General features: G+C 37.7%; 1 long non-coding RNA gene across 1 annotated transcript; it reads left to right on the top strand.

The window, feature by feature from the left end:
- Positions 1-11,843: 11,843 nt before the first annotated feature.
- Positions 11,844-19,019, top strand: LOC308192268. Its single transcript, XR_013948683.1, has 2 exons — positions 11,844-14,397; positions 16,276-19,019. It is a non-coding gene; the product is annotated as an uncharacterized lncRNA (long non-coding RNA).
- Positions 19,020-72,089: the final 53,070 nt, after the last annotated feature.

Consider the following 72,089-nt stretch of genomic DNA (forward strand, 5'->3'; position numbering starts at 1 on the left):
CAGATTTTTTTACTCATTTCCCTGAGCATCAGGCTTCCATCTACTAAAAGTCAATGATCAAATTTCCTCCGCTTTAAGATCCTTTTGATAAGTTTTATATACCTCATTGTTTCTGGGTCAGCCAAAAGAACAGGAAATACTGAAATCCTGAAACTCCCTTGAGATACACTTCTGACGAGACTGCTTGTCCACTTTTAAAACACGAGTCTTTCAGATAAGCTTTGGATAAGCCTCTGAATTCTGAAAAATAAAGCTGAACTACTATTACTCCATTGTAATAATAATAATAATAATAATAATACAATGGTTTCTTTCAGAAAGGAAGGGAAAAATCCACCTAATGATTATGCCTGTGATTTCTCACATCAGGCAGCTTAAATATTAGCATCATGAATGCTAACATCTGTCTACTGCTTGCTTGCTGTGCAGTGGAGGCAGAAGCTGAACAGACTGTCGCAGACAGTGGGCCAAATCCTCATCTTGGGATGTGGGAGTTTTCCTACTACATACTTGAGTGGTATCTGGATGAGATTCAGGGTTCGGCTTGTGCTACAGACTTCCATAGAGAGAGAGTTCTAATGCTTGCATGGGAACATCTGCTCTCTAAAAGTGATTTGAAAAATAAATAACTACGTAATAACTTGGCACAGCCTTGTTCCCAATGTGGAGAAGACCACCCTTGTAGATCAGGAAGGTGGACTTTGAAGCAAAAGAAACCTGGGACTGATTAAACCAAAGGTCTGTCTAACCCCTTGTCTTGCTTTTTGAAAGGAGTCAGTACCAAACGTGCCAGAGGAAGGTGTAGAATCCTTATCATTAAAAATTAGACATCAGCATGCCTAGAGTGAAAACATTGTTCCTACCCCCAGGCAGTTAATAAGTGGTTTCTGCCCTCATGCCTGTATGGTTTATTTTATAATAATATAACTGCAAATGTTCTTGTTATTCATACATTTTTTTTTAATCCCACTTCTTAACCTTAGTAAAATCTATTGTGAGTTCCCAAGGCTGATTATAAAACATATACACGTAAATTTCCTTTTATCAATTTCGGGTCTGTTACTGTTTAATTTCATTGCCACTCTATTCTCACAGACTTTGGGAAAGAGTGAAAAGCATACATTTCATTATAAATCTGGATGTCAGGAAAAAAACAACACAATACTCTGCTTTGCTCTGTCTGTGTGCATGTGTTTGTAATGGGATTATGCAGTTCATCAAAGGTAAAATTTCTGCTTGCTGAAAACGTGAGCTGCCGTGTTGTAATTCTGTTCAGGTGACCTCCTTCATGTCTCTGTTGTCTAGCTTTTGTGTAGACAAATTATATGTATGTATATATATATTTGCAAAGGGTAAGTGTCATTCTGTGCTTGTCTTATTTTAGTGCTTTTCCTAGCCATCTGCTGCTGGCCACCACTGGAATCAGGCAAATGAGTGAGTTGGATGTTTGATCTGACATTTTAAAACCTTTTAACCTGTCAATGATCATTGATAATTATCCAGTCATCTTGATATTTGTAGAGCTAGACAAGAACATGTTCTTCCTTTAGAAGGAAGTGAATTCATTTTCAGAAGACAGCTGAGCATTTCTGGACTCCTTTCAGCACTGCTGAATACACCAACTTCTAGCTGCTGGAGGCATGCATTGCAAATCACTCTTTAAATCTTAGCAACATCTGTAATAAGGTAACTTGGAAATTGTTTTTAGTCATTGAGATTACGTAGTCATTCAGTAACTTTTATAAGATATAGTGCTGACACTCTCTTTGTGATCTGATTTCCTTTCTTTAAATCATGTTGATGAAAAGAAGAGAGAGGGTGGAAAACTACAAGCACTGTCAGCTGCTGCGTTGGATAATTTTCAACCAATGCCTTTTTATATATATGAAGAAAATGAAAGCCAGAATTTTCAGTTTCATGCAAGGCGTGATTTTCTCAGATAATGTCTTCTAATCGTTCAGTCCAGTTCTCTTCCTAGAGTCTCTGCTGCTGCCCACTTGAAAATAGAAACAACGTTTAGGGAAGGATCTGCCTATGATAAATAAACAATGATTCAAGTTATGGCAAAACCAATCACAATATTCAGGAAAACAATATTCAAGAACAGTGGCTATCAGTTGTTAAGACATTTCTTGCTGGTGAGACGTAAGTACGGTAGAGCTGAAGCATCGAGACCAAGCAAATTAACACTTCCCGAGTACTGAAGATTCAGCTGCAATGTCTGTTCTGGGATTTTGCAGTCAGAAGTAACAGGCCACCCAGCTGGCTGTGGATCTAATCCAGTGGGTTTAGCTATACTCAGTAGCTCAGCTTTGATGCTGAAGAAGTGGGGAAATGTCTAGAACTGAACCCAGCGATGGATGCGTGGCAGATCTGTTGCTTTCTCAAGAGTGATTCAGTTACAAAGAGATTGGTGATCCCTGTTCTAGACAACAGCACTTCTCCATTTAAAGACAGAAGTTCCTATGCTTGTAAAGGAGACCAGGGGCAGGGAGGAAAACATTGTTTGTTACGTGTTCAAGTTTTTAAGATTTGCATAATTTTCAGAGAAATGGAACATCCAGAGGCAGTGAAGTGGCAGAAACCACATCAAAAGAGAAGGGAAATTCTTAGTTTTAAGTGCAGAAAAAAGACAGAAACTGTATCTTCCATCACTGCAAAATCAAGAAACTATTGTTCTCATGCCTAGTATCAGCCTTCTCTGTGATGAGAGAAGATATTATCCTCCCCTTCTGAGACATGAGGCAAAGGGAAGCTGTGGCTGAACAAAAATGGAGCAGAAGGCTCCTGAGCACTCAGTCAATGTCTTTACCACAAAACTATCCTTTTCAAAATAAACAGGCACAAGTCGTTATGACAATAACATGAGAACTTCAGCTCCTGTTGTTTCTTGTTCAGGCTTTCCTGTAACAATTAGTTCATCTCTCTTTAAGTGAATTGATGACAGACAATCACAAAACTGACCTTATTTAAATGCTTCTTGGTTCCCTTATTATCACCTGAAAAATCTGATTATTCATCCAACCATGGGACACTACACAGGAGAGGCTGATCAAACAACAGTCTTCTAACTCTTTATATTTGGCCACTGGAAGGCCCAGACTTTCAAACATATCTCCAGTTTTGAGCACAGGAAAACTAATGATTATTTTAACAAATGACCCACATCTTTAATAAATAATTGGGGATTATTAATTGAAAAAAATATTTAGGAATATTTTCAAAAGAGGAAAAGTATTTACTATATTATAGTTGAAGATGGGTGGATAATTTCCACTTTTCTCCAGTGATTCCTTGTAAAATGTTTTCAGCTCTTTTTTTTTTTTTTTTTCCATTTTTGGTAACTTTTTGTGAATAAAAATGAGAAGCTGATTTTTGTTATTAACAGTTGCAATCATGCTTAACCTTGCAGAAAACCTGATGCCTTGTCACATTTTTGCTGAAATCATGTGTCTTGGGAAAGAAAGTTCTACCAGAACCATTTTTCTCCTCTGCAGAGAGGAAAAATTGTTCTCCACCAGCAGGCATTGATTGACAGCCTTCTGATGAGAGAAAAGTACAGCTAAGTTGCAAAAAGCGGGAGGTGGCACGTGCGGCATTATTCCACTTGACCCTCTCAACAGCCAAAGAAATGGTCAAGGTAAGAAATTCTGCAAGCAGCTATCCTCATGCTCAGTCCCCTACAGAGGAGAAAGGGAAAATGTGTTCAGCCCACAGAGTTACTTAAAACACTGAGGTCTGCAGAACAGCTCTGTGGCTGCTATTCTGCCTGTACTTTGAATACTTTCCCCTCTCCACGTATATCTGTCTACAGCGTAGTTCCGGATTTAGCACCTAAATGTTGTGCTTAAGATTGTTTTGTTTTGTTTTCCTTAATGAAGCATATAGACAAAAAATAACCAGTTTTACGTACTTGTTTATGGAATATTCGTGTCAGTGTTTTTGTTTGTTTGCTTTGTTTTCTTCTATGGACTAGAGATTAATAATGCCCCAGAAAATGAAATAATGTTTTGAAAGGATTCTTTAAAAATGTTCCGTGCAAGCACCATGGTGTAGTAGTACTGCAAAGGATTGTTGTTTCTGCCTCTTCATTCTTGTCCAGAACTTATTCAGTGTGGTGGCTGCTATTTCTCAAAATAGACTCACTCGTTAGCTCCATGTATTATATACATACCTTCTTCTCTGTACCATTTCTCCCAAAACAGCATGAAACATTGGGATTTAACAATGTTACTGGTAAATCACAGCCTATTTCATATCACCTGCTACTTCATATCCTCTGTTTAGGTCCTGCCCAATTCCCAAAACAGAGTTGAGAAACTAGTTTTTGCAGTACTATATTTTCAAAACAAAGGATTGCTTGGAAAACTATATGTATTAATTTCTACAGCTTCAAATGAAATTAATGCTCCCCATACACATATGGACTTCTTATAAACAGGATGTTTCCTTTTCTGTCCAATTTTGATTCAAAATTCAATATTAATTTTAAATTGACACTCACAAATGGCAATGGAAAAGATTTTATCAACACACTTTTTGTACCCTTTCCTGTAATGTTCTAGGCAGGTTTTAACACTAAAAGATAATGTGAAAATGAAACCTGTGATGCCTAAATAACTCAAGATACAGAACCGGTATTTTTCAAGAAGAAAGATTTTTTTTTTTATAAGAAACTGTAAACATTTCACTGTGAAGTGAGTAAGTAAAATAAGAAATGGCAAGTATCTGAGACATCTTTTCCTCTTCTATTGCTCCATCATTACTTTGCATAGATGTGTCCATATGGGATAAGCCAATGTTGTCAGCTTGCCTTTTAAAGGACAACCATTTTTTCATACACATATTCATAATTTTGATAGACAGACAATCTCTTAGCAAAAAGCCTGACACTTGTTATGCTGCAAGTGTTTTGCATTAGGAAAAAAAAAAAAAAAAGCTGTGGAAAGATTTGTTCGTTCGAAAGGAAACAATCACAGAGCATTTTAATTTCCTGCTATATCCATACTTTTGTTCCTCATCAGCTGGGGCTTTGACACGTGTTTATGCTCTGCACTGTGATGTCCCTATCATGTGAAAAGTTGTTCTACCTCTTCCAGGGATAATCTATAGGAAGGGTAGAAAATCTTCCCATTTTTACCTTCCCATAGCTCTCAGCCATGCACAGCAATGCCAAGGTGGTGTGAAGCAGTCTCCCATCTTCACAGAAGAGCAGCTGCTGAGAAGGAAACTGGAGGAGGATGAAGACAAAAAGGCCAATAGGAGGAATCTGTACAGCTATTTGCTTGGACACAACACCAAAAAGGCCTCTCTTGAAGGGAGCTCTTAAGGGTGACTAATTTTTTCTTCAAACTCAGTATTAATTTTCTGAAATGTATTAAGCCAAAGGGATTTTTTAAGCTTGTCTAATAAGTAACTATGAATGCCAGATGCATTTGTCACCTCATCTATCTAAGGTTTGTTTGTTTTCTTTCTCTTCCATCGGCCTCATTGGGCAGCGCTGTAGCAGTCAGCAGCGCTCAGCCACTGCGAATGGGCTGGAGGCCATGCTTCTTCCCCCGGCCAGGTGCACCACGTGCTGCCTCCTCGCCAGCTGTAGGTAGGGAGCCTTGCAGGTGCCGGAGGTGCTGCCATGGGAGGAAGGGGAAATTAGATGCTTGCGATGAGATAGAAATATTGGGGAGGTAGGGGGTGTGGACATATCTCAATTTGTGGCTCAGCTGTGAGGTGCAAATGCCTGGGGAATTCTGTTAACAAAGTCTATTAATATAGGTTTTCTGTGATACCTGGGTCAAGGATATTAATTTTGCTCACCCAGGGCCAGTCACAAAGCATTTGTGCCCATATACCTTTTCAAATACATTTGCATGTAGACAAACCTGTATATAGATAGATATAAAGTAAATGCTCATACTCACAGGTGCTTGCATGCAAATCAAAATGGAGAGAGGAAAAAAGAAAAAAGAAAAACAATTGCACAATTCCTGTTAACAAAAGTATATCTGCTGATTCGAAACAGTCACAGACAAAAATATCGGTACTAAATTTATTGGCTCAGTGGCAGATAGAGACACATTGTGATGATTTGTGCTGCAAAGGGGCCTCCACTTCTTTAAACAACCTATGGCAATATCACTTTGCTGGAGCTATTGGAAAGTCAGCAGGAATCTCTCAGATGGAGACATGTAACATACCAGATGTGGCTTAGACAAATGAGTAGGGGGAGAGCAACAGCGGTAAAATTGCACAAAATTTTATAGCAATTGACAAACCACACAAAAGAGGTGGGCAGCAGGAGAAAAATACTCGGCTCAGAGTTATAATCGGTGTTCGCAGAAATGTAGGATTTAGTCTGCAGAGATCATCAGCCAGTATCTGAACCACTTAAGATGCCTGGCAGGCACCCTTGGGGAGCTGCTGTGCTGTCTACATCAGAAGCCAGCTGCTAGACTTTGTTGTAGTGTATTTGTTCTTAAATAGATGATAAAACCAGAGAGCCAAATTCCTGCTTCAGTTGTGCAAAGGCAGGCTCAAGAACTAGACATATGCATAAAATATAGAAGTTAAGTTCCTCGGAATAAGCTTACAGAGGTAGCATACTTTTTGTTTGGGGGATTTTTCTCTTTTCTGTTTTCTTCATCCTGTCAGAACAGAACAAGACCACTGATCTATGTTCTTACCTGAGAAACACCAAGGCCTCTTAAAGATGGAAACAGAAATGATTTGATATTGTTAATGGTTAGCTTTAATGGTTAGCTGAGGGCAATGGTTAAATCACAGTTTCCAAAGGAATACTAGTCATAAAAGATTGACCATTTGGTCTGTATATCACAATGTCCCAATTGCAGCTGTGTCTGTAAGAAACGCTGTGTTTCCAGATGTGTGGGACAGATGATATTCTGGTAAATAAATGGGGGGAGTGGAGGAGGGAACAGAAATGAGATTTACCCATCTGAAATGTAGATTACACCTGGCCTAACCCTTTATATTTCCTTTTCAGTTACTCAGTGCTGTGAATTTCATTTTGGACAAGCATGGATTTCAGTTAATGATGGAAATGTGCACAGTGTTGATGCCCTCTCTATTACTGAACTAAACAAAGCCACTGGTCTCTGAAAGCAATGATAGAAGTTACTCCAGTCTCCACAGGGATAATTAGGTAAGAACATGGCTACAGATGCTGACTAGGTCTCCACTTTCTGAAGTCTGTGCTTCTGCTTGCAGAGTCCCTCTGCTACAACAGTGAATAAACTAACTATATCTTTAACAAAAGTCGCCTAAAGAGATGTTTCACATATGCTGCACATGCAATTACTGCTGTCCTAAAAAACCACACCCTTCAAAAGCAATATTCTCTGCAGGATAAAAAGGATGAAGGTGACTAGAGCTTGCTGAAGCAGGAGTAGTGAGGCTGAAGACTGAGAATACAGAGCTCAGAAGAACTTCAGCTCTGAACTATGGGTTTTCAAATGGCGTTTCAAATAGTACTGAATAGAGAAGGGTGTAGGAAAATAAGTAGTAAAATGGCATCTTTAGATACTTGTTCTAGTTTCTGACATCCTTCCTTCTAAAGAAGTACTTTATTTAAGTAGTAAATACAGTACAGTAGTGCTGTCTTAATAGATGAGCTATGTTTCAATCCAGCAATCCCAATGTGGGACAGTTTATCACAAGGAAGGAAGCTCATTCACTATCTACCTATAAACTGATTAAAAAAAATATCAAGGAAACAACTACCTAATCAACACTGTTAAGCTAACACTACTGCATATACTGACTATGCCATATATGATTCTACAGGGAGAACATGAATGCTGAGAAGAAGTTGTGATATTATACCCGAACAGCCCTTTACACTTACAGCATCAAAGCAGGTGCAAGTGCAAAAAGCAGGAGTGTCCCCAGTGGATACTGCTAGCCACAGAGTTTAGATTTCAACCCCGTACTGTGTACGCATACCAGCAGTGGAGTAGACATATGAACAAATACTCGAAGTGGAAATAAATGTTTCAGTAGTCATACTTCATAGCAGTAGTGAGAATCACAACCTCATGTTTGTAAACCTTCATCAGTTCTTTGTGGGAATATCTGAAAGCCTTAATTGCCCACTGGCCTAATCATGAGGTGATGATCACTGCCTACAAAGTGCTGAGAGCTCTCAGCAACCACTTCAGTCAGAGCAGGGAGATGCTGATAGTTGGTACTTCACAGCAGCAGCAACATCCTTCCTCTTCAGACCCGTACTGTTTTCTCGAAGTTCTCATTGAGAACAACTGTTGTCAGTAAACAAACAATAGCAGCTCAGCTGGTGTTCCAGCTGTGCTTGGGCCGACAGCTTCAGTTTCCAAGCCTGGCATCAGCGAAATCTGTTTCTGACTCTGGAGGAGAAACCAGGCATTTGATCTGCAACTCTCGGAAGATGACTCCTTCCCCCATCCTCCCGTGCCTTTCATGTCTCCTTCAATTGCATCTCCTACCGCCAGCATTCAGGGGAAGCCAACTCTGGTGATGTCAACAGGGCTCCTCCAAACAGGCAATGTGTCATCAAAGAGAGGCTCCTCAGAGGAAACCTGGAGCAGTGCCTAGAGCGAGTGCATGCTGCCAGCCCTCTGAGAAGCATTTCTGTTATTAAAGGGGGCCAAGGGGCACTGGCAGCCTGTCCTTCTTTTCATCAAATCAATCAGGCACCAAGGAGCAATTCCAGCAAAACAGTCCAAAGTAAACACTGTGATTTTGAGAGGGATAAATGACACAAGAAGCCAAATGAGTCCTTGAAGAAATAGTGTGGTAATATTTCATTAGACCACCTACTGCCACAGCTAAACAGCTGTACTATGTACAAGTGTAAGGTGATGAGGTCTTGAGAAGTAGGGGAGCCTAGCAGAAAGGATGGGCCATATTCTTAAACCTCACTTTAAAAGCAGACAAAAAATAGCTTCAGAAATCCTGGCCCAGAGGTCTGAAAAACAAATTATGAAGCAAATTTACCTATAGTAAACAATGTTCTAAGATGAGTGTTCTTTCTGGATGTATGTTGATATTGAATGCTTTGTTGTGTTTTGTGGTTTTTGTTGTTGTTGTTGGTTTGATTGTTTTTGTTTTTGTTTTTCCAATACACACCAAACCTTTACTAAGGCCATAATTATGATAATGGAATTACTTTCAGTGTCCTACATCCCATAAACAATGCCCCTGTATGCAATGCATTACTTTCATTTTTACTATTAGCTAAGCTGTTATGCAACCTGATGAAAGGGATTTTGTTTGTTTGTTTCTTTGTTTTAATAATACTCTCCTCAAAATCTACTGAACTAGATTTATTCAGAAAGGTGACACTATTTGAAAGCTAAGCTATAAGATTCATAATTGTCTTGCAGTCCTAATGATTGTGGTTTAGATATTCAACTTCTGTCTGACGGTATGGTGATTTTGAAGGGTACTATGATGTTAAGCAAACAAAATTGACATATGAAACACTCAAAAGACACATCATTAAAAAAGAGCAGATTCTCCTGGTTCTCCTTTTAATCTCCAGCAAACCTAGAGATTACTTGCAATTGACCACTGCATTTTCTTTTTTAAAAATTGAGAAGGTGGAGGGTTGGTTTCTTTCTGGTGTTATGTTGTTGGTTTGTGTGTGTGTTTGTGTGGTGAACTGAAGAACATTCTGCATTTAGACAGGGAAAGAAGCAGTGTGTATTAGCACTGATTTAAGTAGTCAGCCTTCAGTTGTTCCACAGTCACTGGTATTTATCATGTCCTTATGACTTCTGGTAATAAAATCTTCCAGGCAACACCTACCCATCTCATAGCAGTATCTACTACAATCCCAGAGAGCTGCAGACTGGTACAGTGCCCACAGATGGGGGGCATCCCTGGGGCCAGGAGCAGTGGAGGCTCCCCATGGGTTGTCCCAGGGCAGGGCCTGCAGTCAGGGCCTGCCAGGAGCAGGGCACTGGGAGCACCAAGGCAGTCCCGGGCCCAGGCACCTCCCTGGGGACCAGGGTGGGCCAAGGCTTGGGCCTGCCGGTGAAGCCTGGGATGAGGCCCAGTGAGGGGCACTGGAGTCAGGCATGGCCTGAGCCAAGGTCCAGCATGGCTGAGGGTAGAATCCTCGCCTGCAGCAGCCCCAAGGGCAGGGGTGTAGCCCTGGTTAGGCATTTTCCTTCTCTTCCCTTGCAGCAGCTCCTGCTGGCGAGATTTCTCTGGTCTTGGAACAGCTTAATCCCTCCTAAGATTTTAGATACTCTGTGGTTCATACCAGGTTATGAGTTTGGTGGTCTTCCAGTGTAACATGTAAACAGTATTGCACCAGGTTGTTCAGAGCTGCAAAGACCATGTGGAAGATTTCTGTGAATGCTGTAAACCATAGCAATCAGTTAAAAATGTATTCATGCTTATTTTATTAGAAACCAGAATCAGATGCATAATCCCACATAGGAATTAGAGCCAGAAGCTGTATCTGTTCTCTTGAGCTGCCTTTTTCCCTGTACTGATCCAATACCACACTTTGCCTTCTAGCAGAACAGCAGTTGTCCCACTGCATGAATTTCAGCTACTTCTTTGCTGGGGGATTAACTGGGGCAGGCTGTGTTTAAATGAAGCTTCAGCTTTGCTGATATCCCACTACAAATGGTCTTCAGCTTTTACAGGCATGTTATGATAATGACAGGCACAGGCTGCTCGGGTGGAGACTTCATCCTTTCCTTGTAAGCAGTTCTGTCAAGAAGAAACGCCAGTTTTATTTTTTATGAAGTCATAAAAATGTTTTCCCATTTGCATGTCAGTCATCTCTGTGCTTACTGGTGTGAGTTTGGAAATAAAATCTCATTCCTTCTTCTATGTTTGCATGAATGGTGGCACCACTCTGCACCCCTGCTTACCCTTTCAAAGGCTTGTGTGTGAAACAAGGACTACCCAGAAACTGGGTGCACGTGTAGAACAGGGGTCCCACCATGGTGTCCAGAATATTTGTAATAGGTTCTTCCCAGTGCAAAATATGGTTAATTTTGAAGGCATATATTTACATTGTTAAATTAATACATATTAAATGAATGATCTTGTAACATGTGGCATGGGAGACTCTTGCCATGACTAATCTCTGTGAGTCAGTCACCATTTAATCAATGATACTTGCAGTTTAACATGGGTTTTCAACCTCATCGCCTATAGTTTCCTTTTAATATGGCAAGAAAAGTGCTTAACGTGAGCATTGGCAGATAAATAGCATGGCCCTAGATGATAAACTTGTAACTACAGAGCTTTGCAGGTTGGGGTGGAGTTGTGGTTGCAGGGACTGAAGTTAGGGAAATAAGCCTAACAGGAATAACAGGAGAAGCCTGTTAGAGACAAGCATCATCAAATACCTGCTATGTGTAGTTTTTTTATAGTATTTAGAAATCAGAATCATAGAATCACAGGATGGTTTGGGCTGGAAAAGACCTTGAAGATTATCTAATTCCAACCCCTCTGCCATGGGCAGGGACATCTCCCACCAGACCACATTGCTCAAAGCCCCATCCAGCTTGGCCTTGAGCACTTCCAGGAATGGGGCATCCACAACTTCTCTGGGCAGCCTGTTCCAGGGCCTCACCACCCTCATGGTAGAGAATTTCTACCTAATGTCTAATCCTCCTTTAATTTAAAACTATTACCTTTTGTCTTATTGCTATACTTTATCCATGATAAAAAATCTCATTCTGTCTTCCTTGTTGGCCCCCTTTAAGCACTGGAGGGCCACTGTAAGGTCTCCCTGGAGCCTTCTCTTCTCCAGGCTGAACAAACCCGATTATCTCAGCCTGTCTTTATAGGAGAGGTGCTCCAGCCCTCTGATCACCTTTGTGGTCCTTCTCCGGGGAGTGAAATATATGAATAATAGTAATTAGGAAATATTTAAAATATTTTTCTAGATGCCCAAATGTCACAGAAGTGGGAAAAAAGACCATGGTTTTTATTTCTTCAAATAAAGTTAAGTTTAAATGGAAAGTGGAGTCAGCTACACATGCTTGCAAAAATCACAGATGCACAGCCACACGTGGTTTTTATTTTCATGCCAATAGATGTACTTTCAGGTGTTTCATACATTCACGAACTTTATGGGACACATACACATAGATGTATTCATGTTATTCTATCACGTTTCATAAACAATTAGTGCAATTTTAAAATATTTAAATTAAGAGAATGTGTATTGAAGTTAGGACATTGGAAGTGTATATATCTGAGATATATAAGTAGTGGACTCAATATAGTTTGCTCAACATTCTCCACAGGTTAATTAAGTTTCTGAAAAGGTGTATAAAAACACAACAGCAACAGATGTAGTACAAATAAAAGATACTTTTGAGTTTACATACACAGTTTAAGCTGTATTCTATACTACACAGACAGGAAAATGGTTGTTTGACGTAGATCTATGGTTGGATTTAGCATACTTTTTAGCCTAGGTCTCATTTTCTTATCAACTGAAAAATCACCTCGCTTACTCCATAGTGTTTAGCCTGAGGTATTCTCTTCTGCACCAGAGCAGAAGTCAGCTCTTGGAGAGCTCGATCATGAAACCAGACTTGCTTCCAAGAGCAGTAAGACTTGGATAGCTAGACTGAGAGTTGTTACAAGAAGATGCCCTTGAGGATCTGACAGCTGGAGCAACCACTACAGAAGTACTTTAATAAACTTTCTGGAAATGAGGGGAATGTCTACCCTCTGCAGATACATCTTGGAACTTAACTAATCTTCAGCACTGGGTAGAGAAGAATGGCATGTCTGGGTTTCTGGGGAGCCCTGGAGCAGTATGTTCTCCTCCTTTAAAAATCTGTGCTATCATTTATCAGGGCCTGCTGAGAGCTTTTTTGCATCATCTTCTTTTCTCAAGGGGATTAAAATTATGTGGAGAACATCCTATGCACTTTTACTCAGTAACCTCCCAAGTTGCTTCAAAAGCATACAAACACATCATAATGCGAGAGGATTGCACAACACTATCCATGAATTCATGTCAAGGCTGTAGTCTCAATTTTCATAATCTTTGGAAATCTACCCAGGGAGTATAACCTTTGTAAGACTTGAAAACTCCTTTCTCATGACTAGTGAGAGTTAGATAAACCATAATAGGGTTCTGTTATGTATCTATCTTATATTTGTTTTATTTACTAATTTTTTAATTCACTCCCTTTGAACTTTTCAGAATTAAATGGTATTGCTTAAGTAGAAGAAAAAGAAATGCAAGCCAAGGCTGAAGAAAGAAACAAGAATATTTATAGTTCAGACAATTCTGTAATTGTTTTGTCTAGGTCAAAATGATCTATCAAAGTTTCCGTGGCCATGAAGACTCAAATGAAAAATTTGGTCAGCTCTGACTAAGTTTATGCAATAGTGATAGAAGAACTAGGTCCTTCTGTCTGATAGACTCATTCTTCTCTTTCTGTACATTGTTGTTTTGTTTTTTGATGGCATTACACAGTTCTTCGTGATGCAGTGATGGTTAGGGCCTAGAGTGATTTTACTAATAGTGACTGCCCCTATACATTTATATAGAATAAGCACAATTTCTAAACAAGGTAGAACTGAAGAAAGAGAGGAAGAAGAAAGAGCTTGTCTGAAGCCTGAAATAATGTGGTGTACATGGGTCAGGCATAGATTGGAACCATGAATTTCAGAAAGAGAAAAACAAAACAAAACAAAAAACCACTAGCATCTACCCTGGGATTTTTTTTTCCTCAATTAGGACAGATATCCTTGTCTATAATCCGTGATTATTCCTTACATCTGATGACTACGAAGCTGGTGAAGGGCCTGGAACAAAACTTCTACAAGAGGCAGGTAAGGGAACTGGGGTTTTTTAGTCTGGAGAAGAGGAGGCTCAGGGGAGGCCTTATTGCTCTATATAAATACCTGAAAGGAAGGTGTGGGGAGCTGGGGGTCAGCCTCTTCTCACTGGTAGCTAGTGATAAAACTAGAGGGAATGCCCCCAAGTTGTGCCAGGGAAGGTTTAGGTTGGAAGTTAGGAGAAATTTCTTCTCAGAAACAGTGGTCAGGCATTGGAATGGGTTGCCCAGGGAGGTGGTGGAGTCACCGTCCCTGGGGGTGTTTAAGGAAAGGTTGGACGTGGCGCTTGGGGACGTGGTTTAGTGGGCGACATTGGTGGTAGGAGGATGGTTAGACCTGATGATCTTGGAGGTCTTTTCCAACCTTAATGATTCTATGATTCTATGACTGTGATACCATAGTTTTGCTTGAGTTTGGAGTGGAGTGTGAATTAAACATGAAATTAGGGCCGCACTGCAGAACAATTGCTCCTTAGCACTGTTCCACAGCTCCTTATCCCTGCCAGCACCATCAGCCTTACCTAACAAATTAGAGTGAGCTGCATGGACCTCCCAGACTGCTTTTAACAAGGTGAGTAATCTGGGTCCCAAAATGTGGGGATCGGTGTGTCAGAGAGGATACCATGGGATAATTCACCTCTTTTCAGCATCACGGAAAAGCAACTGTACTAGTTTTGCTTTGTGGTACTAAAGTAAGCTGGGCAAAGTACCAGCCCAGCTGGTATAAGTCATTGTGCCACTGTGCAAGGGTATGTATTCATCGTTACCAAAAGGGATAAGTAGGTAAGGCCCCAGGACTTAATTGGCTTTGGGCAATCTCTATAATAGTCATAATTTTCCTACTTGGTCTTATAGGCTGTAGCATGGTTATGAAAAAGGGGAGTGTCTTAAAAGGAATTTAGTCACTAGGAAGGAATTATACTCTGTGTGCACATGGACTGCACAAGAAATGTGCAACAACTAGGGAGTTAACTTATGTTCCCAGATATGAGACTTAAACTGGACTAGGTAGTGTATAGGCCTGATGTATATAACCCATTCTACCAGGGTGGCTTTTCCCTTAGAGAGGTTAAGAAGTAGATGAACTGCTTGAGAAAAACATCAGGTCACCTGGCTTTCCTTTGTTGTTCTAAAGAAAGGATTAAGCATCTGGAGTTGTGTGGGTGGCTTTGCAGTGGACAACGTATGGTTTTCTTCAGTTACCATAAATCTATCAACAGAATATTATCTCCTCAGTAAGAAGTACTTCTGCACTTCATTAAGATGGAGAATTATCGATTCTGTAACAGGGAAGCCATGTAAATGAGGCCTTCTAAATAACGAAAAGAAAGCCACATTCCATTGAGAGTCTTCTAAAAATAGCTGGGGCTTGAAAGTTGGAAATGAAAGGCTGGAAGAGAGACAAGCCTGGGGAGGTCTTAATAAAGACATAGGAGGAACTTTGGAAATATTTGGGTAAATTGCGTTAGCTCTACTAGACTATAATCTGGGTGACCAGATTTATTCAGATGCTGTATACATTTTCTGAAGGAACATTTAGCTATCTTCTGCCTTTTGATCTGGACTGCTGCCAACTTCACAGAGGTGATTACGTGAATACTATAAGCATTCTCTAACATCCTAACACCAAATGTCATTTCAAGTAAAAAAAAGTTAAGTGTATTGCGGGTTTCATACTTTTTTTTTTTTTAATATTCAGCAGGCAAAAGATAGTGTTACATCCTGACAAAGGTTGTGCATGTCCATTAAATGACCAGAAATGTCCTTCCAGAATGATTAAGAATTTTGTGGCAGCAGGACTTTAGAATTGTTTGAATATTCTGTTTGAGAGTCTCTAAATTGTAGATGTGTTTATTGTCTTTCATGTGTTCCAGATGAAATCTTTTCAGATCACAAGTAGAAAGGTGTCTCCTAACTAGCTAAGATCCTTGCAAAACTCATCCCAAAATCTAAAAGACTGACTGGGATCGTTCAAGCTCCAGGTTTAGCAGTAAAGATTCTGGGATCACAATTCAGGTGAAATCCTACTGAAGAGAATGTATAGTGTGGGAATGGAGAAAAGAAACTTTTCTATTTCTATTTTTGTACTTTTATTTTATTTTATTTTATTTTTAAGCACTGAGGTTAGAACATCAGATTCTAAGAGGGAAAGAGTAGATCTCCTTGGTAGAAAACTTTTTACATAGTTGAACTTCAGAGTAAAAGATGAATTGACAGACAATTTTAAAGCACTTTTTCCTGGCAAGTCTGCAAAAACAGAAAGAATGTTATAGTGCCCAACAGTACAGTCAATTATGTGCTGTGTTAAATTATCTAGGGCACATCCATTGCAGTGTATCGTCCCCATGGGTTCCCCAATCAGTGATAGCCTCTTGTAGGAAAAAAAAAAATGACTTCAGGAATAAATCAGGTTTCATCTTGTAAAGTGCAGCTGTCTCTGTCATTTCAGAATCTCTGCATTGGCCCTTGAAGACAATAAAACAAACAAACATACAACAGTGACAACGACAAAAACACCCTGTCTCAAAAATGTTCTGTCCTGGTGTGTGTGAAATGCTCAGAGCTGCTAAAAACTTTTGATGATTTCACCCACAGAGACTGCTCCATGTGAAAGAACTGAAGAAGCCTACGTTTGGATCTACCACCCTTTTGATTCACAACAGGACTTTCCATATTCAAAATTGTACCACATTTCTGCTATGTTGCTCCTTTTTCTGGTTCTAATTCCTATGCAAGAAACATTCTAGAACATATCGTGTTTCCTTTGAAATACTTTTTACAGGTTAAACAAATTGCTTTTGGTCATAGAAGTTCTATCCTCCCGACACTGCAAAAATTCTGTCATGTACACTGTGCCTTTTTCTTGGAGTTTCCTATTTTTATGGTTTGCAATATATATGCAAGCTACCAGAAATGCCTAAAGCACAACTGGTAATTTTAAATGCTGCACATGTTGTGTAGGTTTATCTTGCAAGTAGCTGGCAAAGAACACAAGAGTGAATATATATGTTCTCTAATGAGATATTCTATTTAATTTTAAAATGTTCTTTGGAAAATGGTGTTTATATCAAATATTTGTAACTGAGTACTTTGCAGGTTTGAAGTCAGTGCCTTCTGACAAATTTTACCTGTGGGTGTGTTCCACATGAAAGATGCCATGGAGGACAGTGAGCACAGCTCCCTTGTTCATCAGATCTGGTTTCATCACAGGTCCCAGGCTTACAGGTCCTTGCCTCTCTGCCTACCTATGTGTGTATCAACATCTCTCAAAGAACTATAATACAGTGAAGTACTTTAGACTGCTTTGTTCACATATACATGTCACTTTGGGGGATGAATTGACTAGCAGTTAGTTCATCTGAGGCAACTGAAGCCTGAAATCTGAATAAAAAGAGAGTGCTACACAGCTCTGCCAATAGGATCATATGCCTTGATGCTTCTCTGTAAAACTATGCATTTGATTCCCAGCTGTTTGCATTATTGATGTCTATGCTAGGGAGCTTTTTAAACAATGCTGGGGAAATTGCCTGTGGCAGGGGAAGTGTGAGCCCATCTAAACTAGCTGTATGACCCACAGCTTAGGAGAGCACTTTTAGGAAAATGTGGACCGTGGCCATGGGCCAGTAACACCAAAAGCTGCAAAGTTTGCCTTGCCCAGCTACAAAGTAAAAACGTGTGTAATTGAGATTGCTGGGTCTTGAGAACTTCTGAAAAAGAAGTGCAGATGGTACAGTTACCCGGAGTACGGGAATCCCTAAAGAAAGGCTAACGTGTTTGGCTGTCTTTGTTACACAGAAACAAAACAAAACAAACAAAAAAAAAGAAAAAAGGGAAAAAAATGAAGCCTTTTTGGCAGGAGAGTAAATGTGTCATTGGGTAAGAATCCTGCAGCTGGCTAACACTGTAGCTGAGAAAGTTAATTACATAGAAGATGTCAGGATATAGCTCAGACGGCAAGCAGGAATGGAGCAGAGGTTTGGACATGGCAGTTAGCATTCCCTCGGCAAGGATGTGCTGAGTTTGCATGCACAGCCTGGGCAAACGTCCTGGCCGGAGGAATCCAGCCTGTGGCATGTGGGCATGGAGTCTGTGGGCATGTGCACAGAGCAGTTGTGGCTATTTAGAGACCTGACTTGTGCCAAATGAAAGAGGTTGGATCTGGCATTTGGCATTAAGGCTAGCTCTGCTTTTAGTCATTCTGAAGTGCAAACAAATACTCAGATACTCAATATTCAAGTGTCCAAAAGTGCAGGACTGCAAAACTGAAATATTGCCTTTGTTTTCTAATTTTAGAAGAGAGGATACACTTCCCTCCTGGTACTACAGCATGGCTAAAATCAAGAAAGATCTAAGTAAATCTTACTGGACTATGCTCTGTGAGGATGGGCTTCAGCTCCAGCTTTATTCAGGTTTCTGTACATGAACTGGTGTCTGAGGACTCACTGGCAAACTCAATAATAAAGTCAATGGGGCCAATATCGCTCCATTGATTTGGCATTGTTGCAGATACTTCACAATGGTCGCAATGATTCCATCAACATCCATACAACTGCTTATGCATGGGCATTTAATGCTCCAAGGCATGCTGGCTGGCTTCCAGTGGCTGCTCCAGCAAGGCACTGACCTCTTGCAGGTCCTGTGATGTATTTGCCAACCCCATGTAAATCCCTTGGATGCCACAGGACATCTCTAATGAAAAAGCCTTTGTTTGGGCAACAGAGGAAATCTTTATTGATTGTATTAACTAGACCACTGGTGACTATAATGTCTAAGGACCAGTAAGGAGTACAACACGTTGAGTAGATGTAGACAGCTATTAACGAAAACATTTTGGTACTGTCTTTGGATGCTGAATGGTTTGGATAGCACCCACCTCACTTCAGAAAGCAGTGCACTGAACAGCATATATTAGGAAAGTGCTTAGGTAAGGGCTAAATATTAAGTGCAAAGACTCACTGGTACTCCTGATGCCCTGCAGGCCCATCCTGTGGTAGCTTCTGTACTATAAGGCAAGGAATTTTATCATTTCAGTGCATTTTCTCCTTCCTTGAGGAAACGTGAAGTTTGTCCCTTAAATCAACTTCTGAATTTCTAGACAGGCAAAAGCATTATTTATGACAAAACAAAGCCACAGTAAAAAAAAAAAAAAAAAAGACAAACATATGGCTAAGCATTTTAACCTTAGCTAAACACTGTAAATTTGTTAGGAGGCAAAGAACAAATATTTATGTTTGCTTCTGCTTGTTGCTCTCACGGAATTTGGTAGGCTGAATGGGACGTGGCACAGCAACAGCAGGGAAGAGCTGTGGTGCAGTGTGGCTGGAGCAGGTCCCATTAAAGGAAAGAAAAGGTCCAGCTGCTTGTCCAATCCAGCCAGACACTGAAGTTTAGTTCTCCCTTATCTTACTATAGCCCTGCATTTGAGGTCCATAGGCAGAAGTCCACGATCAAACCAATAACTAATGATTTGTTTTCCTTGTACATGTATCTTTTTGTATCTGTAAATCATAAATGCTCTTCTCCTCGTACACTTGCTTGCCACATATGCCCAGCTTGGATACCACTACTCTTGCCCTTGGCTTTGTCCAATTTGGATCTGTATTTTAAATGGTATTTAAAATCAACATCTTAGGGAAAACTAGAATGTGTCTCCTACTGTAAAGCAACATATAGTGAAGAGATACCTGAACTAACTGACCAGATAAGATTACCAGATGAAGCAGAATAGCATGGTGCCAATTTTTCAGTTCATGGTTGTCTGCTAAGGGGAGTTCTAGCAACTGGAATCCAGGTTTCCCAACCGTTAAATTAGTATTTCAGAAACTAGAGAGTAAATGTTCATAACCTGCATGAGAGATTATTTGGATTCAAATGGTTCATATTCTCTTTGTAATGCTTTTAGTGTATTTACCTGAAAACCTTTTAAAGTTGACAATAAAGATACCAAATTAAATCCTGTCAGTACTAAAGCTAATGTCAACCTCTTCTTGACTTTTCCCATAGCCAGAATTTCACTCATTATAACAAGTTTGTTTTATTCCTGTCCTGCTGGCAAAAGTGATATCCCATTATGACCCAGTTAGCATATTTTTCCATCTCTAGAGCAGAGAATGTTTCCCTGAAGTTGTTCTGGGAGGAGCCATTCTGGGACCACCTCTCCCCTGTGTCTGGAACAAAGGCTTGGGATGCTCATCTGGTACCACCAGTATGATGAAGCCCTTATGTGTGGTCCAGATCCAGGCTATGGGGTGGTTAAGGAGAAGAGATGTGCCAGACTGAGAAGTAAGTGGGCTTGGTGCCATGTCTGATACTGTTTCCTCTTCATGGAAATTAGTGTGAAAAATCTATGTATGTAGCTGTTCTGAATAGCCAGATGATATTTTTATTTCTCTTTCTGTTCTTGTGGTTAACACTCATTGCTGACTTTTTTTCTCAAGTGGAAAAGCTCCACATCAAACTTTGATGGTATTATGGGTCTTTCTGCTGCCATGCACTGTGCAGGAGTTGGCAAGAAAGGTCAAATCTCCTGTCTGCTGGCTCATATCCCACAGCTGCAGGAAGTCTCAAATTTTTTACACAGAAAGAATTTCTGACTCTAAAATGATTTCCAGGAGTTCTCCAGTATGGGAACTGTCTAAAGGACAGAAATCAAAGCAGGAACAACTAAAAGAGCTGCACTACATATGGTCACAATCTATAAGAGAAAAACAAGTTATTTTCTTCTCCAGTACCAGATATAGTAACTCTGGGGGTACAAATTTTACCCTGCTTTACAAAGCAGAGATCTGGTCATGGCACCAATTTCTTGGAGAAGTGAGCAGAAAAGTGATGTGAAAAGCATATATATTTTTTTTTTTTTCAGAGCATGTTAGCTACTGATACTTACAGCTCGATTTTTATTTTGCGGGGAAAGAGATCCTTGTATATACGCACCCTGATGACCCATTTCAGAACCTGGATTTGAAGTTAAGTATCTGATATACAGCTAGTACTACAAATTTGTAGCACTCATTTTACTGGCCTGTTTAGGTCCCCTATAGGGATGGGATGATTATCACCCTGGAATGTTATCCAGGCACCAGAGGCACAGCAGCAAGCCCCAGAGAAACTGTTTGTTGTTGTTGTTGTTGTTTTTCTTTCTTTCTTTTTTTCTTCTGTTCAGTCATTTTTGTCGAAGATTTTCTTTTGAAGTTCATCATGTCCCTCATCTTCTTCCTATGTATGCAATTTCTATCCAAAAAGAGCCAGAAATTATATCCAAATGATATTCTGTCCTGTGCAGACAGAAGAGAGAGTTTTCTTTCACAAATAGAGCTGAGCTTTTAATCCAGGTATGCTGCAATATTTTAGGATGAAAAGTAGAGAAGTAAGAAGCAAAGAACAGTTCTTAGAATACGGAAATATTTTTCCCTGCTAATTTTACTTTCTTGCTGCTTTATGTTTGAAAGCCAAAAAATGTGATAAGAAAAAATACAAGCAAAAGCCAAATGCTATCTGTCCTAATTAAACAAGCTGCCAAAAAAATACAAATGGATGCCCCCAAAAATCCATACTCTGCATTGACAATATCCAAAAACAATATTTTACCTCATGTTTCCATTATTTCCCTTTACAACTGAAAACTGTGTTTGGGAACACACCCCTTTCTATTGTTCCTTGCATAGCATTTATCAAATGTCTGTCTACACTGCAGTCATTCCTGTGTTTGAACCTCACATAGACATGGCTCTAAGATTTCAGTGAGCTAACCTGGGTACTGCTCGCAAGAAAGATGTGATACCACAGAACTCAGCTTGGGCATGCCTACTGAGTCTCTGTGTTTTCCCAGGTACATTTATTTTTCATCTTGGATTTCTCTGAAGGTGCGGTTTGAGGAAAGGTAATACATGTCTAGGCTGACTGATAGCTTATGTAGGGCAGATGATTTTATCAGGCTGCTGTTCATGTGGAGACAGTAGACGTACTATTAGTCATATGTCCAAGACTTCAGGCAACTGCATGCACTATGGTGGCCCTACACAGCCAGCCCAGCACTGTGCGACTGCCCAGGTTCCAGGAAACATTGGCTAAACCCCTTGAACCTCCTCTGCTCATGTGGCCTGCACATGCATCGGAAGTTATATGCCTCCTGTGCACATCAGATTTACTACTTGTTCACAGAAAAAATAAGTGTATTGTAAGTCTGATTCTCACGGATGGGTTGCTTTAGTTGTCTGCTCACAGTTTACTGTGAGCAGAATACTATATTTTGATAAAGTAACGTGACTTTGGACTGTCATATAAGTCTATCTGCTTATGATGCAGAGGGGTTCATGCATAATTCACCGGGCATGAGAAACGGGGCAAATGCCTCTTTTCTGACAATGAACAGAGAGCTGAGGGAGACATCCAGAGTCCAAGCTGCCAAAGCAGGGGCACAGCAGGCAGTGAGTCTGCAGCACCGCCAAAGCCCGCAGGGTTCCTTGGGGCAGCTGCATGCCAGCTTGCATGAGGGAGCCCACCCAGAGCTCCTGGGGAGCTTCTGCAAAAGTTGCAGCAATGGAAGAAGCTATGGAAAGTTGCTGGACTGGATAGCAAAGCTGGAGGAAAGGATTCATGCTGCGAAAATATGCTGGGTTAGAGGAGGGCTTTGTTTTCAAACATTTGATTTTAATCTGTTTCACTCAGCAGATTTAAGTGCTTTATTTTTGAAAAGATTTCGTTTTTCATTCTAGAGACTGCAAGCCCTTTTGGTGGCTTTGGTATGCTAACCTTACAGGGGAGGTGGGACAATTGTCCCTGAAGTTCTGGCCTCGTACAGCTGTCCGAGAAACACAGTCCACTTTTATTAACACACTTCTGTGTTAGTGTGTACATATTTCTGTTGTGGCAATCCAAAGCTAGGACTCCAGAGCCTGCCCGAGTAGTGAGATGAGTAGTGAATGGTTTTCCTATGCCAATTCCACACTGGTCCCTTCACTTAACTACCATTAGCACCTGAGTTATTTTCTAGGTTCCCTCTGCAGTCAGTGAGAGGAGAAGGACTGACACAGGCACCAAGCGAGCCCTTGGGGCAGCTGTCTGAAATAGGTGAGCTAAATCCTTACCTGCACCTTTTAGCTGATCCTTGAGGGAGATGAGATGAGAAGAAAAGCTTAGGCCTCACTATTTGAACCATATCTACTGATAGGTGAAATTAGGTGAGGTGAATGTTTTAAGAATCCGTCGTGGGTTAGCTCTGGCAAGCAGTTAGGTACTGCTCAGCTGCTCGCTCACACAATGCTCACATTTGTGAATGAAGGATAGAAGGACATGAAACCTTCTATCATTAACACTTATAACATTAAAGAGAATATCTTTTTCAAAGAGGCTGTCCACATTCTTCATGGTCCCAAGCAGCACCAGGGAGATTGCACTCTAGGCTACCATGTGCTCATTTGCAATGTGTTGCATGTATGAATGGATCAGATAACTCCAGAGAAAAAGGTCAATAGTAATTGGGGGAAGGGAGCAAAAAACTGAGAGGACAGATTTATTAACATTTAGAACCAAATGTAATTACTTGGAATGGAATTGCATTAATTATTCCTTTTCTGATTATTATGCTGGTAGGATAAAATTACTATTTAAATGGCTTGTGAGGACTCAAAAGCTAAAGCAAACCTAAATAAAAATATTTTCTTGTTAATTTGGTGAATTGTTTACATAAATGTTAAATTTTCTGCACTAGTCTCTATTGTGCACAATTTCAACATTTGTCCCATACTCCAAAATTTATAATTATCTCTGTGTGCTGTTCTGGCCTAAATGCATTTTTCTATTGACATGGTCCAAAAATGTAATATTCACCATAAAGTTTGTCCTCTGTAGAGTTCTGGACTGTATTGCCCTGATCCTACTCCTTTATTTCTTTGCTTTTCATTTTTCAGGCAGATACATTCATATATCTCTGGTCTTTGCTTACATCCAAATTTCAGTAGCTTCCTGTATACTTTTCTGATACTCTCTGATATTATTATTACCTGCATTTTAATACAGGCAATTCAGTGATTTAATTAAATGAATTTTTACTTCACTGCAATAATCCAGGCTAATGACTGCTTATGGATTCTGATTCCTTAGCGAAAAAAAAAAAAAAAAAAGATAACAGAAATGTTCTCTGTAAACAGACCTGATTTATAGTGTTCCAAATGCAGAAGATCAAATAGATACCTAGATTTGGAAACCTATTATTGGAATTCAGACTTAGCGTAAATCTGAACTTTACTTCTTCTTTACAATGCGCTAAACCAGGACCAGACCATTGTATTTTCCTATTTTATGATGCAGGAACTTATATAATCATTAATTATAACATAAGGTTTTATAATCATTAATTCTATTAAATTAACTTCAAACCAACATCTGTTAGGGGAAATAATTCATATTTTACTCAGTTCTAACCCTACAGAATAATGAGTGTAGCAGCCATAAATTTTAGTCTCATATGCCATGTGATGTGCAAATCTGGAAAAATATTTTACATTAAGCCAAACATTTTAAGAATAATGGACATATTACATCTATACCAATGCCTTATTTTTTTTATTGGCAGTATACGTGCCAGAGGCAAACTAACTTTCATGTTAGTCCATGTGAGCTGTAGACAGCAACTGATGGTAAGTTAATGAGATTTCTCTCGTTCTATAGGATTTTCTTTGAGAAGGGCATATTTTGTAAGAGGAAATGAAATAATACTGTAGAAAATGGATCAGAAACAAAGAGCAAGGAAAATAATCCATTGCAGTAGAACATTAATTGCTAGTGCGGCTGTTTACAAAACCTCTCCTTATTGTTGTTGGGAGAACACTTGACAATATCAGATGCAGGAATTATAAATAAAACCTTTGAATAGCATTATCACTGTCAGCTGTTGACAATCTGTATTAGTCAGTAATTGCTACATTCATGGTTCACATAGGCATGCTCACTTCAGCTGTTCTCAGCTGGGAAATCCCCTGCTGCAAGCAGGGTGTCTTTTCATATTGATCAACTCCTAAGGGAGATTTGCATCTCCTTTTTGTTATTTGTCCAAAATGCAAGCAGAAAAGTTATATCCTTTCAATATTTGAAGGTGAAACTCTCTATTTAGTAACTTAAATTTATTCAGGAAGTCCTTTTGTCTTCAAATATGAGCTAAATGTAAAGGAGTTTTCAACTTTTTTTTTTTTTTTTTTTTCTCAAAATCTTCTGACACTTTTGCTCTGTGATATCTCACAGAAGGCTTGGCTTAGAAATCTCACTGTATTTTACTCTCTTTGGCTGAATTACAACATGAACAAATGAGATTAGAGACAGCTTCGTTGTTCAGTTAATTGTTTGGAATTCAAAACTGTTTAGAAGAACTTGAAGTCTTGACATTTCATGGAGGGAAAAGCACTCTAAGAAACCCTGGGTAAATCCTGTAAAGGCTCTGTAGTGTTGACAAAGGAGGATTTTACATGCTTGGGATAAATGTATGTGGGAATTCTTTCCAGATATTTAGCAGACTGAAAGGTGAGCTAAATGAAAGCAGTTTTGTTGCATTGTTTTTGCTCCTTGTTGCTCTTTCCTTGGCAACTGCTCTGCACTTATTTTTATCAGATAAAACAGTGTATTGTAAACTAAATCATATGTTCTCTGGCATAAATCTTTTTAATGCTAAAGTTTCCTCAGGGCCTAAGTGATAACTCCGGATGTTGACTCATTTGATAAATGGTATCTCATGACGGTGACTGCAGCCCCAGAAACTGACAGATGAAGTTATGTCCTATCCTGCTAGGTCCTGCTCTGTGCTGCATAGAAGCAGACAACTAATAAGGCCCTGCTCAGGCAAGGCAAAGGGTGTTTTCCAGCATGGCATTTTGTTCAAGGTTATGTCTCCTGGTACAGGTGCTACAACAGCAGTGCAGGTGCGTCCTGCCTGGTCCTGACACTGTTCTCCAGGTAAAAGCCAGTGTACCATCTTTGAAGGCAGAGCACCTCTGCCTAAGTGTTGCTTCTTGCCTATGTGAGGCACGTTGTGGCTATTTCTGTCAGACTAATCCATACACCAAGTCAGTGGCTGCTTCACACCTACGGCCTTGTTGTGCTCCATGAGTCCCCAGCGTGGGTGGGCTGTATAATCTAGCATGTTATCTGGGGCAGAATCATAAGGAAGAGAGACAGAACATACTGTAGCTTCTCTCTAGTCCTTATGTTGGCCACAGCATGCATATCCATTGGCCAGTCAACTGCTGTAAATAACTGCATTATGGCTAACTTCAGATTGCAGTTTTTCATTTCCCAGCATCAAATATTTGAAATATTCAATTGCTTCTGAAATCTCTTTCAAGTGTATTCAGTGATGGCCCACCAACTCAAAAATTCTGCAGATAGATGGACGTAGTCAGACACATGAATAATCAGCAGGCTAAATAAATATATAATAATCAATAAACAAGTAGGTTTTCTGTATAGATCTTTCTGATTTGAGGTCTCTTTGTAAACAATTCTTTGTAAACAATTCCACAGAGAACCTCACTTTTGTAAACACCTCTATACTTCACAATGTTTGTTCTAGTTGGTAGCAGTCTGTATGCATACATTTGAGTTGGCATAATCCACTTGTAGGATATTTCAGCATTTTCCACGTGGAGTTGAAATCCATCCACAATCCAATATGAAAACATTAATTTACCTATAGTTCCGTTTCCAAAGATGGCTTTTGGAAGGGTGAATTTAATGCCCTATTACCAAAATCAGGTGTTCAACTGTGTGTCATTCTCTTTGTAGTAGCCCATTGCAATTTTTTTGAGGCCAAATGGAAGGACAACAAGGAATATTTGTCTGAGTAGCCATTGGTTTTCAGTATGCTTTTTGCTTAAAAGACCTTTAAGAAACTACTTTTATGTTCAGCCACAATATTAAGGGGGATTATCTGGCCTCTTTCTTAATTACTGTACCTCTGAATAACATGAGACCGAAATGAATCTTGATGATTTTCACATTCATCTAAGAAGATGGGGAGAGCTGAAGGGTTATGTCGTCTACAAGTTAAAAAGGGAGACTTGGACCTTACTTCTGCAACTGTTAATTCTTAGTTTAGCTGCTGCCCACCATGTGATTTTGGAGATTATTGGGATTTGTTATTGCTATGTTAATTTATCTTTATTAACTGTCAGGTTATTTTGAGGGATTTCCAGAACATACACATGTATGCATGCACACCATTTAGTACATTTAGGCTGTACCATAAATTAGAAAGAACCAAGGCATGGATGTGGACATGGGAACTTGTTCATCTACATTGGTGAAATATTAGAAAAATCCTTGTTATGGATTTGATTCAGTGGAATTAATCATCTCCCAGTAACTCCCAGACACAGTTCAGGACCTGGCAATGAGTTGGACATGCACTGTTCCCACTGATTACTTTGGATGCCACTGCTCTATTTGGGACGATAAGATAGTTTAGTAATATGGATGTGGGCCACTCTATATCATTTGTCGCGGTGCCAGAGGATAGCATATTTAATTTATTAGCATAGATGTAGCCTCAGTGTCCAGTGCAGTAGATATGCCACACATCTGCTGGAGCTGCAGAGTGAGCTGAGCAGAGTGCTCAGTCTCACATAGCCTTGATATATGCAATTAGTGTGCATGAATACTGATTATGCATCAGTTGTATCCATGTGCATTTGCTGAGCAGATGCAGAGTGTGCAGATTTGTTACACAAGCTGCATAGGTGTAGTAAGGTGTATCCACACGTAGCACATTTATGACTGGTTTGAAATGTCCTATAAGCATAGATTCTCTGCATATGTGCTGTGTCCCAAGCAGACAAATGCCTACTATTCCCTAGCAAAATTCCAAGTTTATTAATTTCAGATTTGTTTTACCCAGTCAATATCATCTCTAGGTGGAAGCAGAGAACTGTGGCAAGTTTTTGATGCAACCACACAGTGACTGAGGTTCAGGTGTCTTTGCTTCCCTCTTAACCTATGGCTACCTCAGAATCATAGAAATGAGAGAAAATGGATATGCCTGGAGATGTGAGACAATCCTGGTAGTTGGTAGTTCAGGCCTGTCAGGGAATTTACTGAGATTTCAGAGACTTTATGCAAAATACATGGTACTCATATATGGTACCTTGTTCTCATTAGGAAACCTAATCAGATGCAGTGTAACTGTAACAGAATTCATAACTAAGCTCACTAAATGTCTCTTAGATTAAATTTCCTAAAATACTGAAAGGAACTAGACTCTCAATTCCCATTTAAAACCATTGGGAAAATGACAAGCATTTAACTTCCCTCAAGAACTCTTGAAAATTGAATAATCTTAACTTTTTATAGCCTTGTATACAATGTTTTATAGTTGCAAACACAGTATCATTTCACTGTATAGATATAGGTATTCTGTGAAGACCATAAACTGCTATCTAGTGCAGTATTTCTTAGCTGTTTTTTTCTTTTGTCACAAACATTTATGGGAAACGCAGCATACAGAGTGTAATGGTAAGAGTACTGGAAAAAATTGTCACAATAGTTGCTGCCAAATGCTTTCTTTGAAAACAATCTGCTGCAAACTTAATGAGATTTACTATATTTAAAATAAATTTAAAAGCCTTTAGCATTTTACTCCTAGCTAGTTTTGTATAAAATGACGAGCCTACTAATCGCTGTAAGAATACAGCTAGAAAGAAGTCCCTGAAAAAATTTTTTTAAACTACAAACCTGTAATTGTAAATGATGTGCCCAGTTCAGTTACAATCTCAGCCTCATTAATAGAGGACTTCATTACATTTATGTTACGTAAGAACTTTTCTCTGTCTGTCTTCCTAGGTTTTTTTTGAGGATTCCTCTGCACGTGTGTATCCATCTGCCCAACCACATCCTAAGGGACCCAGAGAGTGAGAGAATGAGAGACTGTTTTATGTCTGTGTAAGCAGTTGTTCCACATCTACTTTTCTCTGCACCACACTGTAACTAAAAACCTATTCATTTAAGTTTTGAAGTATATATTTCAAGCTACATTCATTAGGAATGAATCTCCTTTCCTTTTCTTTACCACATTCTTGCAGGGCTCTTGAAGCCTGAGCACTGAGTTCAGGCTTGGCAGATCCCCACCCCCCTCCAAGGTCCAAGTTCAAGCTGTATTTGGGTTCTTTTCTGCTGATGCCTGCAAATTCAGCAGGCAAGTTCAAGAGAGGATAGATGAGCCCTAACACTACTCAGGCCAGGCTCCATTTCAGAGCTGAAAGGTGACAAAAAGTGCAAAAGTGAAGTTGGTCCAGGAAGGTTTTAAACAGCAAGCCATAAATTATCCCTTTCCCCCCCTTTTTTTCCATTCCTTTCCCCTTCTCAAGAGAAGGCATTTCCAGTAAAAGCTAAATTTGTCTCAGAGATTGGCTCCATTCTTTTCAACACTGCTGAAAGCTTTGCTGCTAAGAAGGACCCCTAGTGTTTTTGCCAGGTTTCTCTTCTCTTTCTGGCTTATGTATTTTTATGCATTTCATACATATACATACATAAATAATCACACACACATTATATATATGTATGCATGTATAGAAACAGTGCAGGGTCAAATTTTCAACCCATATGTCTGAAAGTGTGCACCTAATCTATGCTTGGGTTTGCAGGGCTGTCTGTTTCCAAAGGCATACTGCACCCTGGGGAAAGCTGACTTTTATAGCCTAATAATGACTGTAGACATACTGATCGGGAATACATGGTTACTTGGCATACCACTCAAATAGCAAAGGGCTTTCTGTCCATGTGACACGCCAGCTCCCAAGGAGGATCACACAGGGCTCAAACTACTTAAGATCTCTAAAGAAAGATATATGGGAAAGGGTCATATACATATTCTGCTCAGTAATATAGGGAATACAGAGAATAATACAATGAAACTTGATTAAGTGCATTATTGAGAGGTGGAGAAAATAAAACCATATTGAGGACGAGGCAATTATAGACTGAAGGAGAAGGGAATGGAAAACAGGCGTAGCTTAACCAGCCTTTTCTTCAGAATCCCAATCAACCTTTCTCTACAGTAGCATTTGATCCTATACAAACATCTATCCAGAGAAAAAGCTAAGGAAAAGCTGTTTCAGTAAAGGAAGGGGGGGTTGGAAGAGCTTGATTGTAAGCAGCAGCCTTCAGAAGAGAGAGTGAAGAGTTGGAAAAAAATGGAACAAATCTACAGAAAAAAGAGAGAGAGGGAGAGGAGAGAGAGAGATATGTATAAAGTGACTACCTTTTGCTATTATTCTCTGGCATCCTTTTTCTAGGAATTTTTAAGAGAAGAAGACAGGTAACATAAATCAGCAAAAAACTCTGTGAACTATATGAACTGTGGTTTTAATGACAAGAAGGTACAGTGGTCCAACGATGGGTTGGTAATTCACCCAAGCACACAGAGGTGTGGGGGCTAAGGGCTGCACCTCCTCCTCCCTCCCCCCCCCCCCCCCCCCAAGACACTAGTGGGGGCTGCACCCTTCCCTTCCCTCCCTGGGGTCAGGTCTGCAAATCTCCAGTAGGGGAAGAAACAAACTGTCTCGGTGGGCTGCTGGATGGCAGCCTGCAACTGAGCCATGGGATGCCCAGAGTGCCCTTGTCACCTTCTCCAGAAAGTCCCCTCTGAGAGGGTGACTGCAGGACTGATATCCTGTGACATCCACTTGGATATATATATATATATATATATTATATATATACAATTTTTTTTCATGGTCAAGACATTTGGCTAAATCAGATTTAGATGTGGATTTTTATCTGCTATTTAGTAGAGGCACAGCACTAACTGGGCAAGAATTATTCAGAGTCCTTAGATGTGCCTTATGTGCCTTATGCATTTTTTTTCTGTTTGTTTGTTTTGTTTTGTTTTGTTTTTGACCTGAGAAAACATGACTTACTTGAAACAGAAACATGCAGAAAGGTTAATTTTGACACTCAATATATATTACAAGTTGTCAGACTATTTTGACCTTTTTAAGGAATATGTGCTAATGTTCTAGTTCAAAACGTTTTCGTATAATAATGCAGGCTGAAAACGCTTAGGTTGAAATTCAGATATAAATGTATGAAAATTAGCCAAAGAAAATAAATTAGCTGACCAAATCTAATTCAGACATTTGGTTCATATAAATTTCTAATATTATGTTGTCTTCTGCCTGTGTACTACTCCCATTATCTTCCCCCTCTCCCTGCTTTGCTGTTTGAGTGGCCATGATTAATGGCTTTCATCCTTAAGACACTTTCATATGTGGTTTCTAATTTAGATGGGAACTTTTTCTCTAATATTTTGATATTAGTTTTGTTTTTGTTTTGTTTTGTTTTGTTTTCATGAAAAACCTATTTTCTAATCATGACCAGTACCTGCTTCTAAAATTTAACCTCAGCTAAAATAAAATATTTAAATTTTCAAGGTAAATTTTGAACATGTAAAGTTTCATCTTGTGAATTTGATTGGCATTTGTGATATCTTTTTCATTAACTGGGCTAGGATTGTCTCTTTTATCAGGTTAATGGTGAAAAAAAAAAAAAGATACACACAATTAACTGAAATTTCGGTGTAAAATTTTTCTTTTTCTATTTCTCTTCCTAAATCCATATACATAAAATAGATGAGTAGATGTTGGCAGTTTCATTCGAGCTATTTAAAGAAATTTTACCAACTAATCTTATACATGATCTGTAAGCCACACTGCTGTAAAAGTAAGCACATAATAAAAAATAAGACAAGATAGTGACAATACATCAACTCTTTACAGATATATTGCAACTCTTCCTGCAATTAAGATGGCTCACTAATGGTACAAGCAATCCCTAGCTCTGTTTCTCTTCTGCAAGTTCTCCATCTCTCTCCCTGGCTCGGTAAGCTCTAGAACCATTAAATAAATACATAAATAAATCCCTTCTATCTGAGAGTTTTTCTTTCCTGACCATGAGAGTTATACACACTTCAGGATTAAGGGAGGACATAAGAAAGAAAGAAAGAAACAAACAAACAAACAAAAAATCTTCTGGCTGGTAAGAAAAATGATCAAGAAATAATCACACATCTAACTAAGTATGGCATATGTACTAAATATTTCTATATCCCATTGATAGGAGATGGCAAAAACACTTACATCTCTTTGGTAATTAACTCATTTACGACTTATTGAGAACAGACAAAGTAAATGGAGTGTCTGAAATTTTCATGACTGCAGCATGTGAGTGAGCCAGGTTTCCTCATGAGATAAGCAAGTTTTGTAATCTGCAAGACAAAACTGAACTGGTGATAGTTTGGTTTATTATTCCATTAAGCATACTACCCCAGAAACTGAATACTGCAGCTGGGAGATGTAACATCTGTTGAATAGCAATGCAAATACTGGACCGCATTCAGAGCTTCACCAGAGCCATGAAGAGTTTGGGACCTCTGAAGACCTGAGCCAGGATGGTCCAGAATTACAAAGAAGGACAAGTGCCCTTCACTACAGAAACACCCTGGAGATACTGATAAAGCTTAAAGTTTTTCTTTGGGGGGATGTGTCACGCATTTATTTTTTTTCACTTTTAGACAGCATTTTCTATCTAGATAAGTGATTGACTTTGGCATTTTGTAGACAAGCACTTAGGTTAAAAGGAAGAAAGTTTACACTAATAGCTGGTCTGGCTGGAAGCCTGCATCTTCTTTAACCAGAATGGCTGACATTCGCAATGATAAAAAGTACCTGAAAGCAGGTGAAGAAAGAATAACGAATATGCTCTTGGTGTTTGTCACCTAGTATATTAAAAGTAACTATAGGGAAATAATTTATACAGCTCTAATCTACTACTGAAAATGCATTTATGTTCACGATTAATCTGAATTCATGAGATTTGAGCATATGCTTAAAGCTGTGCACATGATTCCTGGACTGAGAAAATTAGCCACTTACTACTGATTTCAGTGGGAGTTTAGTACTACTATCATTTTGAAGTGCTCAGACAATTGTGTTACTAGCCCTTATATCTCTTTGAAACCTTACCTTAATGGTGTCCATGCTAGTAAACTGAATAGTGTTGGGAAATGTTCTCTGGCCTTGTGGCCAAGTGACACACTCTGGCCACATCCTTACAGGAAAACTCTTCAAATTCAAAATTGGGTGGCTGCATCCAAACTTGGCAATGCCAAGGGCAATCCCCACATCATAAGGACTGGGGAGAATGTGAACTGGCCCCATGCCAGGCACTGTTTTAACAGATCAGAAGACTATGTTTCACTGCCCAGTAACACTCCCTAGATAGGTTTAGTTTATGAATATATACACAACCCTCATAGCCTTCTTTTTTTTTTCCTGTAAAATTGTTCATAAAAATCAGCATTGGGTACACAAAGGGAGGAAGTTCCCTTCTGAGCAAAATCAGGTTGTTTGTCTTTAGAAGCCAGGTGCCAGATGAAGTGCTAATTTCCTTTGCTTATCAGATGAATTGTTGGCAGAGTGCTAGGAATTTCTAACAGGGTTGGATATTTGGGAAAGCAGTGATGTTACAGCGTACTGCACATCTAATGGAGAAGAACTATTAATTCTTTGCTGCAAAAACCAAGCAATAATTTTGCCCAGTTATTACAAGTCCAGCACCTAGCTGGCAAAGATGCTTTGAAGATCCTACAGTCTGTAAGCATGGGTAAACCACAGATGAGTCAGCCTGAAGGAAAGAGGTGCTTCAATGAGGATTTTTCTCCTCCCCTAAGTAGCAAATATTAGCTAATGTCAGAGGCCTAGTTCCAGACATAATGGAAGCATATCTAGTCTTGTTTAATAAATTCTTTATCCTTAGGTAATATTTTGGAGGATATTATCTAAACTTGTGAATTGTCCCATTTCAACCCCATCTTTCATTTCCCTTCTTTTCTTTCTTCAGAAATAGATTGCTCAAGCAGCTGATCTGTTATCACAGAAACGTACAATGGAGAACATGGCTGTGCATTTCCTTGTCAATGAGGTTAGAATAGAAACCAAGGAAAGTGGTGCTGCTGCTTTGTTAGCAATACTTCTAGCCTGCTACTGTCTTTTAAGATATGCTTAGCAGGTGGAGAAGAGACTCTGCTTTGGAAAGTGCCATCATATATGGTAATACTTTCAGCAAAGCCTGAAGAAAACAGGCCATTTCATCAATCTAACCCAGACCACAAAAAGTATCTGCTTCAGACAGAGAAGTCTGAAATCTAAAACCTGAAACAATATTATAAGTGCTCTGAAAAATAGAGGATACAGAAAGCCAACAGCTTTCATTTTCTAAAGAGTTCTTGGTTTTGGATAGATTAAAATACCTCAGCTCTTTCCTGGAAGGCAAGAACATAGAAAAGATGAGGGAAAGCATGAGAGTAACAGAAGCTGTTATAAGTCTAATGAACATTATTTGACTGAGTCATTGTATAATTTACAAAATTAAAATCATGTGGGTTTTGTCCTTTGCCTACTGTTTGCAAATTTTTTCAATGTGATCACAGAATTCCCATTTTTTAAGAAACCTAAGTGCTTTCTCTATGTTTTTCACATTAAACCAAGTGAAATCATTTTACTTTCCACTGACACCCTGTGCTTTCTGTTTATCCTTTTCCAGACCATCTTTTCGGTAAGAAAGTTCCCTCTGACTTTCTGGAGCCTTTTAAAAATCTCTTTTCTTAGGAACTTAAATTTTCCAGATGTCAGAGATTTTAAAACATCCAATTGCATAGTGATCTGATCAATGTTTTAGTAGTAGTTTAAAAATGTTGACATAATATGTAGAGAGAATACATGATGGCATGTGGAGATATAAAGATTTTATTGGCATTAGGTTGTATTGGCTCCATTACTCACATGTGGTGAAGTCATGAATGTGCATTGTTATCACTATTTATTATTTATATAGCGCCAAAAATGTGCTTAGCAGCACCTTGTTATGAATATAATAAAACCTTTTTACAACATGGCCTATTATGTATTTACATTAGACTCTATTTTAGAGATATTTCAGAACACACTGTAGGGTTTTAAATTTGTGTTGGTTTTATTTTCCAGTATTCTTCTCCCTCTAAATTCTGGCTTCTGTCTCCCTCCCCTTTCTCTCCTCTTCCCTCCCCCACCTCTCACATCACATACAAAATTTTATTTTGTGGTATTAAACACCAGTACTTTGCAGTTTGCCTGGGATAAACGTTGGTACTTCTTGCTGCAAAGCTGGGAATCTAGACATCCACTGGGATAGACCAAGTATTTCTAGCTCTGAAATAACTCATGCTCCAGAACAGAAAATGCCTTGTAGCACACTTTGGAGGAGGGAAAATAAAATAAAATAAAATAAAATAAAATAAAATAAATAAAATAAAATAAAATAAAATAAAAATAAAATAATTTTAAAAAAACCCTGTTTTAGACAGGAAAAATGGGGGAATAAATGCCAGGGCTTTTCTCTGGAAAAAAGGGGAGGAGTTTGCTACCCTGGTGGCTGAGCATCACCTGGGAAATCTCTATCAGATGCCTCTGAGTTCAGTGCAAGGCAAGGGATCACCACCAGAAAGGGAACCTCGAGCTTCATCTAGGTAAGCAGGTAAGTTTAGCTGTGATCAGCAAGGCATGAAGATAGGGCATCAGAGATAAACCTAATTCATTCCCACAAAAGCAGAATGGGTACCCAACAATTACCTGTGTGAAGTGCTTTCCTGGGCCATGCTGCCCAGGAAATAACTCTGGGAGTTCTTTCCATACATACGTGCACATGGACACCTACTGTGGTCCACTTAACCACAAGGGCATCTCTTTCTGTGAACATCTTCCTTTTGACAATTTTCCATATCATTAATAATGAGTATCTTCGTGAGGTGTGAAAAACTGGTGAAAATGTAGTGTACATGAAACAGAAATCTCTGTCAGCTCTAATGTGTCAAGAACATAACTGCTTAAAAAGTGTTCCCGACCACTAGTGAGCCTGTGAGGGCTTTTCTTTCCTTTATTTTTATTTTTTTTTTCTGATTTTGCAGTAGCAAAATGTTTAGTCTGTCCAACTTCAATTTCAGTAACTTTTTAGTTACAATCAAAATAGCTGTTTTCAAGCCAAAGACACCTGCTTGTCATCATTTATGTGCCTTTCTTCTTCTTAAGCTCTTTGTACTTACGAAAATTTATTGTCAAGAAAAGACTGTTTTGGCAAAAGTAGCTATCTGCATAACACAGCATTGATGTTACAATTCATTCAGTGTACTAAGAATTCATTGTGATATTTTACATGGAAGTATTTTTTTTCTAATTCTAATAAGAACAATAGTAATTCATAATTTGTCTACTTCATGAAGCCCTAGGTCCCAAAGCTACAAGTGAATATTTGACAGCATCTTGTTTGAGCTTCTTTATAATACACACTATAAAGCTTCCCTAAAATAAAGTGTGCTTAAACTAAAGTGTATCTGTGTCTCTCACTTTCTCTCTGCCCTCCTTTCACTCAAAATTCAATCTTTATTTTGAAACTGGCAGAGAGAGATATAATCCATGGCAAATTGAGGTAATTGTTCCAGTGAAAAAATTTTTCTCTGTTAAAAATATGTGCCTTATTTTTTGTCTGAATGAGTCGTGCATCATCTTCCAGCTATTGGATTTAGCTATACTTTTGTCTGCTAGGCTGACGACCCAGCTCATTGTTGAAATTTTGCAGCCTTGGAGGTGTTTTTTTACAGGCTGTGATCAAATCAACCCCTAATGTTTTATGGCAAGTGGAATAAATACACTTTCAGAATCCCTTGACTAGAAGGCATAATATCATCATTTATTCTTTCCCTGGAATGAACATTATTCAGTAATTTAATCATTCTTATGACACTTCTCTAAAGTTTCACTAATCCATCAACATCCTTCTTGAACCATGGTTCTGAGAGTAGACATAGTATCACAGGATCTGCCACCTCAGGTCCAAGTTCAGCACTATGGCACAGGATCCCCCTCTCCTGTTCCACTGTCCCTGGATCCCAGGATGTCTGTGCTGCTGCATCCACTCAGGAGCTTACACTTGTCTGGTAAGAACCATAAGCCAACCACTTTTTCCAAAATGACATCTGTGATTACACTAAAGATAGGAAGCTAGACTCTAGAAACTCCCTCTATTATATATGTGAAGGAGATACTCCACAGCACATCTCTTAACATAACTCTGAATCTGTGACTTCCTTTTGACTATAGAATCTAAGGTGATTAAATCCTAAATTAATTGAAGCTAAGCAGGCTGAAGACCACTCCCTTCCACATCTTCAAATCTTTGTTATGCAGTAAAACAGAATAAACATTATATTCCATCTATACATCCCAACACTGATTTAAATGACTGCATCCTACCATTAAACATGCTCAGTGCTATCACTGAGTTAACATTCAGCAATCCAAGTAATCTGCCTGAAGCTAATCTCATTTTAGAATTCATTGCACTTAAAATATGAGCTGCTGTGGTCACTCCTGAAACATTATGTAAGTGCTGATCCCCCCCGCCTCCAAGTTTTCATATTGCATATATCCAGCAGGCATCCTCCTTGTCATAATAAACAAGTTTGCACTACTAACTGTGCCTTCAGTGCTCATCTCTACAGGATCTAGCACATCATGCACTGTCTGAAAGGACTCAAATTGTTTATTGGGCTCTGTTTTGTTGGTCTAAGTTCCAAGATGGAAATTGCTCTTTTTAGATTGTGGGAAAGTAAATAAATAAATAAATAAATAAATATGACACCCTGTGATTGTTGTGTGAAAATTACTTGTTCTCTTTATTGCTCCACATTTTGTGGTTATAAAATGTGTAGGTTTAAAATGTTAAGGTCTGCTTCATCCTCAGAATTGCTTTAAATTATGTTTATATTTATTGCTAGGCCTGTATATACTGCATTTGATAATATATGGCATTTATTTATTTATTTATTTATTTATATTTTTTTCTCAAAGAGGGTTGTGATGTGCTGAAGGCTGCTTTGTTTATCAGCATTTAGGATTTTCCACCAGGAGGTCCACATTTAATACAAGGGGTTGGGGGGCAGAAGATTTGCCTTGCTGGTTCTCACCAGGTCTGAGAGAATGGAAGAGGAGAGAAGACCAGCATGACATTTCTGTCTGGTTCCCTCCGAAATGAGTGGTGCTTAAGAAACTCCATTAATCATGGCATGGGTCTGGCTGGACATTTGTAATTTAGTAATACAAAGACCACAGTGACTATGGGTATGAAAATTATATTTTAATTACTTGAGACAGTATATAGTTCAAGGTGAGTGATTGCAAAGAAGCCTGCAATGGAACACTAGACTTGAATCACTCCCACAAAGTTTGATGTAGTTTGGATTTGGCTCTATATTAGACCAAAGTCAATGTATCAACTTGAGACTCTTCTGTCAAAGTCAAGCTAGAATTGCCAGTGCCAGCAGACACACACAACCACACACATCCCCATGGAACTCCGGCTTAATGAACTTTACAGCTTGGATCTGCCTTGGGAAATCTGAGGTCTCTTGAATTGCTGGGAAATGTGCTTACCTGAATGTCTTTATAGCAGTGACTGACTTTCAGCTCACTATGAACACCTAAGACAGTCATTAACAATACATAATTTTGATGATAAAATTATAAGCAAATCATTTTTAATTTGCAACTGAAGTGGTAGAATCCAGTGCATTTTGGGGGTTATCTCTAATATAATAATAAATATTAATATAAAATGAATAAACATGAATCATTTTATAAAATAAATCATCGTCCCTGCATTACATAGTGTCATTAACTTTGAAGAAGAGCTTTTATGTCCATTGAAATACTGACTTTCCTGTGAAAGTTAAAGAGTTCATAGGGTTAAAGAACTGTACCCAAGCAGCATTTTTTGAACCACCAGAAATTACAGTCACAATAATGGCAATACAAGATTCCATAAACTGGTTCACCAGTGCACTTAGTTCTTACCAAAATGTTCTGGGAAATCACTTACTGTTCACATTGCATTTGGAACATCCCCAGGAGCTTAGCTAACTGCTCACTGTAATTGATGTCCATTTTTGTTTGTTGTGTGCTGGCTAACACATGCTCTGCTGCCTCACAGAATGGCCAGCAAACACTTGCCATTCCTTTGCAGGACATGGGAAGTCCTTCTCCTTAAATATTGATTCAACTTTGAGTTAGTTACAAAGACTGCCCGTGTCAGGAAAAGAGATAGAAATACTTTATCTCAGGAATCTGGTAGACAATGTAGAACAAGTCCTATCACACTCAGTGTAGGAATACCACCTCACTTCTGGGGAAATCACTGTGACTATGATGAAAGAGGGTGATTGTAGTAAAACAGCCTCTAAAAAGAAGCGCAGAATTGTCTATTACTTTTATTAGTGGATTGGAAACCACACTGGATTCCTATCTGCACAATATTTAAACATACACACTAATGAAGTCCTAAAGCGTAGACCAATCATTTGCTGGTAATCTTCCCATTTACTTCTTACTCAGTGCACTTCTATTCACAGGTAGAATTTTAGTATCCTTGGAAAAACTTCATGGAAGTCTTAAGCAAATTAAAAATTAATTCTTATACTAGTAAGAACATACAATATCAGCTCAGACCAAGAGGTTTACTCATCCAGTGCTCAGTCTTTACTTGGACAAGTTAGACTGTCTAGGTAAACACAATGTAAACAATTCAAGAACCTCGTCCTTCTTATTTGTCAAGATAAATGTTTACTGCACACAGATAAAGGTACCACTTACATTATACACAATTCTGTGAATTCTTACTGTGTTCTGTATAGAAAAGAGTTTCTCTGAGTGTTAATATCTATCAGACTTGTCTTCTACTGAGAAAGTTCTCCTGGATTGATTTAAGTGCTGTTGTTATTGTTAAGAAGTAAACACTGACTAATCATTGGTATGTCTGTCTGTCTGTTCAGAGATCATTTATGAACATGCTGTTTAATCTTCTTGCTAGTTTCAGTTTTTAAGTTGATTCCTGTATCTGTAGATTTCAGCTTTCTGTACAGCCTATCCATAGAATCATAAAATCACTGAATGGTTTGGGTTGGAAGGGACTCTAAAGACCACCAAGTTCCAACCTCCTTGCCATGGGCAGGGACACCGTCCACTACACCAGGTTGCTCAAAACCACATACACTGGCAGTGAACACTTTCAAGGATGAAGCATCCACAAATTCCCTGGGAAACCTGTTCCAGTGCTTACCACCATCATAGTAAAGATCTTCTTCCTCATGTGTAATCTAAATCTACCTTTTTTTTTAGTTTAAAGCTATTCCCCTTTGTCCTATCACTATACTCGCTGACAAGGAGTTTTGGTCCAGGTTTTCTGCAGGCATATAGGTGTTGGAAAATCACTGTATGATCTCCCCGGAGCCTTCCCTTCTCCAGTCTGAACAACCCCAACTCCTTCAGCCTGTCGTCATAGGAGAGGTGCTCACGCCCCTTGATCATATTTATGACCTTCCTCTGGACTCGTTCTACTACTTCCATGGCCTTGTGCTGAGGGCCCAGAGCTGACCCCAGTACTCCATGTGGAGTTTCACGAGATCAGAGTAGAGGGGGAGAATGACCTCCCTCAACATGATGGGCCACGTTTCCAGGGATGGTGCATCCACAACTTTTCTGGGCAACCTGTTCCATTATCCAGTATTCAGACTTCTATTTGTCAAGCTGTTGAAGTGATTTGCAGCAGTAAGAGTCCTCAAGCTAGGAAAGTTTGTTAGTTGTCTTATGTTTGTCTTCCACTCACTTACTTTTTGAACACATATAAACTTTTAGGATTTTAAAAGTTCTGTGGTAAAAAGTCACATGCTTAAACTATGTATTATGTAAAGCAAAACGTTATTTGTTTTTCTTTTGAGTATTTTCCAGATAAGCTCTTTTGGTGCCTTCTAGTTCTCAGATTGGAACACGTATTGAAAACATTGGTAAGCCATCCTATGGTTAAGTATGTCCAGCTGTCCTAGACTTGATATAACCAAGTGACTTAACAGTTATTTCCCAAAATTTTTGCAACTGGGATGTCTATATAGCTGTCTTTTCTTTAGGCTGAAGTGATGAAGAAAATGTGCTACCTGAATAGGGTGGAAACATGAATAAAAATTATAAGAAATCAAAAAAAAAAATGTAGGGAGGATGATGTATCTTTGTGGCCATGAAATGAGAAAAAGATAATAAAAATATGTATAGGTGACTTTTCTAAGTCAAAAGATGGTGCTACTTAGCACTTAGCTTACCTAGCACTGATGAATTACACTGATTCTGAAGAAAAAAAAAGTGTCATAGAATTTTGATCTGGATAATGTGATCATGATCTGATCTCCTTCACGTAACACCATAAGACAAACTTTTATTATTAAGGCTGAGGAATTTAGAAAGACAAATTTTCATCACCCAAAGTGTAACAGGATCCTGAACAGACCAGAGTTTTTACGTATAATTGCACTGACTGCTCATGTGTAAATGAACATGCTAAACCCAACAGAGTCTTTCACTTCTAAAGCTTATTATAACTCAAACTTCAAAGACCAGAAACTATTTTAAAATCAGACAATTCAAATATTCAAGAGGTAGAGAAAAAATAGAAAGCGATGCAAACAAACCTTCCTCTTCTCCACCATGCTGGTGCAGGACAGGATCTTTTTAGTATTACTTAGTCTGCACAGCCAGAAATATTCTATAATAGAATAAGGAATACCAACATCCCAGTAACTGGAAAACAGTTAACTATACAAAATAATTTTGCTTTCAAATATATGGTTTAAACTTCACATTGACATAAAAATATAGAAAAATCTTTTAAGGGAAGTGGTAGAAGACCCATTACTTAATGTAAAATTTCACCCTATTTAAAGTATTGAGGTATATATTATAAGGAAGAGTCATACATTGGCCAGGATGGGACAAGATGACCTAAGAAATCTTTCATCTATAATTATATGTTATGTGCCCAATGGTTTCCCATAGTTTAGTAACACAACAAACATGCTACTGGATTTGATGCCCAGACAACTTTGTAGTCATTAAACCTGGTATCTATGTGAGTAACAGAAGTATAAAGCATTTTTTATCATGGGTAATAGTTCTTATACCCAGAAATACCACAGTGAAAGAATAAGACATGTTCTTAGTATCATCTAATTTGCCAAGTTCATATTAGTATATATTTAGAAATAATTGATTTAAGCCAAGTAATGGTGCTTAAATCATAACTTGTGCAAATATCTAGATTTTTTTTTTCTGTACACACACAAACATCCCCACACACCATGCTTTTCATTGAGGGCCTGTTCAACGTGATCTCTGAGCTCTATTGTTTTCAGTAAATCCTGTCTCCTTCAAGTCTAAACTTGAATTTAAAATATATTTAACAAGCAATCCAAGAGCAAAAAACTATCAGAGACCAGATATCAAATCATATCCTCTCTACAACTGCAGACAAAAGTTTCCAGTAGTTCCTTTCAAAAATTTAAGGAGTTTCATCTTTAAAACAAATTAGGTTTCCTATCTCTACTACAGACACTGGAAAGTTTTTTCAGAACTGTGCTTATGGAAAATGACACTCCTAATTTGTGGTGGAAATGCCTTCATTGCTAATGCCTGACTGCATGCTCTAGTTGCCTTTTTTGCAACATCTTTTTACTGCTGTGTCACATTCCTGTCTTTCCCCAAAAGTCTGCAGAGAGGAATCATACCATACTTAGCCTTTGTTCTGACAGACTATGTAAGCTAATGATTTCTGAGTTTCCCTATTTCAACACTTACACAACATAGATTTATCCTTTTATTTACTTTGCTTTGGCATAATTGGTAGCATACCTTTAAAAAAGCATAATATTTTATCAGTGTTAGTAAATTTTTAAACAATACTGTCTTAATTTGGCTTTTTTTCACGTTGATGGCATTAAGATAACCAACAATGAAGAACGGTGACATTTCATAGGCAAAGTTCAGAAAGTTAGCTTGATTTTGAGTAGCAGTTATATTAACTTTCCTTACCTAGAAATAGATAGTTGTGTATTAAAAATTAGTCTGTTTGTACAGATTAGAACAAGTTGCTGACTGACTTATGAAAAGTAAGACAAATACTCGTTCATGGTAAAATAATAAAACAGTTTTGTTAGGAGGTGTGTTCCTGTGGCAATGAATCTGTGCTCATGCTGGTTTCCCATCTGCAGTTGTGTTATAGCATCAATTAAAAGCTTTTCTCACTATGCAGCCAGTACTGTCAGGTCCTTATTCAGTTTTCAAGAATATTTGCCTTCAGTTTATGCTGATTTTATTTACAGGAGAAATTCAAATTTTCTCTTTATTACGTTAACCTTCTTTGTTTACAAAGCTATTTCATTCTATTTCCATTACTCTTGTGCTCAGGTCTTGTATTCACCTCATTTCGTGTTCCCCTCATTAGTCCATTTTTCACCAGATAACCTAATAATATACAGTTTAATTAATAACTTGTCATATTAAACCATATCAGATGCTTTATAGTAGTCCAGATAGATATCTATATTATTGCCTTTTTTTTTATTAAATTGGTTTTCATCAAAAGAAAGACATCAATATGTGTTATGTATTTTACCTCCAATAAAACCATGTTTTTAACCTCTTCTGTCTCCTTATATTTACTTATTTCTTGAAAAAACTGTCTCTAAACCTGATATACCATGAAGAATTATGAAAACAGGCCTTTTCAATAAATGTACAAAGCTTGCTGCTCACAAACCATATGATACTACCCCATCTTGAAACAATAAAAAAATGGCAAAATATATCCCAATGGTTTCCAACAAAGTAATGTAAACAAACGGTCCCAATATTCTCAGGCTCATACATTTTCCCCAAAGATTTGCATTTTTTCTCAAGTAAGATAAAACTGGTGATAGGGAAAATATGTTGGCAAGAAAATTCTAATTAGTATATATTAGCTTTTAGAACTGGATAATCCTTCAGTACTGAATTAAGAACATTCCTTTTGTAGAGTCTGGCAGAATAGACTATATGTATCATGTATTTCCTTTCAAGTTGAAGCCTCAGTCTGATGCCTTATGACAACAGCCCATCCCACATCTGTGCTCTGGAATGAAACTTGCATGGGACAGGGTCTTAATTATGCCCTTATGGGTACATCATGTATTCTGGAAATGCTCATTGTTAAAAATGGAATTATCAAAAAGCTTTTTTGATTAGTTTTAGAGTATATGTATTGGTAAACATTTCACAACTGGATGCTCTGTGTTATGCTGTTATTAGGTCAAATTCAGCTGTTCTTAAAATTTTCCAGCAAAGACACCAGCATTGTCTCTTTGGAGTTTTTGGTATACCTGCTTGTTTAGACTTGTAGCACTTCATTTTGGAAATGGTACCTTGTGGCTTTTAGGATGCATGCAAGAAGTCCTGTCTGGACTCACCTCACACAAGAAAAGCTTTCTGTAACCCAGTCTTTGTGTGCATTTGGTTTAATATTCTACTTCCTAAGTTTCTTCTGTTTCATCTTCCACAGGTCCTTGTTTTATCTTTTACTAGTTTTTGTGTACTTTAAACTGTACATTTTCTCCGTTTCACAGTTAAAGGAATTTCCAGTCCTGCAGGCCCAAGATACTAGCAAGAATAATGGAGAAAAACAGTATTTTGTGTGACACATTTTTTGTTCTTGTTGACCTAGGGAAATTTGTGATTGCTTCCAGCTACAGAGATCTAGACTCAATTCTATTCAGTCTCCTTGTGCTTTGTTGCTAACTGAGAAACACTTTTTTTTTCTAAATAGAAACAAAAAAAATTTCTACACATAGAAATAGGTGTCTACTGGTTCTCAGTAAGAAGTTATTTTACCTTCCTGAGGCAATATTTTAAGTTAAGTGCAAGAATAAGGAGCATTTCCTTTAGTTCACCTGAAGTGAAACATTCCAGTATTGTATCTGAAGTGACCATTTTAGTGTGAAAATTAAAAATTTATTTGTTCTTAACTTAAAGATAGCTAATTAGAAAAAAAGTGTGGAAAATGGCTAATTAAAATGCAGATATCTAATCCTTTTTGTTTGTTTGTTCATTTTCTATAATTCAGAAATTTGCACTTTGGAAAATTTGCTCTTGCTGAAATATGTTCCTTGTTTTGAAAAGCAGACAGCATTATAGAAAATGTTTCTGCTTTGCACTGACAAGTAATTACAGATACTCAGTGTACTCTAATTACATAGTACTTCGAAACAATTACATACATATTGTCTCTTTTTCCACATTCAGAATCTTCCAGTAACTTACTTATCCAATTATTCTTAACGCTTTTACATTTTATATTTTCCAGAGCACGGAGTGATATTTAGTGTACAGACCTCAAAGCTAGGAACTGAAACAAATGTTTCAAAATACCAAGTATGGAAGACATATTGCATCAAAGCTTGGAGAGTTTTACAAGTCTGTTTAGGGAGTCATTTAGTTGCTTCTTTCACAGCTAAGAGCTGCTACATCCTCATGTTGGAAAATCATCCCCCAGGAAGCCCCTCAGTGTCTATTCCATCCTTGGACCATTTGCTTCCCACATTCCAAGACATTTCTGGATCATATGATCTGCATATGTGTAGCCAAATTTTGATTCTTTTAAACCAGCTTTGTGTTCAGGAAAATGAAAACTAGATCAAAACCCTTAAAAAATTGGTGTATAGAACAGTGGACTATGATATTACATATGTATTGTCTCATAAATAAATGTTCAGGTCACTGGCTGGTAAGTTCTCTTTTTAGACATATTGTTGCTCTCAGAGAATGGCACCTCAGTCACCATTTCTTTAAGTGGTTGTCTCCCAAGTAGGGTAAGGGACATTTGAGGACCCATTTAATTTTACCTTGAGAATATCAAGCTGCAAAATGTTTGTCAGTGTACTTCTAATACATTTATTCATAAGGATGTTATGTTACCGAGAATTTAATGCAAAGTAGCTTACTGATCTTCTTTTTAACTGTAATAATCAACATTAGATCTTCAGGGAATGCCTGGGAAATTTTTTATCTGAATGTTTTCAGTAGATGAGGTTAATAGATTGTACAGAAACAGAACTGACAGCATAAGTTAGCTGTCAGCAAACCCACATGCAGTGGGGCTAATAGGAATACAATAGTTAAGTGAGATGGAAAACACTGTGTTGAAACATTCATTTTTTGAGTGTTTTTGAGACTGCGATTAATTTGATAAGTTAACTTTTGAAAGATATAACAAGCAAGTTTTGATGGAGATACCTTAGAAATTGAGGTTATGTGGTATTTGCTGTATGTTCATGACTTCAATCCAAGGGAAGGAAAGGCAACATTAAATGGTAATGGCCTCTTACATGCACTCAGATATCAATATGTGTAAACATGTTTCTCCCACTTTTGCTTTCTTTCTGTATTTCAAAGCCTATCCATAGAAACTAAGATCACTTTTTAAATATAATGAGTAGGTATTTCAGTTATCACTGGAATCTGACTTTCAAAACAATTACCTGTCATTCATCCTCATGATTTAAGTATTTTGAGAAAGATAAACAAGTTATAAATTGTATATATATGTACACACACATATATATATAAACACATTTATTGTCAATAATGATACCTCTGTTTATATATTTGACTCTAATTGGTCCTTCATATTTGATGAACAAAAACATTTCTTAAAAGATTTTTTGTTTGTTTGTTGGATGGTCTGGCTTTTGCATTTTAAGTGTGGATTTGAAAGAAGTAGTATTTTCCAGTTCCATATTGATTTCTTCCTTTTCACTCTTAGGTTATTTTTTCCAAACACCACAACAAAACATCACTAGTAGATACTTGAAACCAGTGAGATAAGCCAGGGTAGGCCTTCTGTAATTATGCACATTACATTACATCACAGTGCTCCCAAAAGCCCCAACTCAGCAGTCCAACCAGGTATGCAAGCACATGCTCATATTTCAGAAACCACAGAGACTGTGCTTTAAGATTATACCCTTTTTTATGGCAGAGATTAATCTGTGTTTTACTGCCTTAAGTCCATGGTACTGCACATTTTCTTATATGAAAATACTCAGCAGTGTTATGAGGGAATAATGGGAAAAAACATATTACTAGACCTTTTGTAAAATCCAGTGAAATTCTATTTTTACAATACTTTTCCTTCCTGATATTTGTCTTAACCTGACCAATGAGGAAAAAGACAGAAAATAGTTCAGAGGCTTGTCTCATCCAAAGTCAGTTGGAGTAAGTAAATGCATATTCTCCTTCTTCAGAATAGGAAGAGAAATGGATAGATTAATATCCACTGTACCTCATGGCAAATTAGTAGCTGCTGAAATAAGCGATTGAGAAGATTTAAGTTCTTGATTTCTTTCTGGCAGATTTTTTTCTGGGAGAATAAAAGTTTGGTAGAAACATTTCTAGAGACAGCTTGAGACTGAATATGAATGGATGAAATGAAGTAAAATAAATGAAAGGTCATTACCCATTGGCATTTGCTCACTTGCTCTTAATATTAGTTATTTCCCTACAACAGTTTCAAATATTAATCATTGTCACTAATAAAGCTGATAGATTACAGTATCTTAGATTACCATTTTAAATTTTCTACTGCCTTTTTCTTTCCTCATGGTAAGTAGATATAAGAATTAGTGATTTTAGAGATGTCCAGTAAGCAAAGTGTTAAGTGATTTTTACTTACAGAAGTTTGTGAGTTCATACCCTTTAATCCCTTAAATCAAATATTTATCTAGATTTTTCTGTTTTCTTCCTTGATCATACCTCAAATTTACAATCCACGATCAAAACAAGGTGGACTTGGGCAGTGATGTAAGCAGAGCTAAAATATTCTGAGTGGTGTGTACCTTTCTGATTCCATGTATATGTACAATTCTGATGTCAATGCCTGCTTTAAATGTCAGGAATTTGGATGTGTGACTGCCTTAGGGCATGAGGATGGAGGACTTATAGTCGACAGAGTTAATCTATTTTCTTTTCTTGGTAGTGTTAAATGAATTCAAAATAAATCTGTTTACTGATTTTTTTTTCTACTTTCTTCTGTTTACACTAGAACATTTGTAGTCTGAACTCTTATCAAAATGTAATTTTAGAAGAATACACATTACCATTATTTCTAGGATTGGATTTGCTCTCATATGGACCATATGGATTTTTAATAAATTTTTGTCTGCCTTGGTAAGGATAACATTGTTTGATCTATGCATTTTTATTATCACTGGTTTCTCTGGAGGAATAAATCAACTGTTTAACTTCTGCCTAACAATCTCTTATAATATAGAAATAACAAATTGAAAATTAATTTCCAGTCAGACCTGAGACTGGTTGTTTAGCTTTTCTATTATCCCTGTATGTGGCTTCATAAATCGTATATCACTATCAGAGCCTAACAATGGGTATCTCAGAGGGGCATTTCTACATATAGGAAACTTTCTTTAATATTAATTTCCTTTAACATAACCATAGAATTTCTGTGTTCTTAACATCAGTATATAGATTTTCTTAGTTCATTTTAGTTTCTTAAATTTAAATTTTCTTAGTGCTACAAGACCATCCCTGTATAGTTATTCAGAGACACTTACTATGCTTCTGTGTACTCATTTGCATGTTCCCTTCAGGCAAAGTCAAACTGCCCTGGTAGAATTTGCTTCCATTTTGGAAGAAAACTGAGAAAAAAAATTCTGACACTCTGGATTTTCAAAACTCCTTTCAGGGAGTATTTGGGATAACCAAGAGAGCTCTTCAAGAACAATGATAAGAAAGAGCAAGAACAACTCAGTCTTTCAGAGGATTGATAAGAAAGTCTCCACTTAGATGTCACACAGGCAGAAAGGAGTTGCAATATTTAGATATAGCTCAAATGCAACAACCTACAGTAAGACCTAGATTTTGAGCAAAGACTGATGTCTCAGGTGTGATGGAGGATGTTTGGCAGAGATGTAAGAAATGGTGCAGGATGAAGGGTGTATAGACTCCCTTTGAATTGGCCTAGAGCTCTTCCAGACCTCCTGGTATACAGCTGTGCAAACAACTGATTTTTCAAGTAGGTATATAAACCCATACACACAACATGTAACTTCTGCTGATCCAGAATGAAGAAGTTTCCAATTGCTTTCTAAAGCAGAGACCTCAACACTTTTGTTCCAGCTTAATGGAACATTCTCTTTGGCTGAAATGAAATAGTTTGTTTGGCTTTTCTTTTTTTTTCTTTTAAACTTATAATAATATTTAAAAATCAAACTTAAACTACATGCGTTCTCAATACAGCACTTGGAAACAAGCAGTGAAACCTTTCTTACCTTCATTTACAACTATTTAGAACTTATTACCAAATTAGATATGAATTTGTGAAGAGTTTCAGTGGTCACAAAATTGCTGATTTCATTTTTATTGGAGAAAAAAAAATAAATCACAAGGTTCCTATTATAATGCTGGACTGCCAGTGTAAGAGCCTGCTCTAGCAGTTTGGCATGGGCTGGCTTTCTGTCAAATGTACAGTAGCCATTCCCACGCAGGTGGGTGAAAGCTGCTGTAGAAGAATGATTATGATCCATGTCTCATTTTCTGTGTTTAGATGGGGTGAATTATTTATAGACTGTCTATTGCAGTAGTTTAACTGAATCAACAGGCAAGCCCCAAATGAGTGTGGTTTTCTATATATTTTGAGGCTGCAAGGCCTTTCTCTCTTCTCAGGTGGTGATTTCCCAAGGCACCTGTTCTGCAAAGACTCAGGATTTTTTTCCAAGTGTCATGCAAACTTTTGTTTAGATGTTGTCCAGAAGTAGACCTATTATACAAAACTTTATGGCAGAATAGTTTACCTTTTAAACAACATTGTCAACCTTAAGCCCATGTCACTCAGGTACTGATTCAGACTCTACTAATTCTGATTTACGTCTTACTGCATTAACTGAATGAGCTCACTAGCAGAATCAGTATTATTTAGTGTAAAAAGTGTGCCAGAATCTGATCCTTAAAATAAGAAGTGTTTATATTGTTGGGAAGTGATGTAATGGCAGATTGAGTTATGTTTGTTAGCATGTGAAAAGTTTAGCAATATATCTGTCTGTTTTCTATTAGAGATTTGTATGCAACAACAAAAAATGTCCATGGATAACAAACTGGAAACTGTAAGCATATCTGGCTAGCTATAAGTTTTCTTTTTCCTTATTTATTTTTTAAACTATTTTTTAGTGACCAGGTTTCATAAAACTGATGTAAAGGGGCAATATACTCAAGATTTTTTTAATAAGAAAATAAAAAGTAACCTGAAATTAACTCTCAATTTTCTGCATATGTTGGGAAGTATGGATATTTACCTGAATTTAAATTTTAATACAGCACCATTTCTTATTTGATTATTTATATTACTGAAGAATGTGGGAGCTCCACTAATTACAGACCTCTTTCACTGGGTACTTAGTTGGTGCATAGGGAGGGTGTTTCTTATTTGGTGAGTTAATATTTTATACCCATTTCACTAAAAGTGAAGCCTCAGTGTCTAATGCCTTTATGAATCTAGTCACTACTGTATTAGAAGATAAATGCACAACAGATGAAACAGACTGTATAGTTAGGAGTTATTTGCACATTCATATAGATTTATAATGTTCTTTTATTGAATTAAAGAACTAACCTACTCCCCAATAGGATATTTGAACATTACGAGTTCTGCTTGTTTTTTCAGCATTTGCCACATTTTTTTTTATAGTGTTCTGGTGTTTTTCTTTTCATTATTTATTTGTTTATTTGTTTGTTTTGAGATAAATAGTATCTTCATCTATAATTTTTTGTCATTGATTGTAAAATCTATATGACATGAAAACATATTGTGAATTTATATCTGAACAGTTGTCTAGTTCTCACACCAGATTGATCTTGGAAAAGTCAAATATTTTAAAGCAGAAAAATGCAGCAGAGAAAATCAGACATTCAAGAGAGGTATTTCAGTTAAAATGTCTGGAATGCTGTTAAAGTCCTGCTTGACAGGTGACAGAGCATGAGAGATTATGAGTTTTAAGTAATTCATATTAAATCTGAGGACTGGAGTAAAATGATGTATTAACTTTCACTGCCAATTTGAAAGAAGTTGATGCTTCGGGACATTTTCTAAAGAACCTATGGGGTTTAGTATAGCTTTTAACAGACAAAGACCTATGAGAGAGTGAGAGAGGTGATGGTAAGATCTGGCATATGATAAGGAAGATATACATGTATCTACTAATAACAATGTCTTCTAAATTTTTTGTAGATGCCCTGGACAAAGAATTTTGGAAATAACTTTTTATTTTTTTTTTTTTTTTGGATGGAACTTCAGCCAGGAAAAGAGTTTATAAAATAATATTTTTCTGAGATTGCTTTTTTTTTTTTTTTCATTTACATTAATTTCATTAGATGATTCATAAGTACTGTGAGTTGGAAAAGAATGGTTGTGTATTAGAGTCAATGTTTGGGAAAGCTGAATGGGACCAATTTAGAAATTTAGATCTGTGATGACTACATGGAATGCAATTAGAATTAAGGATTATAATTCATCTGTAAAAGCAGTCAACAGAAATTGCTGTTTGTCAAAGTAAAGATACATACAGGTTCTACAATGTAATGAGAGCAATGATGATCATCACTTCAGAGACTTACCATCTTTTACAATGGTGTGAGAACTTATTTCACATGACATATAAACAAAACAAAACAAAACAAATTCAAAAAATCAAACAAAAAAACTAAAACCATTAATTCAGAACCTTCAAAAGTTTTTTTCCAAAGTGGTACAAAAGTTTCTGTTAATAATGGTAGGACTGTAGGGAGCAAAAGAGGAAAGAAGGTTCACAAATGAGTAGATGAAGTGGCCAAAGTAACAGGGAGGGGGAAAAAGCCTCTGAATAACCATCTATTGGTTGGAGGTGTCGACGCGGCACTGCTATAAATCCCTCCAACCCCATACCCTGGGCCATTAGCCCACTGAGTCCCAGAGGAGTTTTCCCCGTTGTTCAAAACATCTGTGGAAATATCCTTAGTCAGGATGTGATGAATCAGTGAAGCATTAACTGCGGGATTGTAATGGAATCATGTATGATTGTTTTGTGATTGCAGCTTTCCCACCGGTTTATATTTGGATTTCATTTACAATTAGCCTATTTCCATCTGGGATTTCTTTATGTCCTTGAAATGCAAGGGAAAATTGTCTCCTTCAACAATAACGGAATGTGTGCAGACGACTTGAGAAGGAAAATTTGCCCTACATTGCATATCTCCTAGAAAATTTTCTGATTTGTTTTTATGATTTCTCACTACAGCTTAAATGTCAGCATTATTTTATATGTTCTCAATACCATTCTGAAGCAATTACAGCTACAGCTTTCAGGAATAATTCCCAACAACTGGAGAGTCATTTCCCCATGGAAATTCACAGACAGAAACTGTTCTGGTCTTTAAGAATAAATAGATCTGTTCTATAGTTAACTGTAAAACTCCCTGCTTTTATTGGGGAAAACTGTCTGTGCAGAGGATGAGATGCTATCAAAATGAATACACTAAGTGAATTCAGCAGAGCTACCACTTAGTTAATGACTGTTAAAGTCCTAATGTGTACACCACTACAGGTAGCTGGTGTCACCAGGAAATATTTCTAGGATCATTTGGAGAATTCCAACCCCACCTCCACAGCCCCCTCGCCCCATAGCAGGAGGGGTCTAATTAGATGGTCTTTAAGGAGAAGTGAAAAAAAATGCATTTCTATGTGCATAGCAGACATGGTAAAAATCATCTTGTTTACAGGACATTGTCTTTATTATAAAACTGTATGTAAGAAGAAAGTAACATTGCACATAATGACTTTTCAGAGCTTGGTGAAAGTTGGATATCTAATCTCAGCTATCTAATCTATCTTCTGTTTCTTTACTCTAGTCAATGGTCACTTCTGAAGGACAAATTGTTGCCTCTGAAGAACAATGTGTCAGATAGCAAGGATCATCTTTTGGAAGTTCCTATCTCTTTCTACTGGCTGCCAAAAAATCTTGGTGACTCATTTAAATACATATTTTATTGGAAAGCATTGATCTTGCCTATTGTGTTCTGCCTGATGGTAAAGAGATTTGTATCTAGCAATCAACCTTTGCTAAGCTGATTCACTATATAACAATCTGTTTGTTAATTATAAAACAATGAGAACAGTTTTGCGGAACGTTCACAGATTCTAATATGTGAACATTAGAACACAACAAGCAGTGATTTCCTCCATGTTAATTAGGGTATTAAAAAAGTATGAGGTGCTTGTATAAATTGGCATCAACTTGCTCTGAAAGTAATGTAGAAATAATCCAGCTCCTCAGATGGATTACAACTTTCAGCTGCATTATGACTGCATGGAAAGCTCAAAAACCCTTTCAGATTTGAAATAATCCAAAATACTACTTTCTGGTCTTGGAAGTATCCACAGTATTTGTTAATGATGAAGCAGGCAGAAAAATGCCTGGCAAATCATACTGACACTGATGAAAGGACTTAATTGAGCCTGACTAGCAGAGATTTTGGTTTTGCTTGGAGTTGAGATTTATCCCTAAAACCTGGACAGACTTGATCTGTCAGGAAGAGAGAGGAATCCTGCAGCAACTCGCAGAATCAGGAATCTTCCAAAAAGTTTAATTATTGTGAGAGTGTTGATGCATTTTCTGTGTGAGACACTGGACTACCTTATAGGTAGAGAAGGTCTTACAAGTAAGGTGCAGAGAGACATATTCTAAAAACTGGTAGTTCTGTGAAAAAGCCAAAGGGTGCTTCTGTATTGAAAATTATGCCTAAGATCAGAATTGTTAACTGCAGAAACAGGTCTAAAATGGTCTTAGAGAAGTCAACAGAGCAATAAAAAATGTCCTGTTCCAGTCACTGAACTTCCTCAGAATTGATAGTGGATGAAATGTTATCTCTGTATAAGAGACCAGAGTAAAAAGCCTGACTTCTGAATTCACTTGGAACTTCTGATGTTCTACCCTATAGAAAATTAGGAAAACAAACAAACAAGCAAACAAGCAAAAACAAAACCAGAAATTAGACTTCTCAGTTATATTTTTTTTTTTCTTTGAAAGAAGTTCCTGAAGAACGAAAAAAGCCCAAACTGTTAGAAGTTCAAAAGCAGTTGCATAGCTTGATGAAACTTCATCCCTCAAGGAAACGGGAGAGTTACCTGTCAAGAGATTAGGAAGGACACATAGTAAGGTTGTGAAAAAATGAAATTTTCTCCATTAAAGGATATTTATGCCTGTCCCTCACCTTGTGGTGCATAGCCATTCTCATGTGTAGAGAAACAGGGAGGGAAATGGAAGAAGGCCTTTTCCACCTGTTGAGCTCCTTTTTTGACCTCTTTGCCAAGGAAAAGCAATAAGAAATGTCTCTTCCATATGGAGCCCTGCTCAGCCCAGCCAAACTACCTGCTCCTATGATGTCTTCCACGTGCAGATTGAAGAAGCCCTTCCACCTGGGAGTCCTGGAGACGTGCCCAACTTCACTAAATCTGTGGCACAACTTCTAGTGGCATCTGTGCATCAAGGGTTTCAACCTAAGTATGTACTTTTAAGCACTGAATGCTAAAACGGAATGTAATTTAGAAAAGCAAACAAGAAAACAAACAAACAGTTCAAATACATTAAGAATAATTGAAAGAAATGTTAAATCATAGTTTCAAAGGTCTGCACCATGCAGGAGACAGAAAAAAAAATCAACATATTCCCTGAGAATAATGAAACTGCTACTGAAGTTGGGATCACTATTTAAATAATTGAGAATACAGGCAATTAATAGAATGAAATGTGAAATACCCAGGAATGTTATTAACTACATGGACTGCAGGATTGACTTGTTCTATGATAAAACTTCTCTTTAAATTTATTCCTTAACAGGTACTAATAAAGTACAATGTAATTTTCTGAATGGATGGAATCATGAATTCTACATTTTTGGCTGTATGGAAATAGTAGGCTTTTCGATAAAACTCAAAAAAAAAAAAAGTTCAGGATTTGTTTAACTTGGGTTCTTAATGACTCTACAACTCTGGCATGAAAAGTAAACCAGTGTTGTTATAAAGAGGGAAGATGGAAAATGCAAGAAAGCACACTTTTCCATAGTGGAATATCTGAAAAGAAGTTAATACTCAAATACAAATTAGTAGTTTTATTGTACTGCAAACATCTGTGTCCTGAAACCAATTTTTCATACAGCCAGTGGAAATGAACACTTCCCATGTGTGCTGGCCCAACACTAGAGAAATGTTTAGAGCTGTTGGAGAATGTTGGGATGAAACACTTTCCTTTGGAAAATGGCAAGCTGTTGAAACTGAAGCTTTTTAGGAATGGGTTGCTTTCAAAAAACTTCTGATTTTTGAAAGAAAAAGAAAGAAAAGTCTTGAGACTGCCAAAAAAAAAAAAAAAAAAAAAAAGCTTAACTTTTTTGAGTAGAAAGATTCCATTTTTAATTCAAATTGGATTCTCATTCCCCTAAATTAATTAGTTTATGATAGTAATTAATTACCTTCACATACAAATATCTCAATGTTATTTGAACAATTTACTCAATGTGCTATTGCTACAGGGAGATGCTGTGGCAGGACAGAAGAAATATTGTTTGCATATCTTAGCAGAATATTCTAGACAATAAACTGTCTAATTCCAGTATTAAAAGAAAAAAAAAAGGTATCTGTAAAGACAGCACATAAATGCTAATAGTGTTTTACAATTTAAATACTTCATAACAGGAATTATATCTAGCATAATATCAACTAAATGAAAATCAAAAGCAAGTAAATCAAATAAAACCATTAACATTATTTTGTTATGTTTGCTTAGTAACAGCATCTTGAACCTTTCCCACACAGGAAGAACACTTACTTTCCAAGCATCAGCATATGCTTCTCTTGCTCACTTAAAGAGCAAGTCCTCTGCATCTCTATATACTCATTGTCAATTTACCCAAGACACTATTCTCCGAATCAATGGTCTAAAATATTTTCAAATAAATTATATTTCAATAGGCATCTACATGGCTATCTGGGAGTGTGCTAGAGAGTGACATAAAAAAATGAAAATAGAGTGAAGAGTTTCTTTATTTACATTTGGCAAGTACAGAAGATTGGCAAGTACATTAGACTGAGGAAAAGTAAATTAGATTTTTCTGAATGTCTCTCTTTTTGTTCCAGTTCAAAAATTGATAGCTGTCCAGTAGGCAAAGTATCAAATTATTTAAATTGTTTGGAGACCAATTTAATATGTCCCAGGTTGCTGGGCCCTGTGATGCTCATTTTCTATTGTTGTTGTATACAAATAACGATAGGTATTTTTTCATTATTATTTTCTCTTCCTTCCTTCCTTCCTTCCTCCCTCCCTCCCTCCCTCCCTCCCTCCCTCCCTTCCTTCCTTCCTTCCTTCCTTCCTTCCTTCCTTCTTTTCCTTTCTCTTTTGCCTAAATCTGAAATATGCTGGGGACCTTCAACGTACTCGAAAAACAGAAGAAAGGAAGAAATCTGAAATTAATAAACACACCATGTCAAACCGTATTTGCTCTGTATACACTTAACTAAAAGTACTTGAAATTTAAGCAGCCCTATGGGCTCACAAAGACAGTTTTTCTAGGATAAGGATTTGTGTGAGCAGCAGGTGCAAAACACTGTGAGCACAAAGGACTGACCAAGGTGTGTCTCATGCTGGGCTTGATGAAATGTTTCACATGGTCATACTTAAAATGCAGAATGAGCAGCTGTTAACTAAAATTCTCAATAGTTAGTAAATAAGTAAATAAAGGAACTTACAAATTTGGATATATATATTATTCAATCAAATGAGAAAGAAAAAACTCTATAGTGTTAAGTCAAAAAACTTGGACAGCCCTTAGATTCTACGGAGGACTGTGTTAATTTAGTAATAGTGTAGAAATACAACAACTGGAAATCTGACATACTAGGGGATATTCTCAAGTGGCTGTGTTTAAATTAATACAGCCAGATTCTACTAAATCAAGTAGGAATTAGGCACACATCCTGTGGTGAAATTCCTGAGTGAAATTCCTGAGTGTTTTCATATTCATAGACTCAATTCTATCAAGTCTTGTGTCAATGAGTTGGTCTACCACAACTCACATAAATTAGACAAAGCATTTGTTAGCTTATGTTAAAAATGTATCTCATGTTACTTACCTTCCTCCAATGATACATGTTACACATTTATTTGTAGATAAAAATAAATTGGATTGTGTAGCTGTACAACAAAAAGATTACCTGTGGATCTTTAAATCTTGATTTATTACCAAACAACTAATATTACTACTGATATCCTTCCTTCCTTCCTTGCTTCCTTCCTGGCTGTTAGCACATGGACCTCAGACATCTTGTTGACGCCAGTGCTATCTTATGGATAATTGTATGAGTGGAATCGGTTTTAAGTTAGTTCAACACCTAGTTGTTCTCATTCTTCCTCCCCTAGCACTCACTTTTATAGGTTTTTTTTGTTTCCCTTCCTTCCTGCCTGCCTGCCTGCCTGCCTTTGAGGGGTTATTCTGCTGTGTATATTTTTCACTGAAATAGATTTTATTATCATATAATTCATGTAGCATCTGCTATGAATGAAATATATCTTTCAGCTCATTTTCCACAATTCCTATATATACTTTTTTTTTTTTTTTTAAATAACAAACAAACAGTGTTCTGAAGCACTGCAAGCTCACAGCTGTTTGTGTTACGTAGAGAAAGTATGTCCACTCTTACTCCTACAGGAAAAATGTTAAGTTCAACATGCTGATAAATGTAAAAATGGTAATACTCCAAGGTATTGTGGTTAAGACGGAGACAGCTTGTTAAACGTATCAAAGCATACCACAGATGACAGTGAAATGAAGCCGAATGGTTAGGAATTGATTGTGGTTGAAAACATGCTTTCTTTACTTGAAATTTAACTACATCAGTGCAGACTCCACCCAAATATTTGTTTGTTCTCTAAAACTCAGTGTAGTGATGCATAGGGACAAGAACTAAACAACTTCAGATGTTCAGAAATTTTGGAGAACAATTAAACAAGATGTCATTCAGATTCAGCTGCTGTGACAAGGAAGAACACAAAATGTGAACGGTGTGCAAAATATTATTCCCTTTCTGTGAACAGCATTGGAATAGTTTTTGTCTTGTAGGCTGAATAAGTGATACAGTTAGCTGAGTGACATTTCATTTCCAGCTAATTCCTGGCATTTGACTCAAAGAAGTCTTTGTACAGCTGCACTGACTGACATAAGCTCTACTATGGGATAAGGTGCAGTTAGATCAGTGCTTTGCAGAATCTTATAAAAACCTTGTCTTCCAACCTAAAGGTGAGATTAAGCTTCCCCCACCCCTCCTCCTTTTTTTTTTTTTTTAAGCCCCTAGGGCTTAATTCTGATCTCATTTAAATCAATGGGAATTTTAACGTTATATTCAACAAGATCAGTGTTTGGTTCTCAAATGGCAGTTTGTACACTCTTGGGTCTTTTCATTTGTTGGGAAACCAAATATTCCTTTTATTTGTTCCAGTCTCTTAAGACTTTAAACATAATGATGTAAAGGAAAGTTTTGAGATTCATGTGGATGACTGAAGGAATGAGGAGATGCAGCACCACCCATCCATCCATCTCTTTTTCAGAGATTCCATTTTGATTTGTTAGCTTTAAAAGCTAATGTGTTATAAAAAGCCTGAGAACTGTTTGGTAAATCACCTGACACCCATAAGTTCATGTTGCCTATCAATCAGAGCAATAATTGTCATTCCAGAAGCAAATTAAGAAGTTGATTTGTTTATGTAGTGCTTAAGTGTACGTAGAAGAGAGATGTTTCTGGGGGCAGGGGCAAAGCAAGTGCTCAGAACATATCAGTGGAATATTGAGTAACTGGAATACCCACTTACATAAGGACATCACAACATCATTAGAAGGAATATTCAACAGCTGATGTGATGCATAAAGGAATGGCAGAGTTTTCGACTATTTCCAAAAGCTCATTTTCCTTCTGACTTTTAGCAAGATGACACATTTTCTATACAAGACAATCTCTAACTCCTGGAATAAACTGAAAAGAACTGCCAGGTAAAATTAATAGCCATTGCTGATATAGTGACAGCTACTAATTTAGGATAGAATGGCTTGAGATGGAAGGGACTTTTTTTTTATTTATTTATTCTGATACTTGCAATTTTTTCTTGATACTTACCAGTACCCTTAATTCCTCTCTCTCTCTCTCTCTCTCTCTTTTTTTTTCCCTTTAGTTTTTGAATGGCCATGCATATTTTTCTGTAATTTTATTTGGAAAATTTCTCCAAAGTCACTTAGCAGAAAGAAATGAAGCCAGGAAATGTAAACATAGTCTTATAGACAACACAATGGCTAGATTTTGTGCAGATTTTATAGAAAAATGCAATTAAAAGTTTTACAGTGCAGTGAAAATATCAAAATATTTCTAAAGGAATGTTCTTCAAATGGGACAAGTGAATCATTAGTTGTCTTTATTGAGTGCAACAAAAACCGAAAATGCTAATAAAGGCAAAAAGGTTATTTTCTTCATATTCTATTAATTCCCATTTTTGTTTGGAGCGCTCTTGGGTTTATGGTGCATGCTGCCATATATGCTATAATTTGTCTAGTGACGCTGGAACAGGCCACCCAGAGTAGTTGTAGGTGGCCCATCACTAGAAGAGTTGAAAGTCAAGCTTTTCGGGGCTTTGAGCAGTCTAATCTAGTAAAAGATGTCCCTGCCCATGACATTGGGGTTAGACTAGGTGATCTTTAAGGGCATCTTCCAAGCCAAACTGCTTTCTGATGTCTGTGGGAGACAATAAAAAAGTTTTTTTAATATATGTGAACAGAAAAAGGAGAACCAAAGAAAACATAGGTCTGCTACTAGATGGGGAGGGTCTCCTCACAGACAATGACATAGGCAAAGCAGAGATGTTTAATGCCTTCTTCGCCTCTGTCTTCAACACTGATGATGGGCTTCAGGACCCAGGGTACCCTGAGCTGGAGGACAATGACGGTGGGAATGACAAACTCCCAGCTGACCCTGAACGTGTGTGGGATTTGCTGCTCCACCTGGATCCATACAAGTCCATGGGTCTGGATGGAATTCATCCCAGGGTGCTTAAATAGCTGGCTGATGTCATCGCGGGACCTCTCTCAATTATTTTTCAATGATCTTGGGAATCTGGAGAGGTCCCATTGGACTGGAAGCTGGCAAATGTGGTGCCAATTTTCAAGAAGGGTAAGAAAGAAGACCCTAGCAATTACAGGCCTGTCAGTCTCACGTCAGTGCCTGGTAAAATTATGGAGAGGATGATCCTTGAAGTTATTGAAGCGCACCTGGGGGACAATGCAGTCATTGGTCCCAGCCAACATGGGTTCATGAGGGGTAGGTCCTGCCTAACAAATTTGATCTCCTTTTATGATAAGATCGCCCATCTAGTCGATCAAGGGAAAACAGCTGATGTGATCTTTTTGGACTTCCACAAAGCTTTTGACACGGTTTCCCATAGGATCCTACTGGACAAAATGTCCAGCATACAGCTAAACAAAAACATCATACGATGGGTGAGCAATTGGCTGACGGGCAGGGCTCAAAGGGTTGTGGTAAATGGGGCCACATCTGGCTGGCAGATGGTCAATAGAGGGGTCCCTCAAGGCTCCATTTTAGGGCCATTCCTCTTCAATGTTTTTATAAATGATTTGGATGTAGGACTAGAAGGTGTTTTGAGCAAATTTGCCAACGACACCAAACTTGGAGGAGTTGTGGACTCGGCTGAGGGTGGAAAAGCCTTGCAGAGAGATCTGGACAGATTGGAGAGCTGGGAGATCACCAACCGCATGAAGTTTAACAAAAGCAAGTGCCGGGTCCTGCACCTGGGACAGGGCAACCCTGGCTATACGTACAGGCTGGGCGACGAGACGCTGGAGAGCAGCCCCGCAGAGAGGGATCTGGGGGTTGTGGTTGACAGCAAGTTGAATATGAGCCAGCAGTGTGCCCTGGCAGCCAGGAGGGCCAACCGTATCCTGGGGTGCATCAAGCACGGCATTGCTAGTCAGTTGAGGGAAGTGATTGTCCCGCTCTACTCTGCGCTGGTGCGGCCTCACCTCGAGTACTGTGTGCAGTTCTGGACACCACAGTACAAAAAGGACATTAAACTGTTGGAGAGTGTCCAGAGGAGGGCGACGAAGATGGTGAAGGGCCTAGAGGGGAAGACATATGAGGAGCAGCTCAGGTCACGTGGCCTGTTCAGCCTGGAGAAGAGGAGGCTGAAGGGAGACCTCATCGCAGTCTACAACTTCCTCGCAAGGGGGAGTGGAGAGGCAGGTGACCTATTCTCCGTTATCACCAGTGACAAGACCCACGGGAACGGTGTTAAGCTGAGGCAGGGGAAGTTTAGGCTGGACATCAGGAAGAGGTTCTTCACCAAGAGGGTGGTCGCACACTGGAGCAGGCTCCCCAGTGAAGTAGTCACTGCACCAAGCCTGTCTGAATTTAAGAAGCGATTGGACTGTGCACTTAGTCACATGGTCTGAACTTTTGGGCAGACCTGTGCGGTGCCAGGAGCTGGACTTGATGATCCTTATTGGTCCCTTCCAACTCGGGATATTCTATGATTTTTGATTCTATGATTCTATGATTCTTTGACAATACAAGACTGGCACCAAAACTATTAAACTCGCAGTAAGATTGTGAGAGCTGATAAGACTATGACTGTTGTTATATAGCAAAAGAGCAAGAACATTTTTTTTTTCTTCTGTGGCTTTATTTTCACTTTTATAAATTCTATTTACTTCTTGTAGTTTACTTTTAGGAAGGAAAAAAAAAAAAAGCTTTGCTAGAACAGAAGCACTGAGAAAAATCTTGGCCTTCAATCTCAGAGCAGAGACAAGTATTGTAGATCAGAGTAATCAATTAAATCCTATGTCTCCTAAATAATGTCAGTCGCATATCCTGACTCTGATGCTGTACCTTGTCAGTCCAATGTCTCCTCTACCTATAGGTGGTGAAACTACTAGAACTTATTTCATGTCCTCTCAGTGTAAGATGCCCTGTATATATTTTTAAATCTATCACGAATGGCTGAGTAGTTAAAATTTTGCATTACTATTATTTTTGAAATTGCATGAAGGCACTGTATATTATGGAGATAGAAGAAGGTATATCCAAAAAAATATAGCTATTAAGCCGTCTGCATTCATGTCCATTTGAGCTGTTTATCTACACATAAAGTGAAAGAAACTTTTTTGCAAAACCATAATTGTTGCAGTGAAACTAAGAGTGTACAGAGTGAAGCAAATATCTATGTCAATTTCTTTCATTTGCATTTAAAAATTACAAGAAAAACAGAAAACTCTAGAGTGGTGATAGGAAGAACTCTCTTCTGACATTATTGCAGATAAAACCAAAGGAACACTTTAGGAAGCATGAAGCATGGCAAGTAAATATTAGATATACTCATCAATATCAACTGATTTTGACTGCAATAAAGTTGTGGATAGCAGCTCTTCTGAGTAATGATGCAGTACACAGCTGGTGAATATAAAGGCTAGCTCTAGCAAAAAAACAAAAAACATTAGCTTTTGGGTCACAAGCAATGTCTTGAAAGAAAGGTCTTTCTCTTATTCTTTCTTCCCCTTCCCCTTCCCCTTTCCTTTCTTTTTTTTTTTTTTCTGCTAATGAATCCATTCAATTTGAATTTGTCTTCACCTCTGTATACATCATGTTATTTAAGACTAATTTAAAATTCCATCTCATAAGGGCACCAAGTAAAATATTCACATTTGAGATACTTCAAGAGTAATAAAAACATTTTTTTAATTGAAAAAAAAATGTGAAAATTAAATCTTACTTTCAACTTTTATATTCCCTTACAAACTAGATTAAACATTTCTCCAGATTTCTCACTAACATTAACTTCCCACTTGTTCTATACTGACATGTAGGACTGAGGGCATGCTGTCTTAAATCTTGTGAAGTAATTTGGACGTTTCTTTCCATGAGTGATTGCTGGACCACAGGGGTATGATGGAGGGAGTGAGGAATGTCCTGGCATGACTGATCATATGGAGTGAGCCTAAAGAAGGCATCTTCTTTTCCTCTTGGTTAGCGTTTGAGACTTGTAATTGAAGGCCTTAAAACAGTAGAATAAAGAAGACTACTTGCAAATTGCCATTATTCTGCTATAACTGTACTAAGATAGCAGTGTTATGTGATAAATTTTACTGACTACCAGGATCCATTCTCTTCACATGATATGCTTATGAATGTTGTCATTGTCCTATTGGCTTGTGGAAGATCTTGTCCTAGACCAAAAAAAAGAAAGTTTCAGGAAACAATGGATTGTTCCCTGAGTAGTTCATCACTATCATCTTTCAAACACAAATCTCTAAAAATTCAGTCATGGGAATAACAGTTTTTGTTTGCAGGATCTCTTTTCAGTTTCTTTTCCTCCCAGCTGGCAATGAAAACAATATTTTTTGCTCTTGAATGGAACACTTTTCATGTTCAAACCACAGGTAATTAGCTAGGCATTACCTGCATGCATGTATTTGCCGAACACCAAGAAAATGAATAACTGTGTTATTTCTCTGTGTTTTATACTGAATGGGTAGCTATAATTAAAAGCCTCACAGCATGAAGTGGTCTCCAACCACTTATACAACTAATTTCTCCAGCAGGGGCAAATTTTCAATGATGTTTGCAGCCAAGCTGCATTCTTGAAGGTCAGAACTTTTTTAGTTTTCTTAAAATGTAAATATTTTGAAAGCAAACATCTACTGAATTGTATATTACTTAAATTTTTATCAACTTTTATGGGAGGAAATAACTGCTTATCACCTAGCTAAAGGTAAGCAATATGTAGCAACGAAATTACAGTTTAAGCTCTAAAAAAATATTCAAATGGTGACATCATGGTCTGTCTTGTGACATGTTGAATGGAAATGTTGGCCCTTAACAAAGAGGTCCTCTCTGTCTCTCATGGAAAACTCACAAACTCACAGCTGTTTGCTGAGAATCAAATGCAAACCACAAAACTGATATTTGTATATTGTATTTGATTCTCGCTTTTTCTCCCAGGTGCTGACAGCTTAATAACACTAGAGAATAGCCAAACACTTCATGGTTATTGGAGAAAAATGTGATGTTTTTTCTTAGTCCTTTTCTGAAAGAGCTTCAGGAAAGCTCTGCCTAAACAGGTGGGCTTCATTATTTGTTAGCTTGCTTTGTTCTTTCTAAAATAAAGTCTACCTGAACAACTTAACCTTTCCTTCCTGCTCCTTGCTTGTTCTATTTAAAGCAGATCACCTTTCAAAATACAACGGACAGATGACCATGGCCATTGAATGCAGTGAAGAGGGTATTTGCTGTAAAATAGAGCCGTGCCTTTTGATTAATGTTTCACCGCCTGCTTGTGCTTATGTGCATAAACACCATCAGGGAGAGATCAGAACTGCAAAGCCTTCCTTTGCAACATTAAAAAAAAAAAAAAAACAAAAAACAAAAAACACCTCACCACTTTTTATTCATTTTTTAAATCTTTGCCAAGTCCCACTACTTTTGGGATCTATTTAGGCATAGCTTCCACAAGAGACAGTTAAACAGCCTTACTCTACCAATGACACTGTCCAACTCTTTGTCTAACATTTCCTGTGTGGTCTTCTCCAGCCTGTGAGTTTAGCCAGCTGCGTGAACAGAGAGTAGCGAGGCTATTGCAGTTCTCACTGCCGGTTACGTGCGAGTGAAGGGAACTGACCCCATATTGCCTGGGTTTGAGTTCCTGCATGCAGTGCTAACTCTTACAGTCCCATACAGCTGCTGACCACTCACAACTGGGCAGCAGGTTAAACAACAATTTAACCAATCAGGTTCTCCCTTGGTGTGGGTTGGGGTTATGTGGAGTGTTTAACACTTGCAATGATCTTCCTGTGGGCCCAGGGGAAGATCTTAATTTGTATAGAAAATTTGTACATAAATGCTCAGCCTTATTGCAAATTCTAGCTGCAGGCAGCAAGTATCTAAAGCCGTAGCCAAAAAAGAAATCCAGTGCTGAGTGTGACAGAATTTATAAGGTAGTAAAGCCTTTGTTAGTGCAATGTACAGCAACACAGATGACATGCTTTGAAGACAGCACATAGTTCTAACAAATAGTACATCACCTGTCACAGGCAAAGAAAAACTAAAGCGTATTTATGTTTCCCATCTCTGCTTACTATTAATTAAGAAGTGAAATGCACTAGTTGTATATGGAATATACTAGTATAAAAAGATTATGGACTTACATCTTCTCTTTTGTTTCTAACAGGCATCCTGCTGCCAGTTAGGGCTTTTAGCCATATCCAGATGTGAAATGGTTGTCTGTAGTTACCTCCAGCATCCAAAAATCATGAGTCCAAATTCACAGTTTTAACTTAAAAATTAAGATACCAAAAAAGAGCAGAAATAATAAAAATAATTAATATGATGTAATTAATATGAATTATTAGTATAATAATAATAACATTGCAGAATGTATGTCATGTTATATATTCCTTCATTTTTTAAGAAGATAGAAGAATTCTCTCTTCTGACATTGCTGACATTAATTTATTTAGCTAACTAAAAGCTATCTCTTCAGTCTAAGTTCATTCATCCCTCTATAATCAATGGGGAGACGTTCCTGGGGTACATATAATCCCATATTTACTGTTAAAACAGTAAATTATGCACTGCTTATCAAGCCTTACTGGCTACTGAAGGGGGTCTTAGAAAAAACAACTTAGGCTTGACACTGCTTTCAGACAGCCAGTTTTAGGGGAGTTGAATCTTGGTTAATGCAAAGTGATAATCTCACAAACACAATACAAAGACCTCAACACGACACAATGGAATTGCTCATTTATTCAGATTTTTAAGGTGTTCTGGAAATGTCTGTATTCATTCCCAGTAGAACTTATAGTTATCTTCTATTGCTTCAAGACTTTTTGCTTTCAGACAAGTAAGAAACACTACAATATATTTGCTATGATCACTGTAGATTTTGGTGTAGGAAACCTCAATACAGCCCCAATATTTTTTGAGACAAGCTGGCATATCCTGTTATAAGTAGTTCTTGCACCTTGCACTGTTTTTTTTTTTTGTTTTGTTTTAAATATTTTTATATTTTTGTATTTCCTTCAAGTGTCTCTAGGACAAAACAGGGAGGATCAGTTGTGACTGTTAGGGTTTGCTGAGAAAGCTGAAAATGTCGTGTCTAGAACATTATTAGTCATCTCTTGTAGGTTTGCATCAGAAAAACATCTGCTTACATGCTGGGACGGAAGATAATTATAAAAATGACTGAAGTCAGCAAGACCTTTGCCTCCGTAATAACTTTTTATAACGGAAATTTGCATTGAGTTTGCAGGATACCTCATGTCTGTAGAGGGTTCAGACAGTGCTGGGTGTTTGCAGCAGACTGTTGAGAGGGCACATGGGAGAGCCTATTTCAAATCGGTCCCTTAATGTAAGTCTGTTGCCTTCAAGAAACTGGCAGTATGAGAAAGGCTTGTAGAAGCTGGGAGCCTGACTCTGTTTTGTGTTGTAAGTTGTCCAAGCTCTAACATGTAACTAGGCAGCTGGGCCACAAAAGGCAGGTGAATGGGAATATTGGCCATGTGAATCTCCCCATTGTATTATGGATACTGAAGCCTGCAAGACTTTTATCCATTCTTATTGAGAATAAGTTTGAGCAAATATTAAGTGTTTATGAATGTAACACAAAAATTACATATATATACTGAGATAGAAAAAAACTTTTCTTTCAATCAGTTCTGAGAAAATCCTTTTTTCCACTGACAAGAGAAATTGGTCATTGAAGATTTAAAGATTACCTCTGTTTTTATTCAGCTCTGCTTAAAGCATCAATGGCATAGGGTAAAGATGCATTTGCATGTCTATACAAGGTTTGCTGAGACTTTTGGCTGGCTTTACGTCCTCAGATTAGTTGCAGCTGTAACAGCAAACACGGGAAGAATATTGCTAGCTGATCCATTTGCAGATTATTAAAAATATACTGTAAATTCAGTAGAGATATCAGAAGAGAGCTAGTGAATGTTAAAAGGCACTGATACATTTTCCAGATCAATTCATTTTTTTCAATTCTATTTTTCCTGGGCTAGAACTGTATAAATGCCTAATGGACTAACTGGTGGACAATGCAGAGGATGAGAGGCAGTCTAGGGTAGCCTTTATAAAGCAGATATATCTGTGGCAATAAAAACTCAGTATTGGATTTGTATAGGAGATGCCAAGGGTGAATGCACTAACAGAAAGTTAGTACTGGAATTCAGAGATGAGGGAAGCAATTTCCACTCATTTTATAGTAAAAATTTGAGTTAAATGCTATTAACAGAGAAGACATCACTAGAGTTAGCATTTATAAAAAGTGATGGGTAGGTGGTATGGCTTACATTCCAGTCAGGCCTTCACGGTTAAAAGGACAACAATTGCAAATTCAGCTCCAAGTTCACAGAATCACAGAATGTCCATGGCTGGAAGGGACCTCTGAAGATCATCTATTACAACCCCCCCGCCAAGCAGGATCACCTAGAGCACATTGTGCAGGATGGCATCTAGGTGTGTTTTGAATATCTCCAGAGGAGGAGACTCCACAGCCTCTCAGGGCAACCTGTTCCAGTGCTCTCTCACCCTCACAGTAAATAAATGCCCTCTCATATTCAGCCAGAACTTCCTGTGCTTCAGTTTGTGCCCGTTGCCTCTCATCCTGTCGCTGGGCACAACTGAAAAGAGACTGGCTCCGTCCTCTTGACACCCTCCCCCCTCAAATATTTGTACACATTGATGAGGTCTCCCCTTAGTCTTCTCTTTTCCAGGCTAAAGACAAGATAATTCAGATATTATTAAGTATATATATATGTGTATGTGTGTTTGAGGAGTCACAGAGCAATAGGATTATTTCTATAAATTAGACTTCTTACATGAAAGATATAAGCAAGCATGCTTTCCCATAAATATCTGCAGTCTTTGTCCAGGAAGAGAAAACAAAAAATGTGAAAATGAATCTCATTTCTTTAGATAATGATGCATCTTGGTTTCAACGTGCCACAGATGAAGTTTTTGCTTTTGATATTCTCAGTTGAGGATGGGAAATTTTTAGCAAGCTATTGAGAATCTTGGTACCAATGAATGTAGGGAATTGCCATTTCTCAGGAGTACAACTCACCAAATCTCATCATTTCCTAATAGTTTCCAGGTTTTTCTCAATGGCCACTGCATTTGCTCTCTGGTCTCTGGTTACTACTTGCAAAATGAGTGCCAAATCCTCACTGCCAGCATTAAAACAAGGAATCTCGTTAGCAGTGGAGTAAATGGAGCCTGATTTCCATGGATTTGTCTCACGTCTTGTCAAATAGGTCATGAATTCTGCCTGAAGAGACTTTGGTGAGTAGGATATTTGTAACAACCCTTTCCCTTGTTAGTTTAATAAGGGTTGAGCTGATGCTGTAGACTTTCTCTTAAGAGGATTTTCTCCTCTCCCCTGACACCAGTTGCACAAAATATTTTTGGAACATTAGATCTTCAAGGGTTTTTCCCTAAGAAAAAAAGATTTTCCCTAAGAAAAAAAGATTCAAAATGTATTGGGTAGAATAGGCATATGCCAACAAACATGCAACATAATCACAAATACTGTTTCCTTCCATAACAATTGTAGACACGGTGCATTCACTGTACAGTGCAAACAGCAGTGTGTCAGTCCCAGCACTCACGAGCAACTGGGATCATCAGAAGCCTAAAGTCTATGGACAGTTTTAGCTCCAGCTTTTCACAGCTGAACTAAACAACAGCTCAGACTGGGTTTTCTGTGAAGAAGGGACTTAGACCAGGGTGCTGTGCTGGATTCTTTCATACGTAATTTTCAAAGGCCTCAAGGAAAATTTTAATTCCAGAAACACTTTCCTTCTCAAAGACAGAAGTATTTTGGATATGTTTTATTAATTTGCTTCCTTTTTCTTCCTTAGTTCAAAACATTCAGGTAGAGTGCCATTAAAATAAAAGAATAGAAGCAAAATAGGTCTTACATTGCAGTGTAACCACTTGCAATAAATTGCTCTGCTTAGCCTAATATGAAATCAAGACCCATTGACTGGAAGTGTTTGCATTGCAGGGATTATTGTCCAAGAACATCTCCCAAGTCTAGAGATAAAACAGGTTTTCCATCTGGTCTCCGTGTCAGAGCTGTGTCAAGTTGAAGTGCAGAGAGATAGAAAGAATGGTTGGGTACAATAGTGCCCTTGCATCAAACAAGATATATCATGAAAACACTCCTCTCTCATCCCTACTCTCCCCTAGGTAATCTCCAAGTGTTTCAGAGATCTCTGTTGCTATCCTTTTATTTCTACAATGTTCAAAATCCAAAAAGGCCTGTCTGTGTTTGAACCAGCAGAAGGAAGGTGTTTTAACTTCTGTATGATCCATGTGTTTTCAGGTCTCAGAACATGTAGCTTGTGCCCTGTAGTCTCACAAAAATACTTATAACCATCTCAGTATGAGATGCATTAGTTTTTCAAGCAATATACCAGTACTGAAAAATAAGTAAGTGCCTCTTAATAAAATTCCAAGCAATACTGCCAGATCCACTGGAATGACTGATATCAACCACAGTGATTTAGGGATTTCACTGTTCTTATTCCACTCTTTCCAGTGCCAGCTTTATATACAGACACACACACAAGCATGTATGCTTTCATTTCATGTTCTAGGTCATTCAGAAATACAAAATAAGGTTGCTAATGTATTCACATTTTTTTTCCCCAAAAAATTGATTTTATTTTTATGTTTTTTATTTTATTTTTAAGTTTATTTTTTACTTTTATTTATTTTCTTGTGTTTCTTTACTTTGTTTACTTTCTCAGGTGTTTCTAGACCAATTAGAATATTTGTCTTGATGCTTAGTTTTCACCACACTGACTGATTAGGTCCCTTCTAAAATGAAATAGAAACTCTCAAAAGTATCAAGGCTGAAGTTCCTCATTTCATACATTAATCAACAGTATAGATATTTATTTCTGAACCAGATTTGGGGATTCATTTTATACTCAGTGGAGTAAAGTTGCTATTTTTTAGGTGAAATTAATCTCATTATGATAGAGATATCAACTATATGTCAAATGAATCTATTGCAGAATTATTAACTTTTCCCCATTTGTCATGGTCTACCTCACACCTGCAGTGTAGATGTTTAACATAGGTCATCGGTAAATACCTTAACTCACTGCGCATTTGACAGCTCAGGGACAAAACAGATCACAGTGTGGAGCTGAAATGGGAATGGGAAGCTGTGCAATGAACTGTGATGTTTTAGGTATTGTGGAACGTCATATGAAAAGAGGACTGACTCGAAAAATTTAGTCAAATTATAACTTTCTCAACCTCACTTTCAGGAAAAAAGCAATCTTTAAGTACTCTGCCGGGTAGGTTAAAAGTTGTTTTAGTAAGATAATTAAGCTGTAAATGTCTTTCTTTAGATAAAGAAAGAATTACATGTGTCACTGGTGGTCTAGACAAGAGAAAAATTATGGGGTGTTTTTTGTTGTTGTTGTTGTTTTGGTTTGGTTTTGTGTTTGCTTTTTTGTTTTGTCATTTTTGTTTGATTGTCATTCATTTCATTGGCTTTTCTTTCAGTTACCAAAAATTTGAAAGAATTGAAGAATTATAAAATGATTAATTTTGACATCCCTGGGATGCTTCTTCTATTAGACGTTTGCATAATACTTTTAATTTTTTTACTGAGTTAAAATTGTAGAGCAAAATAATTCCCAAACTACTAACAGCATAGGCTCTGTTGAAACTGTATTTTTGTTAAAACTCTCCTCATCTCAACCTTGATTATGAAGAGGTTGGGACAGCTTAGACTATAACTAGATTGAAATATACAGGCACAGGTGTCTAAAGATACTTTATCATATTAGATTATACCTTATTTAATTTTTTTTTTTCAAAATCCATGTTACGCAATTTTTTTAATTTTTTTTTTTTTTTACACATTGTAAAAATGCAGCATCCTACAAAACTTGAGTCAGCTCCCTTTGAACTCCATGGCATTAGCTCAGTGGAATTCAAGAAAAAATTCAACCTTTCTAGGGTCTAGTTCATTAGGCTTCTGGCATAGTCCTAGTCCCTTTTAAAAAGCTAAACATCTGCCTTTGAAAAACTTAAATAGGTGTGATAGAAATCAGAGGTAGCATGTCCGATGCTAACCTTGGTAGCTCAAACATGCCTCTTCAGTTCACAGATTTTCCCTGGCCAATCATTTTTTTCCAGACATCACAGGTAACCCCATTTAAACCGTAACACATGGAACAAGCCTTCACTTTTTCAGCACTCACAAAAAGAAAAAGTTGAAAGAAATACCACTAAAAGCATTCTAGTCTGTTTTTCAGACTTTTCCACAGATTTACTCAGCTTGGATCATATCTTACTATTTTTATGACCTTAAAAAGTTACTGCATTTTCCTTCAAGCAAACATAGCTTTTTAAATGTTTCGTTTTTCCTCTTTCTCTTCCTCTTCTCCTATTTTTTTTTTTTAAACCAGAGAATTGAGTATTATGACTCAGTTGTGGCTTGTAGCATGTCCCCATGATTTTTGTTTTTTCACTGTATATTATTTGACTTGCTTTCTGAGTAGCCCTGGGCAACAAATTCCTGCTTCTAAATTAATATAAGAATTAAGAAATGGATAATAATATACTTGTGCAGCATCACTGACATTCAGCTCTGGATCTTGAGCAAAGTATTGGGATTAAGGAGTATGCAAGCTTCTAGAAAGCAAAAAGAAAATGTTTTTCAGATACAAGATTTTTTATTTACTTTTTTGTCATAAAATATGATTTTGACACTGCCATTTCTCTAATACAACTAATATCTTGGCAGCTGAAGAAAAAAATGTATTCACTGTGAAATTAACCTCTGTTACTACAAAGATATTAAAAAAAAAAAAAAAGTAAAAAGTAAATGACCTAAGAAAGCCTTATGTGCTTGAAAGTTTTTTGTTTGTTTGTTTGTTTGTTTGTTTTTTTCCAGATATGGTAACTTTCTAAGAAATTATGCTGTCTGTTCCCACAAAGTTTGTCTTGCCTGTGTCCTCAGTTTATTTTAAGATCAGTGCTACTACCAATGAATTCTCTCATGAGAGGTATTTCGGTAATTAAAACTACCACTATGGGGGAAAGCAGGTCTGCTATTTCATTATGTATATGCTCCAGTTCAGTTTGAAGAGTTACATTCAGTACAGAAATGTCCTT

The sequence above is a fragment of the Anser brachyrhynchus genome (assembly GCF_964034855.1).
Source record: "Anser brachyrhynchus genome assembly, chromosome: 3".
Lineage (NCBI taxonomy): Eukaryota > Metazoa > Chordata > Aves > Anseriformes > Anatidae > Anser > Anser brachyrhynchus.